This window comes from Taudactylus pleione, unplaced genomic scaffold, assembly GCF_031769625.1.
Source record: "Taudactylus pleione unplaced genomic scaffold, aTauple2 ptg000270l, whole genome shotgun sequence".
Lineage (NCBI taxonomy): Eukaryota > Metazoa > Chordata > Amphibia > Anura > Myobatrachidae > Taudactylus > Taudactylus pleione.
Genome location: NW_028284672.1, coordinates 71,284 through 143,372, shown reverse-complemented (window position 1 = coordinate 143,372; position 72,089 = coordinate 71,284). Strand labels below are relative to the sequence as shown.

General features: G+C 47.0%; 1 protein-coding gene across 1 annotated transcript; it reads left to right on the top strand.

Annotated features, from left to right (window-relative positions):
• Window positions 1-34,401: 34,401 nt before the first annotated feature.
• LOC148513731 (SID1 transmembrane family member 2-like) lies at window positions 34,402-67,171 on the top strand. The gene is made up of 10 exons (XM_088481429.1): window positions 34,402-34,494; window positions 41,208-41,514; window positions 51,321-51,442; window positions 51,652-51,813; window positions 55,101-55,185; window positions 64,033-64,155; window positions 65,751-65,834; window positions 66,733-66,832; window positions 66,924-66,989; window positions 67,077-67,171. The coding sequence occupies exons 2-10, from the start codon at window positions 41,290-41,292 to the stop codon at window positions 67,169-67,171; spliced, it is 1,062 nt and encodes a 353-aa protein (XP_088337555.1). The 5' UTR covers window positions 34,402-34,494; window positions 41,208-41,289.
• The last annotated feature ends 4,918 nt before the right edge of the window (window positions 67,172-72,089 follow it).

Sequence of the window (72,089 nt, the reverse complement as noted above, 5' to 3'; positions counted from 1 at the left end):
TTAATCCTTTTTCAATAAAAACAGTTTGCATTAAAAAAAAAAAAGAGTGTCAAGTATTGCTTTCAGCAACTGCCAGCATATAAATCAGATTCACCAGTATCAGGTAGTCCATACAGCTCTGAGGAAAAGTCTAAGGACTTGAAATGCATTGGCAACATTTGGACTTCCCTGCTTCTTGTGGAAATAAGGAAACAAGACACCGTGGACACCCTGGCAGTTTGCCTGAAGGGAAATGGGAAGGATTCCAGATAACTCTCAAATAAAACTGTATTCTGAGCATCCAGCCAGATGCTAGTCACGGTACAGTTCCAACCTTATACCACATTCTTCATTTATATCTTTTACACTATTGCTGTTTTAATTTCCATCTTCTTTGAGTGCTGACTGCTGTTTTTGGGAGATTGGATATTACATAATCGGTACATTGAAGATAGATCCTCACTGATCACGTACAGAATTGTCTTGGAATTGTTTGATACAATAGATGATCGACTGCAACATTGAGAGAGCTTTTTTATTGTGCATAGACTTTTTCCCAGTAGTGCTTATAGGGGTCAATTCAATTAGCCGCGAAGGGTGTGAGTTGCTGTTGCAACAGGGTTAAAACGCAGGCAATGGAGTGGCACCTCATACCCTTCACGGCCCGCTCTGATCCCGAATTCACTGAATTTTGCACGTACCGCAAATCCAGGCTCCTGTAAAGTGCGGCCATTGCCGCGATGACTTGCGCCGGCGAGATCGAGGTTAATAAGATCGACCCCAAAGTGTGTAACATATTTACTTATGATCACATAATCCCTCACTGCCTTGACAGTTGGTTTTTAATCCAGATTGCGTGGTGTAGATAGTTGTTACAATAAACATTTTTATGACAAGTCTTTGTAATGTCAAATGAAAAGAGGGTTACAGGGGACAACTGCGTAAAAAGGGCTGCAGAAATGGAGGATGCCAAGGGGGGATCACCAACCCCCAAAAGCACTACCAATCAAAAGCAAGAAGGCAAACACCAACTTCTGCGCCCTCCAAACCACACCAAGGGAATGGGAAATGTCAATGCAATAATACTGCTACCAAGGTCGAAGTCCTCAATAAGGAATGTTCAACCAAATGGGTGATATTCCAATTCTTCTGGTATATATTCTTGTCGATTTGTAAAAGAAAGAAGACAAGAAAAAACAAAAATAGTATAGTAGGTCGTAACAAGGTCCTTATAGTGTTACAATGGGGCGTGACTTTCTCCCCCTAAATCCAAGGATGTGAATTGATCGTACCATACTCACGTAAAGGTGTAACAGTTTCCTCCTATAAAGGTATCTTTAACTAGGGAGTCTTGTCACCAGTGTACAATTGTCCAATAAACATGCTCACCATCGTGGAACAAGGGGTATAATGTAGAAAGATGGGCGTACCCCAAATTCGTATGTACATAAAGGTATCTTTCTGATGTAGAAGTCTTATTCCTTTATATTGCCCAATACTTCTTCCTCGTGTCCCAAGTGGGCCGGGGGGAGGTAATATAAAGTGAAATGAAGACTTATCGAGACAAGAATGGTCCAACAATTTTATTAATCACTCAAATACTAAACAAGAAATAACCGGGTGAGCAATGAACAAGGAGCATATGTAAACAAAAACAATCACCTGAAGTGGACCATAGGTCCGGACTAGTCCACCGCAGGTTACTGTATTCCAAGTCCAAAAGTAACCCTGTGCCCTTCCACCACCGGCGCCTTTCGGCGCTCAGTCTTTATCTTTAACATTTGACAAGAATATATACAAAAAGAATTGGAATATCACCCATTAGGATGAACATTCCTTATTGAGGACTTCGACCTTGTTAGCAGTATTATTGCATTGACATTTCCCATTCCCTTGGTGTGGTTTGGAGGGCGCAGAAGTTGGTGTTTGCCTTCTTGCTTTTGATTGGTAGTGCTTTTGAGGGTTGGTGGAAGCTTCCTTTGATAAAGCCCCGGCGAAACACGTGTCAGACAGCCTGCTGGTGGGCTCCACAGTGCGCACTCTGGACCCCTGCACCACGGACGATCATACAGAAGGGAGACAATATTGGCAGGTACTTTCTTCCTTCTACTTTTTCCTGCTCTCTCATTATAGCCAGCTGCCTGGATTCCCTGCGCTGCTGTACGGCAACAGGGATACTGGTGAGACTGGGCTGTAACAGCAGAAGCAGCTTTCTAATTTCTGGTGCCAGTTCCTGGGACTCTCATTCCCTGTCCTCTAATATCTAAGACAGGCTACAGCAGATCCTGGGCATATAAGCACACCACTCTATACCTGTATCTATATCAGGAAAATATTTAGTACCATATGTACTCTCCCAGATCGGAATAGAGGGACGCCTCTAATAACCTCTATATTATATATATAGGTGGTATCCGTGGTGTTCAGCATTTTAATATTGTGGTATCATTATACCTTTTGCATGTTGTATGTATTTGTTTATTATTTCGCCTTTAGTTTTGTATTTGTATGTCAATTGTGATACATGTTTTTTATATTTATATGTTATTTGTATATCTAAATATACAGGTGGATCCACTCAACCTTAGAATATCCTACCCTAGATAACAGTACATTACACCTTTATTAACTAATATCACATTAGAAGGCTGTGGTGGGCTCATCCTATGTATTATTTTTTCACTGGTTCCGGTGGATTACTGAGGGACTACTTTCACTAGACATACCATATGTATGTTTCCTGTGATCATTGAAATATTGCATCTTAATATGTGTACTAGGTAGGGTGGTACTTTGATGAATTATCTATTCCAATTGTGCATATATTTATAACTATACCCCCAGCACCATATGCATGGTTTCTGTGATTAGTGAAGTATCGCATGTGTACTATTTAGGGTGGCATTTCGATGAATTGTCGATTTCAATTGTGTATATAATTAGCAAATATTTCTAACTATACTTCCAGTACTGTCAAATAGACCTGGATATAGTGGATCACTGTTAATAGATATAGTGTATCATACACTAACAATGTTCTTATTTGTCTATGCTGTCTTTGTATAATAAGTTGATTTCGAGTGTCTATGTTTCATTTTAAGAATTTAATAAACTTTAGTTTTAATATCAACATCAATACATCTATTTCAGATGTATTAAATGGGTAAATATATGGTGGTCTGTCTGCTTAATGAGACATTAATGTAAATTTCTCATATGATCATGATCTCACTTAGATGTAATCAGTTTGTCCTATTCCTCCAATACTAATTTTGTAGCCATCAATACAGTACAGGAGTGTGCCCTGATAGGAGTCTTTTCTTTTTTTTCTCTCCTCTTCTAAACCTAGATTTTTTAAAGTGTAATGAACAATTTTTTTGAACTACAAACAATTTTTTCATATTCCCTTAATGAAAATTGTTCAGTTGGTCTGTCTGACTGAAATACAAACTACAAACGTGAATGCGCAAGAACAATAATCGTTCATCATTTTAACTCAGAAAGGGAACGATTTTTTCAACGATTGAATGATAGACGATATCGTTATCGATAATCGTTCAAAACAAAAATCGTTGTGTGTGTATGCACCTTTACTGTGATTTGGTCTTGTGCCTGATTCTGCTATTCTGAGTTCCTGATATCTTGAGTTACTGAAATCCCAAGTAACTGGTATTCTGATCCTGAACCTCAGTTCCTGGAATCCTGTTTCCAGTGTGAAATTCTGTGTTCATTGCATCCTGTTACCAGTTTGCAGCCCTGAGTTCCTGAAACTCTGTTGAGGGTTTATGATGTTCTGCTACCCTAGTGCAGTTCAGATTCCCTGGCACTCTGCAACCTGTGTGCTACCCTGAAATCTTGGCACTCTGTTATACCTTTGTTCAATACTGACATTCTGCTATTTTATACTCCTGATACTCTAATATCAGTATATAATCCCAAATTACTGACACTATGCTATCTATGTGCAAGTCCTTGTATTACTTGTGTGCAGTCCTGAATTACTGACACTAGATACATGAGCTTCTAAACTGTAATCCAGAGTTCTGACACTCTGCTACCTGTGTACAAGCCTGAGGGGGCGATTCAGACCCGTTTGCTAAGATGCGATCGCACGCTATGGGCGATAATCACCCGTCTGCACATGCATATGCGTTGCAGTGCACGAGCCAGTCACTGCAATCGGCAAATGTGTGCTCATAGTACACAGACTGAGCGCTACTTTGAGTGACAGTGCCATTTGTAGGTGGTAACAGGGGAAGGTCCTGGAAAATGGGGGAGTGGATGTGCGAATGCAGGCGTCTCTGAGTGTCAAAACAGCATTCTTTGGGCGTGCATAATTAGCATGGGAGCGTCACTGTACACGTCACCTGGTTGTATTTCAGCCTGCAGTGATCGCAGTGCTTGCGGCGGGGTAGGGTCTACCTCAAGGGCTGCGAGCAGCTCCGATGGCTCTCAATGTTACTGATTAATTATACATTTCCTGGAGATGACATGTGCTAAGAAAGAAAAGTGGGCGTCATTACACCGACGTGCGATCACTCTGCCGTCGCTCTCTAAACGGAGGAGATTTTTTTCTATAGATGTCATCAATCATCTGTGTATAAGAAGTTCCTATTGGACCTATTGTGTATTTCCCCATTATCAAGTGGACTAATTTATGGTGATTATTTTTAATATATCTACCACATTGATTGATGTGAATTTGGGTTCAGAGGAGCGCTAGAGGTGGATTCACATACTATTGTCAATTTGTCGCTCTCTAAGACATAGAGGGTGTCCTTTAGCATGGCCATGCGATCGCGGCATTTGCATATTCGCCCCCTGACGGCTGCGAGAGAGTGCAGCCTAGCAAATGGGTCTGAATCGGGCCCTAAGTTCCTTACACTATGCTCCCCATGTGTAATCCTGATATACCTCTCTGGGCCAAGGACTCCCAAACAATAACTCTTTTATAAAAAGAATAGCAAGTGGGGATTCAAAGACAATATACCTCAATCATAGCTAAGAACAGACAACATGGATATAAACAACGAAAAATCCCAGAAAATAAAGATTGGAACGTAGGAAATTTCTTCTGATTTAAATTCCAGACCCCAATTCTGTTTTAGAATTTCCACTCCGTTTTTTTCACACTGGAATTCCAGTTCTAGTCTCTTCATTAAATCAAAGTGATCTTATTCCGTTACCAAATTTAAAGATATCACATGGTGCCCTGAACTCGAAATCATATCTTCAGAAACTTTAAAAGTGTCATCAAGCCCTTCTCGCTGAGATCAAATCCCTAGAAATATCACACAAAGCCTCTTTGTCTCCTCATTACTATTCTAATTTGGAGGAAGCTAGAGTTGCCCTCCATAGACTTTCCATGGATAAAATGAAGTTGTCATACCGAAAATGTCGCAATCGCTTCTATCAATGGGGAAATAGTGCAGTCACATTCTTACAAGCCATAAAAGACGAAAATGGTCAGACCCACAATGAGACTAAAAAAATTGCTGAGTCCTTTCGCTCCTACTATACTAAACTTTACAATTTAAAAATGCAGGCCATATCTCTGATACTTTCGATCATCAAGAAGCAATAGCATCGTACCTCCATTCACTTAATTATCCCACGCTATCTCTAGAAGAGGTTGATACACTTGATTCACCTTTTCTTGTTGAGGAAGTTGACCAGGCGATTTCCTCTTCCCCAGCTGGTAAAAGCCCCGGTCCAGATGGATTCTCTTCAGCCTACTATAAGGCTTTTAAGGATAGACTGACTCCCATCCTAACTCATGCTTTTAACTCAATTTCAGATAGGACCCGTTTCTCTAAACAATCGCTTGAGGCACATATCACTGTCCTGCCTAAAGAAGGTAAGGACCCCACCTTTGCCCTAGTTACAGGCCTATCTCACTCCTCAACATCGACTTGAAGATTTTTGCTAAACTCTTAGCCAACTGGTTGAAACTCCTTCTGTCCAAATTGATTCATGATGACCATGTGGGTTTGTCCTATGCCGCGAGGCTAGAGATAATACCACTAAAGTTATTAATTTAATACACCATGCCTCTCTTTCCTCCTCACAGTCTATTATATTATCGACTGATGCAGAGAGGGCTTTTGACAGGGTTGACTGGAAGTTTATGTCTGGCCTTCTGTGTCACTTGGACTTGGGGTCGGCCTGTTTGCATAGAATTTTGGCTCTATATGATGCTCCATCGACGAGAATAAGAGTAAACAGGTCCCTCTCTGACTCGTTCAACATATCAAATGGCACGAGGCAGCGGTGTCCACTCTCCCCTCTTTTATTTGTCCTCTGTATGGAGGCTCTGGTGAGGGCCAATCGGCTTAATGAGAACATCTCTGGCATACACATAGGCGGACAGGAACATAAACTAGCCCTCTTCGCAGACAACCTTCTAGCATTGATTACTAATCCAATTACTTCTCTCCCGAACCTTCTACTAGAATTCCAGAAGTTGGGTATGCTTTCAAATTTTAAAATTAATCAATCTAAATCTGTGGCTATGAACCTGACTGCACCTCCATCCTTGGTAAACTGTTTGAAACAGTCCTTCTCCTTTGTCTGGCACCATACTAGACTTAAATATTTGGGAGTCTATCTGACCAAAGATCTTCCCCAATTGTTCTCAAATAATTTTACGCCATTATTACAAGTTATTTGTAATGATAATACTAGATGGCGCACCACACGTCTATCCTGGATAGGTAGAACCAATGTGGTGAAAATGAACTCCTTACCCAAAATTCTATATCTTATGCAAACCCTTCCAATTCATATCCCCCCATCTTGGCTTGTGGAAGTGGAGCGTCTCATCCATAGGTTTGTTTGGAACAGTTCACACCACGCTTTAAGCATGCTATACTATACCGCCGCAAACGTGAAGGTGGTTCGCAGCTTCCTCACATTACTAGTTATTATCATGCTATCATGCTTAACCTTGTGCTGGAGTGGTCTAAAGCAAAAGATTCCAAGCAGTGGATTATGATGGAGGAGAGCAGTTTGGGTCAGGGTACAGAAATTGTCCCTTGGCTCCCCAGACTCCCAACCATTATACACCCTACCATTACATCCACTTTGCGTTGTTGGAAAAAACTTTGTCATCTCCCCCATATTTTGTCCATTAAATTCCCCTCTCACATCCTTTCTAGGCAACCATGACTTTTCCCCAGGACTCCACATACTTTCCTTTAAAAACTGGTTGACTAAAGGGCTCTTTCGAATGGGTCAGATGGTTTGTTCATCTGGGGTGCATCCTTTCACAGAACTCCAAGAGTCTTGTGACTTTCACCAGTCCAAATTTTGGAAATATCTTCAAGTAAGATACTTTATTTCTTCCTCATGCAAACTTTCTGATCTCAATAGGTCCCCCACTTTATTTGAATCTTTATGTTTATCCTCTCAAACTCTGTCTCATACTATATCTACATTATATTCAGTAATTATTGGAAATTTGTTTAAACTGCCCCCATTATTCACAAAAGCATGGGAAAAATATCTTCAAGATACAGTTCAGGATATCGACTGGGGGGTAGTTTTTAATAATACATTTGCTAGTTCATCCTGTGTAGTTGCTTTTGAAACGCTTTACAAAGTTCTATCACGCTGGTATAGATACCCTGTCCTTCTAAATAAAATGTTCCCGCAGGTTACTAAGAATTGCTGGAGATGTAATTCGGCTCCAGGTAGCCTTCTACATATATGGTGGAATTGTCCTTCCCTAGTCCCATTTTGGAGGAATGTGTTTGAATGTTCTAAATCAATTCTTGGAGGGGAGGTCCCCAGAGACCCTGGGTTTTGGCTTTTGAACATAACCTCCTCTTCCACGGCCTCATATAAGAATTCCCTATTACAGCATCTAAATAACGCGACTAAAGCCGTCATCCCTGTTTTATAGATTATTATATGGATATGGAGAACATTGTATCTTTCTCTAAAGGTAGACCTACCGACTTTACTGCCATTTGGCTACCTTGGTTGATGTTTAAAGACTCCAATTATACAATAATTTCTATGGTGTACTTACCACATCCATTTCTGCCATGTCCTAAATTCTATTGGTTTAAGTCTGGGAACACTCTCAAGTATATATATTAATTCTAGACTGGACAACGTTAAATTGTCCCCTCTTATATCCCCCTGTTTGTCTCCCGCTCAATCCCTTCTTCCCTTCTGACTATCCTCCCCTTATCTCCCCTCCCTTCTTCTTGTTTATTTTTTTTCTTTTATTTCTATATATATTTTTTTTATTTTTGGGGTTATTGAATGATATATTCTGTATTTTTGGAGTTACTTTCTATATTGATAATTTTATGTATTACTCAAAATGGAATAAGCAATTGTTTATATGTGTATACACTTTATCTATCTGTATTTCATTTGGAATTGCTTAATCCTTTTTCAATAAAAACAGTTTGCATTAAAAAAAAAAGAGTGTCAAGTATTGCTTTCAGCAACTGCCAGCATATAAATCAGATTCACCAGTATCAGGTAGTCCATACAGCTCTGAGGAAAAGTCTAAGGACTTGAAATGCATTGGCAACATTTGGACTTCCCTGCTTCTTGTGGAAATAAGGAAACAAGACACCGTGGACACCCTGGCAGTTTGCCTGAAGGGAAATGGGAAGGATTCCAGATAACTCTCAAATAAAACTGTATTCTGAGCACCCAGCCAGGTGGTAGTCACGGTACAGTTCCAACCTTATACCACATTCTTCATTTATATCTTTTACACTATTGCTGTTTTAATTTCCATCTTCTTTGAGTGCTGACTGCTGTTTTTGGGAGATTGGATATTACATAATCGGTACATTGAAGATAAGATCCTCACTGATCACGTACAGAATTGTCTTGGAATTGTTTGATACAATAGATGATCGACTGCAACATTGAGAGAGCTTTTTTATTGTGCATAGACTTTTTCCCAGTAGTGCTTATAGGGGTCAATTCAATTAGCCGCGAAGGGTGTGAGTTGCTGTTGCAACAGGGTTAAAACGCAGGCAATGGAGTGGCACCTCATACCCTTCACGGCCCGCTCTGATCCCGAATTCACTGAATTTTGCTCGTACCGCAAATCCAGGCTCCTGTAAAGTGCGGCCATTGCCGCGATGACTTGCGCCGGCGAGATCGAGGTTAATAAGATCGACCCCAAAGTGTGTAACATATTTACTTATGATCACATAATCCCTCACTGCCTTGACAGTTGGTTTTTAATCCAGATTGCGTGGTGTAGATAGTTGTTACAATAAACATTTTTATGACAAGTCTTTGTAATGTCAAAGGAAAAGAGGGTTACAGGGGACAACTGCGTAAAAAGGGCTGCAGAAATGGAGGATGCCAAGGGGGGATCACCAACCCCCAAAAGCACTACCAATCAAAAGCAAGAAGGCAAACACCAACTTCTGCGCCCTCCAAACCACACCAAGGGAATGGGAAATGTCAATGCAATAATACTGCTACCAAGGTCGAAGTCCTCAATAAGGAATGTTCAACCAAATGGGTGATATTCCAATTCTTCTGGTATATATTCTTGTCGATTTGTAAAAGAAAGAAGACAAGAAAAAACAAAAATAGTATAGTAGGTCGTAACAAGGTCCTTATAGTGTTACAATGGGGCGTGACTTTCTCCCCCTAAATCCAAGGATGTGAATTGATCGTACCATACTCACATAAAGGTGTAACAGTTTCCTCCTATAAAGGTATCTTTAACTAGGGAGTCTTGTCACCAGTGTACAATTGTCCAATAAACATGCTCACCATCGTGGAACAAGGGGTATAATGTAGAAAGATGGGCGTACCCCAAATTCGTATGTACATAAAGGTATCTTTCTGATGTAGAAGTCTTATTCCTTTATATTGCCCAATACTTCTTCCTCGTGTCCCAAGTGGGCTGGGGGGAGGTAATATAAAGTGAAATGAAGACTTATCGAGACAAGAATGGTCCAACAATTTTATTAATCACTCAAATACTAAACAAGAAATAACCGGGTGAGCAATGAACAAGGAGCATATGTAAACAAAAACAATCACCTGAAGTGGACCATAGGTCCGGACTAGTCCACCGCAGGTTACTGTATTCCAAGTCCAAAAGTAACCCTGTGCCCTTCCACCACCGGCGCCTTTCGGCGCTCAGTCTTTATCTTTAACATTTGACAAGAATATATACAAAAAGAATTGGAATATCACCCATTAGGATGAACATTCCTTATTGAGGACTTAGACCTTGGTAGCAGTATTATTGAATTGACATTTCCCATTCCCTTGGTGTGGTTTGGAGGGTGCAGAAGTTGGTGTTTGCGTTCTTGTTTTTGAAAAGGTCTCTGTAATGATTGGGTCTCAAACAGCACAGAGATTCATATATGCAATAATAAGTGAGAATCCCCAAATATATATACAGTCTTTAACATATAAGAACTAACGTGGTAGAGAACCCAGAGTCCAGTATGAGGCTAACACCTCAGGATGGCATTGAGGACCTTGGCCAGGGTAGAACCCTGTAGTAATGGAAATCCGGAGCAAATCGAGCCCTGCAGAATAAAATAGTTCCAGGACAGGGCCAAGACCTGCGGTGCAGTGAGAGATGAAGCAAACTTGAGCCTTGTGGTATAATGAAGACGGAGCAGGGTTAAACCCTGTAAGGCGATGAAATTCCAGAACAGGGTTGAGCCCTGCAATGTGGTTAGAGTACGGAGCGGGGTTGAGCCCCATAATGCAGAGAAGACTATGGCAGGGTTGAGCCCTGTGGTGCGGCTAGGATTCGGAGCAGGGTTGAGCCCCGTGATGCGGAGAAGATTGTAGCAGGGTTGAGCCCCGTGGTGAAGCTAGGGTTCGGAGCGGGGTTGAGCCCCGTTATGCAGAGAAGATTATAGCAGGGTTGAGCCCCGTGATGCGGAGAAGATTGTAGCAGGGTTGGACCCTGTAGTATGGCTAGGGTTCGGAGCGGGGTTGAGCCCCGTGATGCAGAGATGACACTGTAACGGTGCAGTTGACAACTGTAACAAGGATGAGTTCAATAGCCACAGGAACGGAAAAGCAACAGGCAAAGTAAATAGTGCAACAAAATGGTGAAACTGCAGTGATGGAGCAATAAACAATACTTAGGCAATAGGAATGCTGGGCCCTGTAGTGCAGCGGGTGACTGACATCAGAAGTTCATCTGGAATACAACAAAGTCCACAGCAATCCACAGGCACAGAGGGGATCTGGCCCGAGTCCAAGAAAAGACCTGAAAGCAACATTGCACAGACACTGAGACATAGTTAGTAACAGGCTTTATACTAGAGGTCTGTGATCCATAGGAAGTTTCAGAACATGTGACCCAAATGGAATCAGGTTTGAAATAATGAGCAATCTAGGAATCCCTCAACCTGACGACACCTGGGAAACAGATGATCACTTTAACACTCTATCCCCTGAATGAGAAGCATGCCAGCAAGCAGGATTGCTCCTCCAACGACCACAATGGAACCTTGGCAAAAGTAGTCTCTATGTATTGAAATAGTTGCAGTCCTGACACTAACATTATTAGTAAAAATGCTAAACATCTATGACCAAACGTTAATACAGATACCAACTTAAAAGCATTATTTGATTTGCGTGTGCCCTGCACATACGAGGAGTGATTGAAAAGTTCATGGCCTAAGGTACAATGAAATGTGCTAAACAGTTATCATTTTCACATAAAAGTTAACTTCTTTTAGGATTACATAACAAGTTTCATGTTAATAACTGTTGTTGTTTTTCTTTTACGGACTTTCAAAATGGACGTAATTCCTCATCACGTCATCATCCACTAAAGCATTTAACGCCCACAAAGATCCATGAGGACATGGTTATGACACTAGGGGAAACTTCTCCTTCTTACAGCGTGGGTAAGAAATGGTCAGCAGAATTCAAATGAGGAGGGGGGATCCTTGATGACCCCACCTGAGAGGCCCATCACTGTCACCACACATTAAACTATTGACAAAATCCATGACATGATTTTGGGAGATTGAAGAATAACATAGAGTTGCATTGCCAGACATCTGTGTATCTCCCAGGAACGTGTTCATGCTGCGACTCACAATGAACTCTGAATGTCAAAGGTCTCAGCTCAGTGTATACTAAAAATTTTAACTGGGAACGTCTCATTATGGCAAAGACCAATTGGGCTCTGTTTGATGCAGATCCTGAGAGGTTTCTTTAGAAATTTGTAACCATGGATGAGACTTGGGTGCATCACTTCCAACCTGAGACTAAAGAAAAATCAAAATAGTGGAAGCATCAGGGATATCCTGGTCCAAAAAAGGTGAAGTCGGTGCTGTCTGCTAGAAAGGTGATGGCCTCCATCTTTTGGGACTACCTTGAAAAGGGTAAAATTGTCACCGGGATATAGTACACTGATCCTTTAAAACCGCTACAACAAAAAAATCAAAAAGAATCGACGTGGGAAGTTGACAAGAGTGGTGCTCTTCCACCAAGACAATGCTCCAGCTCACAAGTCACTAATGGCCATGACTGCCATCCAGAATACCTGCCTTATTCACCTGATTTGGCACCCTGACTACTACCACTTCCCCAAACTGAAGAAAGAGCTCGGTACCCATTTTGCCATGGACGATGACATATTTGAAGCCATTGATCACGTATTGAGGGTACAAGATGCTGACTTGTACATGACAAACATATGTATGCTCCACGACTGCTGATCTTAAGCTGCGTACACACAAAGTGATTTTAATGCAATATCGTTCATATCGTTATTATTCAAATCATGCATTTTTTGCTCCCTACTGATAGATTGTAATCAATCTTCTGTAATTAATCACCAGCCCAAGCTCATTATTGTATGTCAGACCCTTGCAATACTGAAATCTCAGGAGCCCGAATCACCACAAACATCAGTCTTGGTTTCAAGATTCCCTCTGGCTATATTTGCGTGTCGTACAATAATATAAAGCACAGTGTTCTTACTTTTGCAACATATGAAAATATTCACATTACATTGTTATCTGTACACGTGGGAGTGCTAGGGGGTAAGGATACACAGTACACTATCTGGTATGAAACCATCTGCATGTTTAGACATTTCAAGGTTTTACAACTCAAAGCTCAGCAGAAAATCAGTCTATGTAATATTATATACAATATTATATACATTAAAAGTAGGAATGAGTGGGTTCGGATTTCTGAAATCCGAACTCCCCCCCGAGCCCCCCTGATCCGAGTCGTATCCGAGTCAGGCTCAACTTTTCCCGCCTGACATGGATCTGAAATCGAGGCAAAACGTCATCATCCCGCCTTCCGGATCTCGCGGGTTTTGGATTCTATAAAAGGTCCCCACGTCAGCGCCATTTCTCACTCCGGCTGTGGACAGTGACGAGGGAAGGTGGGAACTAGGGCTGGCTGGTCTGTGTTGTGCTGCTGTTGTCCATAGGGGCTGTGACCACTCAGTCCATAGGGGCTGACTGGCTATTTTGTGCTGCTGTTGTCCATAGGGGCTGGCTGGTCTGTGTTGTGCTGCTGTCATAGGGGCTGGCTGGGCTGTGTTGTGCAGTCAGTTGTCCATAGAGGCTGTGTCCACTCCAAAGTCTATAGTGGCTGGCTGGACTGTGTTTGCGCAGTGTCCCATAAAGGCTGTAGTCCTAGAGGGGTGCTGTAGTGTTGCCCAGGGGGTGATCTGTGCATCAGAGGTGTTTGTGAATTGTGTGCGCAGTAGCCGCACGTGCATCACAAGGTAACGCCAAGTGTGCGCCTGTGTCATAAGTAAAGGGCCAGCTGGCTTGTCTGTTAAAGGGTGATGTAACCCCCAAAGTGCACTCCAAACAAAATAAAAAATTATTTTCTGTGTTTGTGAATTGTGTGCACTATGGCTGCACGTGCATCAACAAAGGAGCAGCGCCAAGCGTGCACCTGTGTCCCATAAGTAAAGGGCCGGCTGGCTTGTCCATTAAAGGGTGCTGTAACCCCCAAAGTGCACTCCAACAGCAATAAAAATATATTTTTTTGTGTTTGTGAATTGTGTGCACTGTGGCTGCACGTGCATCAACAAAGTAGCGCCAAGCGTGTGCCTGTGTCATAAGTAAAGGGCCGGCTGGCTTGTCTGTTAAAGGGTGGTGTAACCACCAAAGTGCACTCCAAACTAAATAAAACATTTTTTCTTGGTTTGTGAATTGTGTGCACTGTGGCCGCACGTGCATCAACAAAGTAGCGCCAAGCATGCGCCTGTGTCATAAGTAAAGGGCGGCTGGCTTGTCTGTTAAAGGGTGGTGTAAGCCCCCAAAGTGCATGCCAACAAAAATAAAAAATTATTTTCTGTGTTTGTGAATTGTGTGTGCTGTAGCCACACGTCCATCAACTAAGGAGGAGCGCCAAGTGTGCGCCTGTGTCCCATAAGTAAAGGGACAGCTGGCTTGTCCGTTAAAGGGTGCTGTAACCCCCAAAGTGCACTCCAAAAAAAAAAAATAATACATTTTTTGTTTGTGAATTGTGTGCACAGTAGCCGCATGTGCATCAACAAAGTAGCGTCAAGCGTACGCCTGTGTCATAAGTAAAGAGCCGGCTGGCTTGACCGTTAAAGGGTGCTGTAATCCCCAAAGTGCACTCCAAAGAAAATGACAAATTATTTTCTGTGTTTGTGAATTGTGTGCACTGTGGGTGCACGTGCATCAACAAAGGAGCAGCGCCAAGCGTGCGCCTGTGTCCCATAAGTAAAGGGCCGGCTGGCTCATCTCTTAAAGAGTGGTGTAAGCCCCCAAAGTGCACTCCAACAAAAATAAAAAATTATTTTCTGTGTTTGTGAATTGTGTGCGCTGTAGCCGCACGTCCATCAACAAAGGAGTAGCGCCAAGCGTGCGCCTGTGTCCCATAAGTAAAGGGCCAGCTGGCTTGTCCGTTAAAGGGTGCTGTAACCCCCAAAGTGCACTCCAAAAACAATAAAAAAATATTTTTTTTGTGTTTGTGAACTGTATTCACAGTAGCCACACATGCATCAACAAAGTAGCGTCAAGCGTGCGCTTGTGTCATAAGTAAAGGTCCGGCTGGCTTGACCGTTAAAGGGTGCTGTAACCCCCAATGTGCACTTCAAAAAATATATATATTTTTTCTGTGTTTGTGAATTGTCTGCACTGTACGGGCATCCTCAAAGCAGCAGCGCCAAGCATGTGTCTGTCTGTTAAAGGGTGGTGTAACCCTCAAAGTGCGCTCCACAAAAAATAAAAAACTCTTCTTTTTTTTCTGTCTTTGTGAATTGTGTGCACTGTAGCTGCACATGCATCAACAAAGGAGCAGCGCCAAGCGTGCGCCTGTGTCCCATAAGTAAAGAGCTGGCTGGCTCATTTCTTAAAGGATGGTGTAACCCACAAAGTACACTCCAACGAAAAAAAAATTTCTTCTGTGTTTGTGAATTGTCTGCATTGTACGTGCAACCTCAAAGCAGCAGCGCCAAGCGTGCGTCTGTCTGTTAAAGGGTGGTGTAACCCCCAAAGTGCACTCCAACAAAAAAAAAATTCTTCTGTGTTTGTGATTTGTCTGCACTGTATGTGCATCCTCAAAGCAGCAGTGCCAAGCATGCGTCTGTCTGTTAAAGGGTGGTGTAACCCCCAAAGTGCACTCCAACAAAAAAAAACTTTTTTACTGTGTTTGTGAATTGTCTGCACTGTATGTGCATCCTCAAAGCAGCAGTGCCAAGTGTGCGTCTGTCTGTTAAAGGGTGGTGTAACCCTCAAAGTGCGCTCCACAAAAAATAAAAAACTCTTCTTTTTTTTCTGTCTTTGTGAATTGTGTGCACTGTACCTACACATGCATCAACAAAGGAGCAGCGCCAAGCATGCGCCTGTGTCCCATAAGTAAAGAGCCAGCTAGCTCATTTCTTAAAGGATGGTGTAACCCACAAAGTGCACTAGTCTCCAACAAAAATAAAAAATTATTTTCTGTGTTTGTAAGCGCCTTAGCCTCACATATATATCAATATAACATAAATGGAGGACCAAACTTTCTCCGATAAAAATAAAATACGGAAAGATCAAGAACCACTTCCTCCTAGTGCTGAAGCTGCTGTCACTAGACATGCCATCAATGTCGTCTGCCAAGGCCGATGCCCAATGTCATAGTAGAGCGCATATACAATCCCAAATGACAAAGTTCAGGAAAATGACCTTAAAAAAACATTTAAATCATCTGAGGAGAAACGTAAACTTGCCAATATGCCATTTACGACACAGAGTGGCAAGGAACGGCTAAGGTCTTTCCCTATGTTCATGACTAGTGGTTCAGCTTTACATGACGATGGAAGCCCTCATCCCGCTAAAAAAAATCAAATGAGTTAAGCTGGCAAAAGCACAGTGAAGAACTGTGCGTTCAACTTCTAAGAAGATATCACAAATCCCCAAGAAGAGTCCAAGTGTGGTGGCGGTTGCGATGCCTGAGTTTCCCAGCACTGGACGGGAAGAGGTGGCTCTTTCCACCATTTGCACACCCTCTGCAAGTGCTGAAAGGAGCACCCACAGTCCACTTGCTGATATGCAAATTGAAGATGTCACTGTTGAAGTACAACAGGATGAGGATAATGGTGTAGCTGGCGCTGAGGAGGAAGTTGGCGAGGAGGATTCTGATGGTGATGTGGTTTGTTTAAATCAGGCTCCAGGGGAGACAGTTGTTGTCCGTGGGATGAAAAAGCCTATCACGGTCATGCCTGGGCAGAAGACCAAACATTCCACCTCTTTGGTCTGGCAATATTTCTATCCAAATCCGGACAACAACTGTCTTGCCATATGTACCATATGTAAAGGTGAAATAAGTAGGGGTAGGGACATTAACCACATAGGAACATCCTCCCTTATACGTCACCTGCAGCGCGTTCATAAAAAGTTACTGTCAAGTTCAGAAACTTTGGCTAAAACCTTAGCCGTCCAGGGACACCTAAATCCCTTTGTCCTGTTGTATCCAAGTGCCTGCAAACCACACCGTCAAGTCCCTCCTTGTCAATTTCCTCCTTAGTATGGATCGGAAGTAGTCCTGCAGGCCATGTCACTGGCATGACTGACTCTCCTATCCGCGATTCCTCCGGAGGATCCTGCATTGCTATGCCTACTGCTGCCACTGCTGCTGTTGCTGCTGGGAGTCATTCATCATCCCAGAGAGGAAGTAGGAACACCACTACTTTTACTAAACAACAATTGACCCTCCAACAATCCTTAGCGAGGAGGATGAAGTACGACAGCAGTCATCCTGAAGCAAAACGTATAACTGAGGCCTTGACTGCTATGTTGGTGTTAGACGTGCGTCCGGTATCCGCTATTAGTGCAGTGGGATTTAGACAATTGATGGAGGTAGTGTGTCCCCGGTTCCAAATCCCATCTAGATTCCACTTCACTAGGCAGGCGATACCGACACTGTACAGAAACGTCAGAAAAAGTGTCTTCAGTGTCCTGAAAAATGTGGTTGTACCCAATGTCGACTTAACCACGGACATGTGGACAAGTGGAACAGGGCAGACTAAGGACTATATGACTGTGACAGCCCACTGAGTAGATGTATCACCTTATGCAGCAACAGCAGTGTCACCAGTAGCAGCATCTCAGAAACGCCAACTTGTTCCAAGATAGGCTACGCTGTGTATCACCGGTTTCAGTAAGAGGCACACCGCCGACAACCTCTTAGAGAAACTGAGGGAAATCATCGCCCAGTGGCTTACCCCACTTAGACTCTCCTAGGGATTTGTGATATCTGACAATGCCACCAATATTGTGCAGGCATTACATCTGGGCAAATTCCAGCACGTCCATGTTTTGCTCACACAATAAATTTGGTGGTGCAGAATTTTCTGAAAAGTGACAGGGCCGTGCAGGAGACACTTTGGGTGGCCCAAAAAATTTCTGGCCACTTTCGCCATTCAGCGACTGCGTGCCGAAGACTGTAGCACCAGCAAACACTCTTGAACTTGCCCTGCCATCACCTGAAGCAAGAGGTTGTGACATGGTGGTACTCAACCCTCTATATGCTTCAGAGGATGGAGGAGCAGCAAAAGGCCATTCAAACCTATACATTCACCTATGACATAGGCAAAGGAGGGGGTATGCACCTGACTCAAGCACAGTGGAGAATGATTTCCGTGTTGTGCAAGGTTCTCCAGCCCTTCGAACTTGCCACACGTGAAGTCAGTTCAGACACTGCCAGCTTGAGTCAGGTCATTCCCCTCATCAGGCTTTGCAGAAGCAGCTGGAGAAAGTGAAGGAGGAGCTAAGACGGAGCGATTCCACTCGGCATGTGGAATTTGTGGATGAAGCTCTTCATTCGCTTTGCCAGGATTCCAGGATGGTCAATCTGTTGAAATCAGACCACTACATTTTGGCCACCATGCTCGATCCTAGGTATAAAACCTATGTGGTGTCTCTCTTTCCGGCAGACACAAGCCTGCAGAGGTGCAAAGACCTGCTGGTGAAAACACTGTCAGCTGAAGTGGAACATGACACTTCAACAGCTCCTTCTTTATTCTCTCCCACAACTGGGGCTACCAGGAAAAAACTTCGGTATCCTAAGCAACCCGCTGGCAATGATGCAGGGCAGGCAGGACCAAGTTTGGACATCTGGTCTGGACTGAAGGACCTGGCAACAATTTCTGACATGTCTACTGTCACTGCATATGATACTGTCACCATTGACAGAATGGTGGAGGATTACATCGGTGACAGCATCTAAGTGGGCATGTCAGACAGTCCATACCTGTACTGGCAGGAAAAAGAGGCAATTTGGAGGCCCCTGTACACACTGGCTCTATTTTACCTGAGTTGCCCCCCCTCCAGTGTGTACTCCGAAAGAGTGGTTAGTGCAGCCGGGAACCTTGTCAGCGAAAGGCGTAGGAGGTTGCTTCCACAAAATGTGGAGAAGATGATGTTCATAAAAATTAATTATCAACTCTTCCAGGGAGACCAGCCTCCAGAACGTACAAAGGGACCTGTGGTGGTGGATTCCAGCGGGGATGAATTAATACTCTGTGAGGATGAGGATGTACACAACACTGAAGAGGGTGAGGAATCGGTGGATGAGGAGGATGAGAACAGCATCTTGCCTCCGTAGAGCCAGTTTGTGCAGGGACAGATTCATTGCCAGCTTGTTTTGTGGGGGCCCAAACGAACCAATCATTTCAGCCGCAGTCGTGTGGCAGACCCTGGTGCTGAAATGATTGGTTTGTTAAAGGGTGCATGTCCTGTTTATACAACATAAGGGTGGGTGGGAGGGCCCAAGGACAATTCCATCTTGCACCTCTTTTTTTTCTTTGCATTATGTACTGTTTGGGGCCTAGTTTTTCAAACTGCCATCTGTCTGCCACTGCAGTGTCAGTCCTAGATGGGCCACGTGTTTGTGCCGCCCACTCGTGTCGCTTAGCATAGTCATCCAGCTACCTCGGTGCAACCTTTTGGACATAAAAACACTATTGTGAGGTGTGAGGTGTTCAAAATAGACTGGAAATGAGTGGAAATTAAGGTTATTGAGGTTAATAATAGCATAGGAGCAGAAAAACCCACAAATTCTGTGATTTTAGCTGTTTTTATGCTTTTTTTTTTTTTTTTTTAAAATACAGATCCAAAACACAAAACCCAGAACCTAAAACACGGAAGGGTGGTTTTGGCAAACCAATCCAGATCCAAAACACGAAGAAAGATCCAGATCCATAACCAAAACACGAAAAGTGGCCAGTGCACACCCCTAATTTAAAGCTATGAATACTTAAAGGCACACACCATCTTGTGACAAGATGGAGACTTATGTGGATAGCTTAATACCAGATTTATCACTACCAACTTACCTTCTACCATCGATGCCAGTGGCAAACGCAGGATTTTGAAAGGGGGGTTTCCAAATAAATGGTTACAGAACCGATGACAAAAAAGTCTAACAAGAATAAGCCTGCAACATTCACTTTATTGTGTACTTCAAGTGTTCTAATAAAAATAACAATAAATAATATAAATAACAAGGCGTAAAATGTGCTTATGCACAATGTGTAATAGTATGTATGTACAAAATTTAAACTACCAGTGCAATTTCAACATTTGAACTAAACGTAACTGACAGACACACAGACACTGACAGACACACACACACACTGACAGACACACACACTGACAGACACACTCACACACTGACAGACACACATACACACACCGCAGCGTTCACCTAAAAAACACGAACGCAGAGCCAAAAGCAGTCCTCTGGCATCATTAAATATTATCCTCCCCCCAAATACAGCAGTCCTCTGGCATCATTACATATTATCCCCCCCCTAATACAGCAGTCCTCTGGCATCATTAAATATTATCCCCCCCCCAATACAGCAGTCCTCTGGCATCATAAAATGTTATCCCCTCCCCCCAAATACAGCAGTCCTCTGGCATCATTAAATATTATCCCCCCCCCCCAAATACAGCATTCCTCTGGCATCATTAAATATTATCCCCCCCCAAATACAGCAGTCCTCTGGCATCATTTATTAAATATTATCCCCCCCCCCCACACTTACAGCAGTCCTCCATCATCCTCCCTCCCTGCAAATACGTACAGCAGTGATCTGCCTACATTTATTAAACATTATCCTCCCCCACCCCCACCCCCCCCGCACTCCCACCCATGTTTCATTATCCTCCCTCCCCCCCACAAATACAGTAGTCCTCTGTCTGGCATCCTCCCCCACCGCCCGCCGCCCTTCCCTAGCCCGCTAATACATACAGTAGAGATCTGCCTATCCTACCCCATCCGGCAACCCCACCAACATCATGCGGATCCAGGACTCGGCAGCGCTAGACATGGTGTCCCAGCGGCAAGTGCTCTCATACACTCACATTGCCGGTCACGGTGCTGCTATGGGAACTGACTGGGAGGGTCTTGCGCGCTGCAGCTCCTCCTACAGCCAGCCCAGGCAGTGTCGTCTTTTCTTTACAAAAAAAAGTTATTCTGTTTAGCTGCTACCCGGGCCGGCGGTGATGGAGCAATGGGCAGGGGGGGTTTCTAGGTACTCGGAAACCCCCCCTGCGTGCGCGGGTGGATGCGCAGGCACGTATTGACAATAGCGATATCGTCCATCGCCCATGCATGCTGGCCAACCTGCTCGTTGATCGCGGGTCGCTGGTAAGTTGGTGGTGTACTGGATGATCGATATCGATCATCCAGCACAATAGGGAGGGCACAGGATGATCAGACAGTGATATTGTATCGCTGGCTGATTCACAGCATAAGTGTTTACATCTACAAGGGGATTTTGATGAAAAAATAACGCAGTTAAATTGCCCACAAATAAATCCTTGTACCTTAGGCCAGAGGTTCCCAAACTCCATTGCCATTATAGACCAAGTGTCAGGGATATCCATGCTTGAGCCCAGATGGTTAAATAAAATTAACTGAGGTACTAATTAAGTCACTTGTGTTTAAGCATGGATATCCTTAAAACCTGGACTGTAATGGCGGAGTTTGGGAACCTCTGCCTCAGGCCATGACCTTTTCAATAACATCTCGTATGCCGTGAAGGCTATGGCAGGGCTTTATTGCGCATGCACTGAACCTCCAAATGCCCAGAGGAGGTCTGCACTCTGCTCTTTTGAGAGTGAAACAGGGCAAAGACTGGGCCCTTACACAAAGGATGCCTTGGGACCTTGCGATCCATGATCCTTTCCAACCCTGATGCCACAGATTTTTAATTCAAGCAGAGGGAACCAACAATTTCTGCAGGGCAGTCAGTCCAAGTTCCTTCTTTGCTCGGCCAGTCCAGTATACACTAATGTGCGGCATTAATGGAGTCATGGAATGGAAACGTTACATTATTAGTCAATATTTACTACACATGAGACAAACAAATAATCCTCCTTGCTTTTCCAAACACTCCCGAGTCCTGACCCTTATGTCTCGGGGGCTGATCATGTGACTAGTCCCCGGGCTGCTGCTGTACAAATGGAGGGGTGACGTCACTGCACGGCCTGATCATGTGACCTGTCCCCGGAATACTGCTGTATGATGGGGGTGACGTCACTGTACACGACCTTTCTTTTTTAAGTGGGGACAACTTATGTGGCCCATACACGGTGCAATTTGAAAATGTACGACACCTCGGTACGTTTTCAAATACAGTCCGATGCGTCGCATGCTGCTGTGAATGGTAACGATGCATCTTACAAGATGCTTCATTTACCTATTTAACAGCATGACGGATCGCAGATCTTATGGTTTTTCTATAAGATCTACGATGCCGATGTACGACGACAGGGACGCGCATTGCCATCGTACTGCATGCCAAAACATACACGATATGCACGATTGATCATTGCAAATGATGGAAATCATGCATATCGTGTGTAAAATCGCCCCGTGTATAGGCCACTTTACTTGTTTAGCTGGCCGTCATGGGCATGAACTGTACTTCCGCCCTCACTTATGTCACTTTCAGGCAGGGGCTGGCTGGCAACTTTTAGCCTGGGGGGAAATGCATGCAGGTGGCCCTGGCAGAAGAGTAGCGTGTAGCCAGGGTGCTCGGAGCACGTATGTGCTACGGCGCCCCCCCCCTCAAGTGTTCCAGGGAGGAGGCAGATCAATATGGGATTAATGTAAAGTAAAAATAAAGATTAGGGGCAGCCCCCTGTAGTGGTGCCCATATGCAGTGCCCCACTGTGCCCCAGGAGAGGACCCTCTTATGCAGGCCTCCAGTAGTGCCCCCAGTAGTGGTCCCTCCTGAGCAGTGCCCCTTGTGCCCCCAGTAGTAAGCCCCTTATATAGTGCCCCCAGTAGTGGTCCCCCCTGTGCAGTGCCCCATGTGCCCCCAGTAGTAAGCCCCTTATATAGTGCCCCCAGTAGTGGTACCCCCTATGCAGTGCCCCTTATATAGTGTCCCCAGTAGTATTCCACCCCCCATGCAGTGCCCCCAATAGTGGTAACCCTTATGCAGTGCCCCTTAAATAGTGGCCCCAGTTGTAGTCTCCCCCTATGCAGTACCCTCAGTATTGCCCTTTATATAGAGCCCCCATCAGTGGTCCCCTGATGTAGTGCCCCCAGTGGTAGTCCCCTCCCCCCTATGCAGTGCCCCTAGTAGTAGTCCCCCCCTCCCCTATGCAGTGCCCTTAGTAGTAGTCCCCTCCCCTTGTAGTGCCCGTAGTAGTAGTCTCCCCTTGTAGTGCCCCCAGTAGTAGTAGTCCCCCCATTGTAGTGCCCTCAGTAGTAGTAGTCCCCCCCTTGAAGTGCCCCCAGTAGTAGTCCCCAGTAGTGGTCTCCTCCTTGCAGTGCTGCCAGTAGTGGTCCCCCCCTTGTAGAGCCCCCAGTAGTAGTCCCCCACCCTTGTAGTGCCTCCAGTAGTGATCTCCCCCTTGTAGTGTCCCCAGTAGTGGTCTCCCCTTGTAGTGCCCCCAGTAGTGGTCTCCCCCTTGTAGTGCCCCCAGTAGTGGTCTCCCCCTTGTAGTGCCCCCAGTAGTGATCTCCCCCTTGTAGCACCCCCAGTAGTAGTCCCCCACCTTGTTTAGCCCACAATAGTGGTTACCCCTCTTGTAGGGCCCCCAGTAGTAGTCTCTCCCCTTGCAGTGCCCCCCCAGTAGACACACGTAATAAAAAAACCCACTTACCTGAATCCCCGCTCTTGCCGACGCCATCCGCTCCTCCGTCTGTCCTCCCAAGCCGGCCCGCTCTGCATTATGGGAGAGGCGCCATGACGTCTCTCCCATTACCCACTACAGGAGCTGGAAGATGGTGCAGCCCTGGCAGTGGGCGCAGCAGCAGTCAGTGAGAGTCTGACAGACTCTCATTGGCTGCTACTTAAAACAAACACACAGCTGCCTGCATCGGCGGCTGTGTGTTTGTCAGTCACTGTGTAGCACTGACTGAACTCCGTCCGGTCCGTGCTACACGCGCGCTGCAGGCAGCTGTGTAACAGAGACACAGACTGCCCGCGGCCCGCATGGCGCTGTGGCCCGGGGGGCACATGGCACCCTGCCCCCCGGCCCAGCCCGCCACTGCTTCCAGGTCCCTAGCAAGAAGGGAAAATAAGCATAGTTGCCAAGTCTGCTTATAACAAGCGGAATTGGGCTTGTTGGTTTTGCAAGTTGCTTCTTTTTTTTGCAAGTTGCTTGTTGTTTGTTTTTTTAAGGTTGCTTGTTTTTTGGGCTTGTTTTTTTGTGTGCATTGCAGAGGCACCCCTAGAAGTAAGTGTGTGTGTGTGTTTTTTTTTGCACTGGTAGTGACTGAGGGAGCTGGAAGGTTGTGTCTGGGGGTTAGAGGGCAGTGGACAGGGTGAAGTTGGGGGGGCAGGCAAGAAGGAGAGGTAAACTAGATGATAGAAATGAGGCGGGTACATGGGGAGTTAAAATTACTGAAGCTGTTAAAAAGAGGGGATAATGGAAATCAGACAGGTCACAGAGAGAAATGCGGAGAAAAAGAGTCAGGTAAAGGAAAGGTGGGTACACACTAGAAGATATGTCGCCTGATCCTGTTGATTGGGCTGACATAGCGCTCACATCGGCCAGTGTGTTCCCACTATGCGTGACTCTGTGCACTCCTGCGGGTCATCCATTGGGGTCGTTCTATCGGCCTGCATGTAGGGCCGATGGAACGATCCAGATGCCAACACTGGCATAGTGGATGGAGTCAGTGCCAGGGGCGGAACTAGTGGCGGTGCAGCCGGTGCCTTGCACCGGGGCCCGCTATGGTGCAGGGGCCCATGGCCGTCTGCATCTGCCAGCGCCGCTGCCCGCCGACCTGGTCCCCATTAAGTAAATAGTTGGAGCCAGAGCGGGCCCGCTTCGGCCGCTCCGGCTCCACTATCACAGACACCCGCCGTGGCCCGGCCCCTTGTTATGACACGTCACGCGTGATGTCATGACGTAACGCGCGCCATGTCATAACAAGGGGCCGTGCTGCTGGAGTAAGAGAACCGGATGGAGAGGAGCCGCGGATCGAGAGGAGCAGAAGAGGAAGAAGGAAATAAGTGGCGGTGGTATGGGGGGGGGAAGGGAAGAGGATGACACACACGCTGGGGGGGGGAGAGGATGACACACACGCTGGGGGGGAAGGGAAGAGGTTGACACACACGCTGGGGGGGGGGAGAGGATGACACACACGCTGGGGGGGAAGGGAAGAGGTTGACACACACGCTGGGGGGGGGAGAGGATGACACACACGCTGGGGGGGAAGGGAAGAGGATGACACACACGCTGGGGGGGGAAGGGAAGAGGATGACACACATGCTGGGGGGGGAAGGGAAGAGGTTGAAACACACGCTGGGGGGGGAGAGGATGACACACACGCTGGGGGGGAAGGGAAGAGGATGACACACACGCTGGGGGGGGAAGGGAAGAGGATGACACACATGCTGCACACCTCCTAATAGTGAGCGATGCAGAATTTGGGCAAAGTTAGCCCCACCACCGATCCACTCGGCCCTTGCCTCCAAATTCACCCAGATCCTAGATAGAATGTCTGTCTGCTCTCAAGCTTCACTACTTTCTAGGTCCATGATTCAGGACTTTTGGGCATGTGAGGAGTGGTGAGTGGTATGTTGGGGGCACGTGAGTAAGTCTGAAACTGGTGAAGCTTGACAACATTTTGTGGCAAACAGGGATCCGAGGGCTTGTGTGTCCTTTTTCTTTTCTTCATTTATTTTTTTAACAAGTGGAAGGTCCGAGTGGTTGTTTTTAGGTAGTTTTTTGCTTTGCACTCTTAATTAATGTGCTGCCCTTTCAATGGTGGCAGGGCCACACGTGTGTCCCTTGAAGTTTACCAGGTTACCCATCACTGGCTAAGCATATGCTAATTCTCTGACACACAGGCTGGGGGGGGGGGGAAGAGGCTGACACACATGCTGGGGGGGAGAGAGGCTGACACACACGCTGGGGGGGGAAAGAGGCTGACACACACGCTGGGGGGAGAGAGGCTGACACACACGCTGGGGGGGAGGAAAGAGGCTGACACACACGCTGGGGGGGGAGAGAGGCTGACACACACGCTGGGGGGGAGGAAAGAGGCTGACACACACGCCGGGGGGGAGAGAGGCTGACACATATGATGGGGGGGAAAGAGGCTGACACACACGCTGGGGGGGAGGAAAGAGGCTGATACACATGCTGGGGGGAGAGAGGCTGACACATATGCTGGGGGGGAAGAGGCTGACACACACGCTGGGGGGGGAGGAAAGAGGCTGATACACACGCTGGGGGGGGAGAGAGGCTGACACACACACTGGGGGGGAGAGAGGCTGACACACACGCTGGGGGGGAGAGAGGCTGACACACATGCTGGGGGGAGGATAGAGGCTGACACACACGCTGGGGGGGAGAGAGGCTGACACACATGCTGGGCGGGAGAAAGGCTGACACACACGCTGGGGGGAGGAAAGAGGCTGACACACACTGGGGGGGAGAGAGGCTGACACACGCTGGGGGGGAGAGAGGCTGACACACATGCTGGGGGGGGAAAGAGGCTGACACACACGCTGGGGGGGAGGAAAAAGGCTGACACACACGCTGGGGGGAGAGAGGCTGACACACACGCTGGGGGGGAGGAAAAAGGCTGACACACACGCTGGGGGGGAGAGAGGCTGACACATATGCTGGGGGGGGAAGAGGCTGACACACACTCTGGGGGGGGAAGAGGCTGACACACGCTGGGGGGGAGAGAGGCTGACACACACGCTGGGGGGGGAAAGAGGCTGACACACACGCTGGGGGGGAGAGAGGCTGACACACACGCTGGGGGGGAAAGAGGCTGACACACACGCTGGGAGGGAGAGAGGCTGGCATACACGCTGGGGGGGGGAAAGAGGCTGACACATGTGCTGGAGGGGGAGAGGATGACACACACGCTGGGGGGAGAGGCTGACACACACGCTGGGGGGGCAAAGAGGCTGACACACACTCTGGGGGGGAAAGAAGCTGACACACACGCTGGGGGGGAGGGAAGAGCCTTACACATGCTGTGGGGGGAAGAGGCTTACATACGCTGGGGGGGAGAGGCTGACACACACGCTGGGGGGAGAAGAGGCTGACACACACGCTGGGGGAGAAGAGGCTGACACACATGCTGGGGGGGAGAGAAGAGGCTGACACACACGCTGGGGGGGAGAAGAGGCTGACACACACGCTGGGGGAGAAGAGGCTGACACACATGCTGGGGGGGAGAGAAGAGGCTGACACACACGCTGGGGGGGAAGAGGCTAACACACATGCTGGGGGGGAAGAGGCTGACACACATGCTGGGGGGGAAGAGTCTGACACATACTGGGGGGAAGAGGCTGACACACGCTGGGGGGGGAAGAGGCTGACACACACTGGGGGTGGGGGAGAGAAGAGGCTGACACACGCTGGAGGGGGAAGAGAAGAGGCTGACACACACGGGGGGGAGAGAAGAGGCTGACACACGCTGGGGGGAAGAGGCTGACACACGCTGGGGGAGGGGGAAGAGAAGAGGCTGACACACATGCTGGGGGGGGAAGAGGCTGACCCACGCTGGGGGGGAAGAGGCTGACACACACGCTGGGGGGGAAGAGGCTGACACACGCTGTGGGGGGAAGAGAAGAGGCTGACACATGCTGGGGGGAAGAGGCTGACACATGCTAGGGGAGGGGGAAGGGAAGAGGCTGACACACACTGGGGGGGAAGAGAAGAGGCTGGCACACGCTGGGGGTGAGAGAAGAGGCTGACACATGCTGGGGGGGAAGAGAAGAGAAGAGGCTTACACACACTGGGGGGGAAGACAAGAGGCTGACACACACGCTGGGAGGGAGAGAGGCTGGCATACACGCTGGGGGGGGGAAAGAGGCTGACACACATGTGCTGGAGGGGGAGAGGATGACACACACGCTGGGGGGGAGAGGCTGACACACACGCTGGGGGGGCAAAGAGGCTGACACACACTCTGGGGGGGAAAGAAGCTGACACACACGCTGGGGGGGAGGGAAGAGCCTTACACATGCTGTGGGGGGAAGAGGCTTACATACGCTGGGGGGGAGAGGCTGACACACACGCTGGGGGGAGAAGAGGCTGACACACACGCTGGGGGAGAAGAGGCTGACACACATGCTGGGGGGGAGAGAAGAGGCTGACACACACGCTGGGGGGGAGAAGAGGCTGACACACACGCTGGGGGAGAAGAGGCTGACACACATGCTGGGGGGGAGAGAAGAGGCTGACACACACGCTGGGGGGGAAGAGGCTAACACACATGCTGGGGGGGGAAGAGGCTGACACACATGCTGGGGGGGAAGAGTCTGACACATACTGGGGGGAAGAGGCTGACACACGCTGGGGGGGGAAGAGGCTGACACACACTGGGGGTGGGGGAGAGAAGAGGCTGACACACGCTGGAGGGGGAAGAGAAGAGGCTGACACACACGGGGGGGAGAGAAGAGGCTGACACACGCTGGGGGGAAGAGGCTGACACACGCTGGGGGAGGGGGAAGAGAAGAGGCTGACACACATGCTGGGGGGGAAGAGGCTGACCCACGCTGGGGGGGAAGAGGCTGACACACACGCTGGGGGGGAAGAGGCTGACACACACGCTGGGGGGGGGAGAGAAGAGGCTGACACATCCTGGGGGGGAAGAGAAGAGGCTGACACACGCTGGGGGGAAGAGGCTGACACATGGTAGGGGAGGGGGAAGGGAAGAGGCTGACACACACTGGGGGGGAAGAGAAGAGGCTGGCACACGCTGGGGGTGAGAGAAGAGGCTGACACATGCTGGGGGGGAAGAGAAGAGAAGAGGCTGACACACACTGGGGGGGAAGAGAAGAGGCTGACACACACGCTGGGGGGGGAAGAGGCTGACACACACGCTGGGGGAAGAGGCTGACACACGCTGGGGGGGAGAGAAGAGGCTGACACACGCTGGGGGGGAAGAGAAGAGGCTGACACATGCTGGGGGGGAAGAGAAGAGGCTGACACACGCTGGGGGGGAAGAGGCTGACACACGCTGGGGGGGAGAGAGGCTGACACACACGCTGGGGGGGAAAGAGGCTGACACACACACTGGGGGGGAGAGAGGCTGACACACATGCTGGGGGGTAAAGAGGCTGACACACACGCTGGGAGGGAGAGAGGCTGGCACACACGCTGGGGGGGGAAAGAGGCTGACACACATGTGCTGGAGGGGGAGAGGATGACACACACGCTGGGGGGGCAAAGAGGCTGACACACACTCTGGGGGGGAAAGAAGCTGACACACACGCTGGGGGGGAGGGAAGAGGCTTACATACGCTGTGGGGGGGAAGAGGCTTACATACGCTGGGGGGAAAAGAGGCTGACACACACGCTGGGGGGGAAAGAGGCTGACGCACACGCTGGGGGGAGAAGAGGCTGACACACACGCTGGGGGGGAGGAGAGGCTGACACACACGCTGGGGGAGAAGAGGCTGACACACATGCTGGGGGGAGAGAAGAGGCTGACACACACGCTGGGGGGGGAAGAGGCTAACACACATGCTGGGGGGGGAAGAGGCTGACACACATGCTGGGGGGGAAGAGTCTGACACACACGCTGGGGGGAAGAGGCTGACACACGCTGGGGGGGAAGAGGCTGACACACACACTGGGGGTGGGGGAGAGAAGAGGCTGACACACGCTGGAGGGGGAAGAGAAGAGGCTGACACACACTGGGGGGGGGAGAGAAGAGGCTGACACACGCTGGGGGGAAGAGGCTGATGCACGCTGGGGGAGGGGGAAGAGAAGAGGCTGACACACATGCTGGGGGGGAAGAGGCTGACACATGCTGGGGGGGAAGAGGCTGACACACATGCTGGGGGGGAATAGACTGACACACGCTGTGGGGGGGAGAGAAGAGGCTGACACACGCTGGGGGGAAGAGAAGAGGCTGACACACGCTGGGGGGAAGAGGCTGACACACGCTAGGGGAGGGGGAAGGGAAGAGGCTGACACACACTTGGGGGGGAAGAGAAGAGGCTGGCACACGCTGGGGGGGAGAGACGAGGCTGACACATGCTTGGGGGGAAGAGAAGAGAAGAGGCTGACACACGCTGGGGGGGAAGAGAAGAGGCTGACACACACGCTGGGGGGGGAGAGGCTGACACACACGCTGGGGGGAAGAGGCTGACACACGCTGGGGGGGGAGAGAAGAGGCTGACACATGCTGGGGGGGAAGAGAAGATGCTGACACATGCTGGGGGGAAGAGGCTGACACACGCTGGGGGAAATAGAAGAGGCTGACACACATGCTGGGGGGGAAGAGGCTGACACACAAGCTGGGGGGAAGAGGCTGACACACGCTAGGGGGGAAGAGAAGAGGCTGACACACGCTGGGGGGGGAAGAGGCTGACACACGCTGGGGGGGAAGAGGCTGACACACATGCTGGGGCTGGGACACACTCTGGGGCTGGGGTAGAAAATGAGGCTGACACACTGGGGCTGGACAGATTTACTGACTTGGGGGCAGTGAGGGGTGGTGAAAAAATGTTGACATGCAGGGTGCCAGGAATGGGCGGGGGGGGGCCCAAAGCATAGCCTTGCACCTGGGCCCACCACTCTCTAGTTCCGCCACTAGTCAGTGCCCGACATATCGGATATTTGGTTACCACATCGTGTATTGATCGTCCAATATATACTGCATGGTCGGGTGTCGCATCGCTGTGTACCCAGCTGAAGACTGGCAAGGGAATGAGGTATGAAAAGAGGGGGAAGGTAAAAATATGGAGGCTGATGTAGAAGGAGAAAAGCAATATAGGCAGATAAGGCTGTGCATACACTAAAATATTTAGGTTATAGAAGAGGAGGAATAAAGGAATTTAGGCAGCTAGAGAGTGAGGACAAAGAGACACCCCCATAAACTGGGCTATTTTATTGGGCTTTTTAGTAGGGATGGGAATCATTTGATGCAATGGCGTAACTACTGCCCCCGCAGCCCCCGCGGTGGCTTGGAGGCGCTGGGTAGCTTGGGGGCGACGGGGGCAGTAGTAGTAACTACGGATGGTGCAGGGGGTGCGATCGCACCCCCTGCACCCTCCATCTGCCGGGCACCCGCTGAGTGTGTTACCAACGGGCGCCCGGCTCCTACTCAAACCCCCGGCGGCAGCCGGAGGACGGAGCTCCCTCCGTCTTCCGGGTCCCGCAGGGCACTATGGGAGTGACGTAATGATGTCACTCCCATAGTGCCGAGGAGCGGACGCCGGGGACAGAGCTCAGGAGTGAGCTCCGTCTTCCGGGTCCCGCAGAGCACTATGGGAGTGACGTAATGATGTCACTCCCATAGTGCCGAGGAGCGGACGCCGGGAGATGGACGGCAGCAGCACTGGAGCGGGAATAAAGGTAAGTGTTTGTGTTTTTTTCTTTTGTGTGTTTGTTTGTGTTCGCGCGGAGGGGGGGAGCAACTACAGGGGGCTAACTGCAGGCGGCTAACTACAGGGGGCTAACTGCAGGGGGCTAACTGCAGGCGGCTAACTACAGGGGGCTAACTACAGGGGGCTAACTACAGGGGGCTAACTACAGGCGGCTAACTACAGGGGGGCTAACTACAGGCGGCTAACTACAGGGGGCTAACTACTAGAAGTGGCACTACAGGGGGCTAACTACTAGAAGGGGCACTGCATAATGGGCACTACTACAGGGGCCACTATTTTAATGGGCACTACTACAGGGGGCCCTGCATAATGGGCACTACTACAGAGGGCATTGCATAAGGGGCACTACTGCGGGGGGCTCTGCATAATGGGCACTACTACAGGGGGCCCTGCATAATGGGCACTACTACAGGGGGCATTGCATAAGTGGCACTACTACAGGGGGCATTGCATAAGGGGCACTACTACAGGGGGCCCTGCATAATGGGCACTACTACAGGGGGCATTGCATAAGGGGCACTACTATAGGGGGCATTGCATAAGGGGCACTAGTATAGGGGGCATTGCATTTTGGGGCACAACTACAGGGGGCACTGTATAAGGGGCACTAATTTGATGCACAGTTTACAGGTTATAAACTATGGGCCTGATTCAGACCCACTCGCGAGTGGCTGTCCGCTCGCAAGTGGGTCGATGTTATGCACTGAGCATGCGCACGACGGAGGGAGCTCCGTCGTGCGCATGCGCCAGACGCGACGAGCGAAGGAAAGTCCTTCGCTCGTTGTGTCCGATCAAAGGGGGCGTACTGTCAATGTTGATTGACAGCACGCCCCCTTTGGTGGGCGTGCCAGGGGCGTGCCTCCCTGACGGGGGCGTTCCCACGGGAACGCCTCCCGTCAGAAGCCGGCCCACTGACATCACTAGTGATGTCAGTGGGAGTGATTTTGGCTCTGATAGAGCCAAAATCACTCCGGAGCTTGCGGTTGAAAACCTCAACCGCAGGCTTCGGCTCGCAATTTCGATGGTCGCGATGGTCTCGACCATCGCGGCCATCACAAAGCACGCTCGTATAGCCTGTGGGTGGTGACCCACAGCTATACGAGCGTCCAGGAGGACGCTCCATGAAAATGGAGCCCGGCCCTCATTCAGAGCGTGCGCTCTGCTCAGAGCGTACGGCTCTGAATGAGGGCCTATGTTCCCAGTAATCTGGTTCTACACGGACATAAAAACTGTGCAACCTGTCTTGAGCTGAGGTGACGGACTGGCAGGAGCAGATAGGAGGGTTGGTAAAGTAGATCTGTCAGGGTGGGATGTAATGGGCATTACTGTTTGGCATAATGTGTATTTGGCATTACTGTGTGCACAATGTGCTATTAGGGCCATTACTGTTTGGCATAATGTGTAAGGGGCATTACTGTGTGGCATAATGTGTTGTATGTGGCATAATCTGTTGTATGTGGCATTACAGTGTGACATAATGTGAAATAGGGGCATTACAGCATGGCATAAATTTGTTATAAGCACTTTACTGTATGTCATTATGTGTTATATGTGGCATTATTGTGTGGGATGTGTTAGGGGCATTGCTGTGTGGCATAATGTGTTGTAAGGGGCACTCCGGTGTGACATAATGTGTAGTAAGGGGCATTCCGGTGTGGCACACTGTGTTATAAGTGGCATTACTTAGTATGTCATAATGTGAAAGGCACGTTGCTGTATCATGTAACCACACACCTTAAACGTCGTCTTTGGGTGTTTTTGATCTTTGGGCGGGTGGGGGAGGGGGCGCCTGAATCTTTTTTGGCACGGGGGAGCAAAATTTATAGTTACGCCACTGATTTGATGTTTCATCGGAAACATTGGTCAGATAGGTTCGATGTTTAACCCTGCAATGTTTAGCATCCAATGTTTCATTACCATCGCTAGATTTCTCCCCCGATGTTTTTCCCTACTTTTCCAATGTTTTTTTTTTTTATTTGTGACAATGTGTGGTGCAGGAATGCTTTGGGCTGCCAACTGACTCTCTCGTGTTTTTTAGTCAATCGCAAAGTAAGATAATGGTGGGTACACACTGGGCGATATTACTGAGCGACTGCACGATTACGACATTGTAATCGTGCAGTCGCTCAGTAATCGTGCACAAATCGTGCACCCTTATGTCGGAAACGACCAGCGATGCGCACTCCCGCTGGTCGTTTCCGACATTGTCCATCGCCTGAACATGCAGCACAATCTGACGACCTCGTCAGGTTGCTGCATGTCAGGGAATGGGGGAGAGAGCCCGGCGCTGAACGATATCGTTAATGATATCGTTCAGCGGCTGTGCTCAATGTCATGATCGACATTGAGCACAGCCTGCCGGGGACACACTACACGATATCGCTCAGGGAGCATATCGTGTAGTGTGTACGCACCATAAGAGTGTTCAAAACACACTGACTGGGCTACTACTGGCGGGGGTGGTGGCTGACAGAGTGAAAGACACTCTGATTAGCCACTTAGCAGCAGCACATAGGACAGTCCCACCCGTGGCTCACTGTCACTGGTGCTGCTCTCAGTGAATACTGATTATGTGTTGGGGTGTCTGGCTACTGCAGCTATTGGCAATATGGTAAGCAGCAGTGAGATGATTAAAGTTTCATTAGTTAATGCATCACATTTTATTTCTTTAAAAATATTGATTCACCTCAAAACATGTTTTACTTCTACAAATTCATATATCCTTCTACTTTTTGCACCATTTATGTTCTCTGTTTGCCTCCATGAAGATAGACATAGTAAATCAATTACTTTAAATGTTTATTAGCCTATTTTATGTTTAAGTACAGATTTTGCATAAAAAAACAGAAACATCGGTAAACATCGGTTCTAGAGAACCAATGTTTATATCTAAATAATGTTTTGGATTCAATGTAAAAAACATCAGTACTTCCAAAGTTTTGTTTCCATGTCCCATCCCTACTTTTTAGGATTGGTTTGGGCTTGTTTTGGGCTTGTTTTTTACTTATAGGATGCTTGTTTTCCATTTCAGGCTACACGGAGAGTCGGAGACTGCCAGTCAGTGCTGTCTGTCTTACTCGGAGGCACTGGGAGGGGGGAGAGAGGAGAATAGGGGCGCGGTGGAGGCAGAGGCAGAGACGCGTGAACCCAGAGAGGGACGTATGGGAGCTGGACGGGCAGGATGATGATGGTCGTGGGGTTTATTCCCAGGGAAGGGAAACGTAAGTGTCCACACAACCACGACGCTGAAGTTAGCTTCTTATTCGAGCTCCAGCTTCTGGTTAATTTTAAAACATTTATATATTAAAACATTGTTATCAAATAGAATCAATAAGCTTACATTGAATAAACAAAATATAGTATCTATTACATAAACTACAATTGTATTTTGCTTGGCCCACACAGGTATTGGGCATGAAATAGGGTGGTAAAGTGGGCACAGGGACCAGATTTTCTATATTTAAATAAGTAGCTGTAGTTGTGCAAGGGTTAATTAGCCTTGGGCAACAGATTTGACACTTGGAATCTACAGAGGGGCGTCACTTACATATGAACCACTTGCAATTGGCCTTGCCCAACAAGCTTTTGGTCATGAAACTGGGCATTAAAGTGGGCACAGGCACCAATTAATACATTTGCATAAGTAGCTGTAGTTGTGCAAGGGTTAATTAGCCTTGGGCAACAAATTTGATACTTGGAATCCACAGAGGGGGTCACTTACATATGACCCACTTGCAATTGGCCTTGCCCAACAAGCTTTTTTTGCATGAAACTGGGCATTAAAGTGGGCACAGGCACCAATTAATACATTTGCATAAGTAGCTGTAGTTGTGCAAGGGTTAATTAGCCTTGGGCAACAAATTTGATACTTGGAATCCACAGAGGGGGTCACTTACATATGACCCACTTGCAATTGGCCTTGCCCAACAAGCTTTTTTTGCATGAAATAGGGCATGCCCAAAACCTTGTTGGGCAAGCACATCTGCAAATGAGTCATATGTAAGTGACCCCCCTGTGTGGATTCCAAGTGCCAAATTTGTTGCCTAAGGCTAGTTAACCCTTGCACAACTACAGCTACTTATTCAAATGTATTAATTGGTGCCTGTGCCCACTTTAATGCCCTATTTCATGCCCAAAACCTTGTTGGCAAGGCCAGTTGCAAGTGGGTCATATGTAAGTGACCCACCTCTGTAGATTCCAAGTGTCATATTTGTTGCCCAAGGCTAGTTAACCATTACACAACTACAGCTACTTATTCAAATACAGAAAATCTGATCTCTGTGCCCACTTTACCACCCTATTTCATGCCCAAAACAAGAGATGTGCGCCGACCCACGTGTTTTGGATCTGGATCTCCCCTGGTTTTGGATCTGGATTGGTTTTGCCAAAACTCCACCTCCGTGTTTTGTTTTCGTGTTTTGGTTTTGGATATGGATTTTTTTCTTAATAAATAAAAATAAACAGCTAAAATCACATAAAATGGGCCTTTTTTGTTCCTACAGTATTAATAACCTCAATAACATTTATTTCCACTCGTTTCCAGTCAATTTTGACCACCTCACAACTCACAATATTGATTTGTTCATCTTGTTTAGGCCCAAAATATGCACCAAGATAGCTGGCTGACTAAGCTAAGCTGTAGCAGTGGGCGGCACAAACACATGGCAGTTCAACTTCAAACATGGCACATCAGGAAACACTTTTATTATTCAAGAGAGACCTGAGTGAGTTGGACTATGTATGTAGTTGAAGGTAGGGCAGGGACAGGAAGGGTTGATTGGTAGTAAATTTTATTTTGTTTTTTTGATTCAAAAGAAAATTTATGAAGAAGGGGAGAGGAGGAATTTACAAAAATATGTGATACAGTACATTTACATCAGTCCTTGCCACAGAAGAATCCTTGAGCATGGCTGCTGCTGGGAGTTGATTTTCTCATCCCAGAATAAACAATTGACTTAAATAATGTTTTGCAAATCTTCTATAAAGGCATTTCCCAACCTGTACAGGGACATAAAAAAAATATAGTTAGTTAGTGTCCTCAAAGTGCCACTTAACCAGCACAGATATGTGGACAAGTGTAAGATATATTATTTAAGGGCTACCCTGGAGTCAGGTAAGTAAAAAACTTTTTTGACAATTTTTTTTCTTTTCTTTTTACAGTAATGAGCTTGCGGTCTGTTTAGACCACGCAGCTGATTACTGGGACCGACTCCCGGCTCTGCTCTGCCCGTTAGAGCACAGTAGGAGGCCGGTAACCGGGGGAGACCCTGGATAACGCCACCTCCTGGTCCTAGCCAACCCTGGTTCTCGAGAGCTACCAATAGTGCATGTTTTTCAGATCTCCTCAAAGAATCAAAACTATAATAATTAACTCCACCTGTGGATCTTTCTAAGGGCTCTATTTATTAACATTATTATTACTAAAATAAAGTGAAAAAGGGTGTTTTCACACCCTTTTCACATTATTTTAGTATCACCTATAGTTATTACAGGGCAATTGGAGTAGAATTTGTAAAATTCTACTCCAACCCCTAAGTATCACTTATTTTTAATAAGCAGATCGCATTTCCCATAATTGTAATGGGAAATGTGATCCGACCAAAGTTACTAAAAGTAAATTGTAAAAAAATATCGGGGAAAGCCCTGTGATAATAACGCCACCTGGAGGTGGCGTTATCCAGGGTCTCCCCCGGTTACCGGCCTCCTACTGTGCTCTAACTGGCAGAGCAGAGCCGGGAGTCGGTCCCAGTAATCAGCTGTGTGGTCTAAGCAGATCGCAAGCTGATTACTGTAAAAAAAAATTGACAAAACATTTTTTTACTTACCTGACTCCAAGGACTAGTGATCGGGCCTCCGGTGATGTCTCCCCTCCGGTCAGCTGGTCTCCCACAGTGCACTGCGGCCCGGTCATCAGGTGATCGGGTCCCAGTGCTGTATGGGATGTCACCTGACCGGAGGCATGGAGGACATCACCGGAGGCCCGGATCATGCAGGTAAGTGTAATTAAGGGAGAAGTGGGGTTGCGGGGGGTCCGCGATCGTGAGGCTTAGCGCCAGGGGGCAGAGCTGTGAGCCAGGGGGTAACAGCGGCAGCCGGTCGGCGCATGCGCGGGCACTTTGTCACTGTATTTTTTGCGAAAATACCGTGACTAGTGTGCGGAGGGGATTCGCAGGGACAGAGCTTTATCGCAAGCCCTGTCCCTGCAAGGGATTTATAGTAAATCCCTGTGATATTGCCTGAATTCGCAATGCGAATTCAGTCAATAATATCACACTACAATCTGCATTCAATATGCGGATTGTAGTAAATAGAGCCCTAAATGTTTTGGTGAGTAATGAATACACCTGTGCAGCAGCTAGGTCAACTGGAAAACGTGAGCTCTCGAGGACCAAGGTTGGCTACCCCTGATTTAAGGCCTTACGTTGTGTCTTACTTGAGAATCCTGTGCCTACTTCTGCAGGTAGGACTGGATTTTCATCCCAGAAGGGGACCATGAAGAGTGCTTCCAAAAAACAATTGACTTAAATAATCCTTTGCAAACCTTCTGATCTGTAACGGAATTTCCCAACCTGTACAGGGACATTGAAAAAAAAACCAGTTAGTTAGTGGCATTCAAATTGCCATTGTTCCCACTGTCCCCTTCTTAGATATGTGAATAATGAATATGTTAGACTGTAGAAGGCCAAAAATTGGGTGGACCACACATGGCTGATTGATCAACCATGGGGACTGGATTAGTGTCATAAGGAAGTGGAGGCTGCAAACTGGGTGTCATGTTATGAGTTGGCCATATGGGGTATGTTGCTGTTAAGGGATCAGGCTGGTTATCAGTGGACACATTATTATAGTTGTTGTTATTTTGGGTTGCCATCTCCTGAAGGGTGTTTACCAACAGACAGAGACTACCTACCTATCAGCTCAGGCATAGACACTTCCTGGGGAACAGAGCTCTTCCCCAGGGAAGCCAAATAGGTGGGAGCCCCTGTTCCAACATCTGAAGCTCTTATCTCTCCACATCATCTATTATAGAAGAAGAAAAATGTAATTGGGGACATCTAGCACCTCTTTCTGTACCCTGCTCACCCTTTTTGGACAGGAAGTCCAGGATGGATGGTTTGGAAGAAGAAGGCCTAGCAACAAATGGGGATGGTCATTATCAAGACCTGGTCCCCCCAGTTGGGTGTAGTCTGGGAGGTATTGGTTGGCATGCAGGCAGTGGAATAACAAAGGCCTCCATGTTGTCTGTGCTTACTATTCCGTATTTCAGTTTGCGATTCAGGTAGGAATAAAGTCGGCTACAGAACACAGTGACAAAATCACTGGATGTCTTAGTGCACTCAGGCCAAATACAATCCATGAATTCCCAGACAGATTCTGGACAGATGAATCCTTTGCTTGTAATAATCTTTGATAATTCCTGGCAAAGGTGGGTATTATAGCCAGACACTTTGAAGGCTGTAACTTTGAACTGCTTTATAGAAAACATGTGAATGAAACCTTTCCACACTGCAGAACATGATGGAGAAATCCCTTGAAGTTCAGCACCTAGAGCATCTTTATTCATGTTCTCTGGGGCCTCTCCTGATTTTTGTTTACATTATTGAATAGAACAGTTTTAGAATTTAGGATGTGTACTCTATATAGATTTGTAAATAAATATAGGCTTTAGTTTTTTAGAGCATATAACTTTATAAGCTGTTGGGATAACATTTCTGCTATGTTTAAGATGAAAAAAAAAAACTTTTTGTAACCCAATAACTTAAAAAAAAAAGTTTTCATTGCAATATTCATGCAGCCCCTTGACAGACAGCAGCACAGCACCCCTGCGCACCTACGCCGATGACAATGACAGCCAGGTGTGGCTGACACGCACACAATAAAAAATTGAATTTATTATTTTGGGCAGCAGCCCCTCGACAGACAGGAGCACAGCATCCCTGCGCACCTATGCCGATGATAGTGACAGCCAGGTGTGACTGACATGCACACAAAAAAAATTGACAAAAAAAGACAATATATTTTTATGTTTTTTTCAGCTCCAGAACTTGGGCCCAGAGCACTGATTAATCACGACTGGAGTCGGGCAGCACTAGGTTGCAACTTGCATTGCTGGCTGGATCTTGTGCAGTACTGCGGTTAAGCCTAACACGCACGCGCACACACACACACACACACACACACACAGAAAAATATAAAAGACACTTTGGTTTTTTTTTTTTTTTTAGCACGACTGGAGTGGGGCAGCACTAGGTTGCAACTTGCGTTGCTGGCTGGATCTTGTGCGGTACTGCGGTTAAGCCTAACACGCACGCACACACACACACAGAAAATTATAAAAGACACTTTGATTTTTTTTTTTTACTATATATTTTATTTTTTTTGAGTCCAGAACTTGGGCCCAGATGGACACAGCAGACAGCAAAGCACCAGCCCAGAATGGATCAGCAGCATCAGCCCAGGACACAGCAGACAGCACAGACAGCCCAGATGGATCAGCAACAGCCCATACGAACACAGCAGACAGCACCAGCGCAGAATGGATCAGCACTAGCCCAGGACACAGCAGACAGCACCAGCACCTCTCCCAGCCCTACACTACCCACCCTCCCTGTTCAGTCTCCACAGCCGGAGTGAAATGGCGTCCGTCGCATGGTCCCTTATATACTACATTGATCATAGAGACGAAAGCTCACAAACCGCGAGATTTCAGACTATAGTTTTGCCTCGGTTCGAGATCTGAGTCAGGCGGGAAAAATCGAGCCTGCTTGGTTCCAACTCGGATCTGCTAAATTCGGGTGGATTCGGATCTCTGAAATCTGAACCAGCTCATCTCTACCCAAAACCTGTGTGGGCCAAGCAAAATACATTTAAATTTGTGTAATCGATACCATATTTTGTATATTCAATGTAAGCTTATTGATTCTATTTGATAAAAATGTTTTAATATAACATGTTCTGAATAAGAAGCTGGAAAATGAATAAGAAGCTGGAGCTCGAATAAGAAGATAACTTCAGCCTCGTCACACAACCGTCCTTATATCCCAGGGTAACAGCTAGATCCCTTTCCGCATATCCCAGAGTCTGTGTGTCATCCCCCAGTGCTGGGTCATGTTCCTCTGGGCACATCACTGTGTGATGCCCTGATGTGTGCTGAAACAGGTTGGCTCTGCCCCTCATCGTTAACCCTGGCACCTGATGCCCATCACTATAATCTATAGATGGGGTCTGTAGTTGTCTGTTTGGGGACTCTGAGCTTTTTTCCTCCCTTAGAGGTGACAATGAGATATGTGGTTTATTAATGGGCAAAGTTATAGCAAGTGCCAGAATGTACTATATTAGATATACAAATATCCCTATTATTCTTACTCATTTATTAGTATTATCTACCTTTTCAAATAGTACTTAAAGTTAGTTCATTTGTGTGTTATTGTTATTCTTATAGTATACGCGATGTGAGTCTGAAGCCCTTTCAGCTGCCGCCTCTTATACCTCTTTCACACTGAAAATTTAAATCCTGGGTAATTCACTTTTACCCAGTAATTTGCTAAACAACCCGGATTTTTTCCCTGTGTGAAAGGGTCAACCTGGGACTAAATTCCCGGGTCTCCGACCTAGGTTTTTTGCAGGGTCGTAGACCCGGGAATTAAGTCCCAGGTTGACCCTTTCACACAGGGAAAAAACCTGGGTTGTTTAGCAAATTACCGGGTAAAAGTGAATTACCCGGGATTTTAATTTTTCCTGTGTGAAAGGGGTATCAGACAGAAAATGGCAAAAAACCTGGCATGCAAAATGCCGGGTAAAAGCTGTTTTTTTTGCCATTTTCTGTCTGAAAGTGGTATAGTGTATGTATGCAATGTATTGTAGGATTTGTTTTTTATCTTGCATTGTGCCATAAGTGTCTAATGGATGGATCCCCTCTATCTGTATTGTGCAGGTGCTAATCCGTCTGCTGGTGACTCAGACATGCAGTACTCTGATGCATAAGGTGTGGTGTGAAGTCCTGCTGATGTTGGAAGATGCTCCGGACTGCAGGAACTCTGCGCTCCTCCACAGTAAGCCACAGGAAAATGTCCCCCCTCTGCCTCTTACTGTTGCCGCTGTGTCCTGTGGAAGGAGTCAATGACGTTTCCAGCAAAACTATCCAGCAGTGGAATGCCGAATTCAACCGAGAATATGTTGACTCTGTAAACAACGAATTGCAAACCATTTACGCCTTCAATTACACCATGCTGAGGAACAAGGTAAGACGGACTCTGGGAGGATCTTTTATGGTGCCGATCAACTTCTTGGCTCTTGGAACTGTGGGGCAGATGTAGTAAGCTCTGGAAAGTGATAAATTGGAGAGTGATAAACTACCAACCAATCAGCTCCTAACTGTCATTTTCCAAACACAGCCTGTAACATGACAGTTAGGAGTTGAGTGGCTTGTAGTTTATCACTTTCCAGAGTTTAGACCATCTTCCCCTGTGTACATAAAAGGGGCTGAATCTATTTTTGCAGGTTTCCCGGAATATGGGTGTGGTTACATTATAGTACTATTTACTACACTGGAATTACACCCTATATTAATATTATGGGTATAAAAAATATGTTATGTGCCTGCCAATAAATAGCTAATGTTTTCTACATGATTTCCACACCCCCCTCCACACTCATTGAATCTCATTTAAATAACCTCATGCAGCAAAACCAAATCTAATGTAGGTGCAGAGCATTACTGCACTCATGTGTCCAGCCTGGCACGTCCCACACTGTCCTAATCCAGCTAATCATAAAATGCAGAACTTTACAGCCTTGCAGGCTCCTTTTATCACTTGGAAGATGTATGTTCATTACTTAATATTGCACAAACTGGCATTTGCCCCGCAGAAAATAAAGAAAACAGGTTTTAGGGCTGTCGCCAGTCATTTCACATAGAAGACCTAGCACACACAGTATGTAATAAAAGCATTGTCATAATGACCAAATTCCCAATGCATTATTGCATCTTGCACAGAGGGCCTGATTCAGACCCGGTCGCAAGCGCTGAGCGCTTGCAACCGGGTCGATGGTGGCCCACAGCGCATGCGCACGACGGAGCCGGCTCCGTCGTGTGCATGCGCGAGACCCGGCTAGTGACGGGCACTCCGTCGCTCCGGGTCTCGCACCAAAGGGGGCGAGCTGTCGATGTTGAGTGACAGCTCGCTCCGTTTGGTGGGTGGACCGTGGAGGTGGGTGCCCAAACGGAGGCGTTCCCATGAGAACGCCTGCCATTTGGGGGCGGCCCCACTGACATCACAAGTGATGTCAGTGGAGAGCTTCTGGCTCTATTAGAGCCAAAATCTCTCTGGGGCTTGCGATGGGTGAGACCCTACCACAAGGGTCTCGTCGCTAGCCCGATAGTCGCGATGGTCTTGACCATCGCGACCATCATCCTGGCCGCTCGCAATAGCTGTGGGTGGTCACCCACAGCTATACAAGCAGCCAGGAGGACGTTCTAAAAAAAAAAAGACCGACCCTGATTCAGAGCGAGCCCAGAGTTCCCATGCTCTATATAAGCCCATGGATTGTGTTACATGTATATGAGGGAGGGTTTTATACATACAAGGAAGATAGTCAGTCGTATACTGTTCATTCATGCACCCTGCGCCTGTCACAACCCGTGCGGGGCCACTTTCCTAAAGAGTAAATGGGATGTCAGCTGCGCAAATTTAACACCACTGTCAGTTCTACGGAGTTCAATAATAAATACATTTATTACCATAAAACATATTGTGTAAATATATATGCAATACAATTGAGAACAAACAACAAACAGTATAGAGAATTGTAATAAAAATAAAAATAAATATAAAAATAAAAGGCCTAGAACAAAAGGTTGTATTTCAATATGGATCAATATTTATGGTATTCCTGCATAGTCCATGTGGATGGTATGATAAAGATGAAAAAATATGAAAAAATTATATATATTTATAGTAAAATAAATATATATATATCAGCTGATAAAATTGTGTATTAGGCCGGCAAAGAAATAAAAATTAGTAAAAATAGACTCACCCACTTGATAGTATTGGATGGGATGAAGGCTCCTAAGCGGGCTCTGCAGACTGCAATGTCCGGTTGATTTTGTGCACTGCAGAGGGTATGGTGCACTCGGGCATCAGCGCTTTCGGAAGGTGAAATACCTGGTGAGTTCGCACTTGTGGTAGCTTGTTCTCTTAGGAGTGTACCAGACAGTGGCGTATCTATAATGGGTGCAGTGTGTGCAGGGCAAACGGGCCCCGGGTCCACACCGCACACCCTGCACCCATATTATTTTAAACTTACCTGTCCGTGGTCCCGCGGCGGGTCTCAGCGTTGCTTAGAACACCGGAAAATGGCCGCCGCGGCCATTTTTCGGTGTTCTGCGCATGCGCAGTAGACTCCGGGCACACTATAGTGCCCGGAGTCTACTAATGCTCCAGTGGCCGGCCACCACGGAGAGGGGAGGGGGCCCCGTTCAGGGAGTGCACACGGACCCCCTCCTCTGTTAAGACGCCCCTGGTACCAGAGTAATAAATCTATCAGCTAGCTGAGTCTGCATAGGAGCCTTCATTCCATCCAATAGGCTTTCACCTTTACGCAGACGGGCAACTAGGACGAGCAGCGCCTGGAGCAGACACACGGTGCACAGTGTGGGAGCTCCGTTGCACAGCGCTAGAAGGAACAGCAGGTTCCAGTCCCCTTCTCACGGGCAGACACAATAGCAGATCTCCGGACATGAGAACACTCACCTGGCAATTCAACAAGGGGTTCTCCTTCCACAAATGTCCTAATATCGATCTGCACGCAGACCTTCATACATATCAACTTAACAAGGGGATATTTTACAGATAACGTTCTGCTACTATCAAGTGGGTGAGCCTATTTTTATTAATTTTTATTTCTTTGCCGGCCTAATACACAATTTTATCAGCTGATGTATATATTTATTTTACTATAAATATATATAATTTTTTCATATTTTTTCATTGTTATCATACCATCCACCTGGACTATGTAGGAATACCATAAATATTGATCCATATTGAAATACAACCTTTTGGACATATTCTAGACCTTTATAAATCGTTCAACTGACAAGTCTGACTGAACTACAAACTACGAACGTGAACGTGCTTTAACGATAATCGTTCGTTTGACTCAGAAAGTGAACGATTTTTTCAAATGATTATCGTTAAACGATATCATTTAACGATAATCGTTCAAAAAATCGTTGTGTGTGTATGCAGCTTTAGAGTTAAGTGTAGTTAGAGGGTTAGCATAGTACAATGGAACTATAAAATATTATCATGTTGGAATCTACATTTACTTTGAAAGGTGGCAATGTAGCAGTAAAGTAGTAATCTTATCCCAGAGTAAAGAACTCTTTTAAAATAATCTAAATTATGATTAAGGTGTATTATTTATTTAATAAACTTTTTTTTTTTTAATTGCCATCAATAGTCTGCTTTTTACCCTTGGGATGTTTAGCAATACATTTAGGCATTGCACACACCGAAACTCCGTTCTCTGCAGACGTGAATGTATTAACAAGAAGCTTTAGCTGAGATCTAAACTCTTTAATATTTTTAAAGGTGCCTATCCACTAGACGATTAAAATGAGCGATTGAGCGATAACTATATCGATATCGTTCGATCATTCGATAATCGTTTGAACATCATTTGAAAAAAATTTTTTTTAAGAAATCCATCATCGTGCAAGCATGCTGGTCAACCTGACTATATCGTCAGGTTCAGCATGTTTGCAATTGATTGGTTGTCCCTGCACTGAACAACATATAGTTCAGTGTGGGCACCCTGCAGTGTAGTGAACGACTGAACGATAACGATATCGTTATCGTTCAGTCTTTTGACTGGCGGTAGTGGATATGTGGCACCCCAGTATTTAAATAGGGAGAAAGAGCCATTCCTTCCACCTAACTAGTTATGTAACTTCATATATGTATATATTAAATGGTGAAAATAAGTACTGTTGTGAATATATAAAGATATGTATGTATTATAGTACAGTGATGGTGCTTTACTGCTGTGCGTTTATGCCAATTAACTACCCCTCTAGCAAGGACATAATGACACTTTCCATTGAACTTAGTGTAATAATCTTGAAGGAGAGGTCATGTGATCAGGATTCTTCCAACTGAGTTTTAGGGGGAACTCCCTCCTGTTGGAGTTAATGAGAGCCCTGTGCTAGGGTTGAGCGGGAAGGAGCCTGCGCACGCCGGGGCTGGACCGAGGTTTTAAAAGAGCCCTGACATGAGACTGTGGGCCATATTCAATTAGAGGTGAAAAGAACTTTTCGCCTGCTTTTTGGAGAATATTTCGCCTAAAAAAATTTCGCCAAATTCAATTCCAGGACAATTTCGCCTAAGCGGAAACTTGATGCACTGAATTCTCCAAAAAAGATTCTCCATTCAATAGCAGGTGAAAAGAAGTGCAAAATCTTTATTTTGGGGTGAAAACGTGGGGAAACGATTCAGAACCCTTGGGACAGTCCCCCAAAAGACAAATCTGCAAAAAAAACAAATACACCACAAAAAAGTCATGTAATTTTTGGGGTAAACATGCAAAAAGTGGGGGGACAAGCATAAAAACTAGCGAAATAGGCTTCTTGGGGAGGTGCAAGGATGGGTCAGGTGTTTTTGGGGGGATTGCAGGTGCCTGCAGCAGGTGGATTTTTCACATTTTTTAAAAGTTTACTTTAGAGATCTAAAAATATACTAGCAACCATTTTCAAGTACCCCAAATTTGACTGGACTACTTATTTTCACCAAAAAATACTGCTTAATGCGATTCTTCACCATTTTTACAAAGACGCTAATAGCAAGCAATTTATACAACTTAAGTACCCAAAATAGTTTTATTAGGGCTAATAGTACACATCTATAATGATTTCCTCTGTTAGTGTATCTTTTTCTGGGGTACAGACTGATTTCCCCAATTCTTTCAGTACTTTTCACCTGTTCCGCAGTCGCCTAATACCGTTTTCGCCTGTTTTGCAATTGAACTAGGCGAAAAGCGGGGATGCGCATGGAATGATTTTGCCTCTGAAACAGGCGAATGAGGTGAAAAGTTGGACAGGCAAAGATGTTCCGACTTTTCGTATCTAATTGAATACCTCTCTGCGAGCGAAGTCCTGAGGTAGTGGTCTGAGGGAGCAGACCTGCGCAGTGAAGCTGTACCTGAGGGAGCTGGGGAGCCAGCCTGTGAGGAGAAGTCTGGCAGCGCTGAGTCAGGCTGAGGCACAGTGATGACCAGTTTGCCAGAGGAAGGCTGACAGGCTCAGCGTCAGAGCGGGCGGGAGAAGCATCTACAGGAGGCTGTGCAGCCATCTGAGGGACGGACCTTCCCAGTGACAGGCAGGCTCTCCAAGGGCTCTATTTATTAACATTATTTTTACTAAAATAAAGTGAAAAGGGGTGTTTTCACACCCTTTTCACATTATTTTAGTTTCACCTGTAGTTATTACAGGGCAATTGGAGTAGAATTAGTAAAATTCTACTCCAACCCCCAGTATCACTTATTTTTAGTAAAGCAGATCGCATTTCCCATAATTGTAATTGGAAATGTGATCCGACCACAGTTACTAAAAATAAATTGTAAAAAAATACCGGGGGAAGCCCTGTGATAATAACGCCACCTGGAGGTGGCGTTATCCAGGGTCTCCCCTGGTTACCGGGCTCCCACTCTAACGGGGAGAGCAGAGCCGGGAGCCGGTACCAGTAATCAGCTATGTGGTCTAAGCAAACCGCAAGCTGATTACTGTAAAAAAAAGAAAAAAAAAATTAAACATTTTTTTTTAACTTACCTGAATCCAAGGACCGGTGATCGGGGCTCCGGTGATGGCTGCTCTCCAGTCAGCTGGTCTCCCATAGTACACTGGGCCCCAGTGCAGTATGGGAGATCACCTGATCGGGAAGCCCAGAGAAGATCACCGGAGGCCAGGAGGATGCAGGTAAGTGTAATGAAGGGGGGGAGGGGGGGTCGCGGGGGTCCGCAATCGCGGGGGATGGGGCTTAGCGCCGGGGGGGCGGGGCTTAGCATCGGTGGGGGGGTAGCAGAATGGTGGGTCGGCGCATGCGCGGGCTCCTAGTCGCGGTATTTTTTCCGAAAATACCGCGACTAGAGTGCGGATGGGATCCACAGGGACAGAGCTTTATCGCAAGCTCTGTCCCTGCAAGGGATTTATAGTAAATCCCTGTGATATTGCCTGAATTCGCAATGCGAATTCACTCGGTAATATCACACTGCAATCCGCATTCAATATGCGGATTGTAGTAAATAGAGCCCCAAGTGAGAAGAGATAAAACAGAGATTACTTTACTGACAGGCTCCTGCTTCTGAACACCCGGAGCAAGCGTCTGAAAGAGGTCTGTAATAAATCATCTTTCACAACTCCCACACCTCAGACCTACATTGCAGCTGACAGACCTGATTTAGCTACTAGTACCCAGCTGTATACCATACTTACCTACCTTTATAAATCTCTTCCCGGGAGAAGCCCGGGTAAGAGAAGCAGCAGGGGGGCGTTGGGGGCGGGGCCTAACGATTCGCGTCATTAAGCCCCGCACCCTCGCAGCAAAACTGCAGCGATTGGGTCAAATTTACATAGGAGGCGGGGCCAAATGCTGTGATTCATGCCGAATCACATCTTAAGCCCCGCCCCCTTCACGGAGACCCGCGATCGCCGCGGGTATTCTCCTCATTCTGCCCACTTCACTAGGAAGTGGGCAGAATGCGGGAGAAATGCCTAACCTTCCGGGGGTGCGGGGGGTTACCCGAAAAATCGTGAGCCTCCCGCGAAACAGTAATATAGCGTCACTACAAAGAGACTCTTAGCCTTCCCTAGGAATCTACATAGAATCTGTATTATCTGCACTGCTCCATAGTGTAGCTATAGGGAGAGAAAGCCGTAAAACCTGGCTAGCTAAGGACTGAAGGGTTAGGAGGAGTGTTTGCAATAACATTGCGTTCCACTGGTCCTAGTACTCCAGCCCAGGGATTATTGCAGAAGGACTTCTATGGACAGGCATCATAAAACTTTGCAGTAGTCTCAGGAAAGTTAAAGTAAATAAAATTACCACCTAAGTGCATCCGAGCCGCCATCATTATAGTGAGGAAAAGTTCAGTCAGCCTGTGGAAACTACTGTAAAATCCTTAAAATTAGCCAGGACACACAGAAAGGGAGTCAGGCATAAACTCAGCAGCCATTTCTTCAAATATCTACAACTGTGTTTATTAAGGACAGATAGCAAGAATAAGGAGACATTAACTTTCTCACTTGGTAAATTCAGATTGCAGTACTGCTAGGAGAATTTATATCTGTAACCACAGTAATTACCTCGGGCAACGTTTGCAAACTTGTTCAGACAATCCCTTGCATGCAAAGGTCCAAGTGTCATTTGCTTGTTCAAAGTGTATGTTTGCAATTGTACTGTATCCTTAATTGCCAAATTGCAGTAATTGTTACGAACACGTGATACATTTATTGTTGTTAACAATAAATCTTGCATTGTGTGTACATTTCTTTGGTAAAACACTTTTGTTGCCTATAAAATACCCAACTCCTGACAAGAACCAAGGGATAAATCAGACCGGTAAGGAACCCATTGCATCACACCACACTTGGGTTAGTTAGTAACAAGTGGGTATTACAACTACCAGCCTTAAGAATGCAAAAAGATACAGGCATTTTCTTAAAACCTCCACTCCTGTACTTCACTGTTCTAATTTGGAATATTATTGATGGTGATTCACTTACATGCCATGCCACATTCCAGAATGGTACGTTTTCACCCAAAGAGGTCACCGATTTTTGCCTCCCAACCAGGGAGGTGCGCATTGAAATAGACAATGTGGCTAATGTTTAGGGCCAGTGTCGGACTGGGGCTTGAAGGGCCCACCGTGGTAATGCAGTGATAGAGGCCCATACTTAGAGGAGTGGGCCAGTCCAACCCTGTATAGGGCGGATATGTTAACAGTCAAAAATCGCTTGAAATGGCATGGTCCCGATTGTCTACATCTACTCTTTTATTAAACAGGCATAGTGATAGATCGGAGGCATAACCTACCTGTCTGTCTGGTCTGAGATAGATCGGAGGCGTAACTTACCTACCTGTCTGTCTGCTCTGGATAAGTCCTAGGGCAGCCTGTGAGATATTTTGCAGACTACTCACAGTTACTGATGCCTGCACCAACTGTGAGTTTGGAATACATTGGTTGCTTTAGACCAGGGGTCTTCAAACTTGGCCCTCCAGCTGCTGTGGAACTACACATCCCAGCATGCACTGCCATAGTTTTAGCATGCTGTTATATAAAAAAGGTGGCAGTGCCTGCTGGGATGTGTAGTTCCACAGCAGCTGGAGGGCCAAGTTTGAAGACCCCTGCTTTAGACAAACCAAAGTGTTTTTTTTATGGCACTAGTTTGTTAAAACAGAAAATGCAATTCAATATGCCCATAAATCAATTTTTTTAATTGTTATTGATTACAAAGAAAAAAAAATCATTTTTTTTCTTTTAACTTATTTTCTCAACTTTTTTTTTTTGTCTCAGCTGTTGGCTTGATCTAACCCCATGCCAAAGCTGTAGAGACACAGGACCTCACTCAGAGTCGGTCGTAGCGGCCGCACGGTCGTAACGGAAAAGGGGCCGGATATGCAAATGATGCACTCGCAAGTTGCGTCCTTAAGATCGGATCGTTAGCTGGCCGACCAAGGGGAGGATGCGGCCTTAAGACAAAAAAAACGCCCCCTTCTCGTACGCATTACACGTCATCTCCAGGCATATAAGGATTAATCGAGACCATCGTGAACCGTCGGAACTGGTCGTAGAGCTTAAGGTTGACCATACCCTCTCTTAAGCTCTACGATCAAGTCAGTGTAAAAACCTCCCATGTCACGTGTGCCATGACACTACTTTGTTAATTATGCACTCTCATTAAACGCCGTTCGCATAATTAGGCACGCCTGCGTTCGGATCTCCACTCCCCCATTTTCAAGCACCTTCCCCTGTTACCACCCACAAACGGTTCATTGTGTCACTCAAACTAACGACCTGGCTGTGTTCAAGGAGAGATAAATTTCTGATCGTAACAGCTAGTTTGCGCACACGTATTTTGAACTTTACGCATGTGCAGTTTAGCGTACGACCGTGCGGCCGCTACAACCGACTCTGAATGAGGTCCACATTCTTTGGATTTAAAGCGAAAGGTGTGTTGAAGTCACTAATGTTTCAAAATAATCTATATAAAAAAATTAATAAATTCAGCAAGAACAGAAAAATAATCAGAAGGGAAGAAAGACTCCATTGGGGATGATCTAGAGCAGTGGTTCTTAACCTTGTTGGAGGTACCGAACCCTTCATAGTTGGAAAAATAAACTGTGTTGTTTTTTTTTTCGAATTCAAAACATAGAGATATATATTTTATTAGTGCACAAAATGAACCATGCATCAGTTGCACATAAAATCACTGTGTTTAAAGAACAAAACAAAAATGCCATAAAAGTATTGTGTGAATGCCAAAAGTATATTAATGCACCTGGCAACCCTTGCGAACGGAATGGACACACACTTCCGCTGAACCCCTGAGACTGACTCACCGAACCCATAGGGGTTTGATCGAACCCAGGTTAAGAACCACTGATCTAGAGTTTCACTACAAATGATGGAAATATAAACACTTTTTGTGCATGCCTAGCGCATCCTGCATACTCTTACATACAGCATACACATTACGGCAAGCTCTATTTTTACTCTTCATTTTAGAGTTGGACTAGCCTGCACCCTCCTCACCCCTGTAAATCAGGCTGTGCATTTTACAGTCCGCACCCCCTTGTAGTGTTTTTCCAGGAGCATCTTTTACACCCAGTAGCATTTGCTCCTAACTGTAAATCAGAGTGTTTGTATTTGTGTTTGAATAACCTGAATGTGCCAATGTTGGCTGTTAGCTTGCAGAGTTGTACAGTTATTTTAAATCTCTCTAAATTTACCAATTGCTATAACAGTGTCCTAACTGTTTTGTATTTAGACGGAGGGGGTGAGAGTGTCTGTTAAAGTATTATCTGAACAGAAAGGAACGCATTTGCTCTTTGTTGTTCGGCAGAAGGAGGCTGTGGTGTCCTTCCAAGTACCACTTATCCTAAGGGGGTTGTAAGTACTGTAGCTACAATTCTTCCTTTTATTTTACCCTGGTACATCTTCCACTTGCCAGGCTGTCCTGGCACTGTATGATCACACTGCAATGATCATTTGTATTTGCTTTCCCTGTAAACTACTCTACAATGCTCTGCTTCACATTATTTCTCCATACACACCCAAAGAGACCTAATTATATTTACAAACATTCCTGTCTTCCTTAGGTACCAGCATAATTACCAATACCAGGATGTTGGGCGCACCCTGTGCCAAGAACCACCAACTAGGGCAGAGACTGAGTTCTTCTATGTGGATGTATCCACCCTGTCAGAAAAGAACACCACCTATGGTTTGCGTGTCACACATGTGGAGAGTTTTGTCCTGCGGTGAGAAGCCATGTCTTGGTATGATGCTTAGTATGTAGATACATGTGTTTGTATCAGAGTGAATCTCATGAGTTTTTTTTTTTATCATTGTAGGACAACAGAACCGTTCAGTTTTAATTAGGGATGTGCGCCGGACCATTTTTGCCGGATTTGGATTTGGATTTGGTTCTAATTCGTCGTCCGGCTTTGGATTTGGATTTGGATTTGCCAAACTGCGGTGACTGGCTTTGGATTTGGATTTGGATTTTTTTACAAAAATTGACAAAAAAAGCTAAAATCACATAAATTGGTCTTTTTTTTCTTCCTAGAGTATTATTAACCTCAATAACATTAATTTCCAGTCAATTTAGACCATATCACAGCTTATAATATTGTTTTCAACATTATTGGCCAAAGGTTGCAGTGAGCTGACTGGTTACTAAGCGACAAAGCAGCGGCACAACGACACAGACACCACAGTATAAAGCACATCTATGACACATTGCCACACAGCAGTGGCAGAAATGAAAAGTAGTGCACCCACCCAGTGGGGTACGGCCAGCAGAGTCACAGTACTTGTTTACAAAGTGGGCTACGGCCCTAGGAGTCACAGTGCACAATCTTATTAGCATTACACCGCACATAGGGCCTGATTCACATTACACCATAAAGTAGTGTCTCTTATTTATGTTACGACACACAGTAGTGCCCCTTTTACACAATGCCCACAGTAGTGACCCTTTTACACAATGCCCACAGTAGCGGTGTCCCTTACACAATGTCCCCCAGCAGTGGTGCCCCCTATGCAGTCCCCTTAGTAGTACGGTCCACTATGCAGTGCCCCCAGTTGAATGCTCCCCAGTAGTATGCCCCCCATTAGCAGGCCCCCCCAGTAGTATGTCCCCCATTAGCAGGCCCCCCCAGTAGTATGACCCCCATTAGCATGCCACCCAGTAGTATGCCCCCCCAGTAGTATGGCCCCCCCAGTAGTATGGCTCCCCCAGTAGTATGGCTCCCCCAGTAGCAGGCCCCCCCAGTAGTAGGCTGCTCCAGTAGTAGCCCCCCCTGTAGTATGGGCCCCCCCTGTAGTATGGCCCCCCCTGTAGTAGGCCCCCCCAGTAGTATGGCCCCCCCCAGTAGCAGGCCCCTCAGTAGTATGGCCCCCCCAGTAGCAGACCCCCCCCAGTAGTATAGCCCCCCCCAGTAGCAGGCCCCTCTGTAGTATGGCCCCCCAGTAGTATAGCCCTGCCCAGTAGCAGACCCCCCCCAGTAGTGCAGACCCCCCCAGTAGTATAGCCCCCCCCCAGTAGCAGGCCCCTCTGTAGTATGGCCCCCCAATAGTGCAGATCCCCCCAGTAGTATGGCCCCCCCAGTAGCAGACCCCCCCCCAGTAGTATAGCCCCCCCCAGTAGCAGGCCCCTCTGTAGTATGGCCCCCCCAGTAGTATTGCCTCCCCCAGTAGCAGACCCCCCCCAGTAGTGCAGACCCCCCCCCAGTAGTATAGCCCCCCCAGTAGCAGGCCCCTCTGTAGTATGGCCCCCCCAGTAGTATAGCCCCCCCCAGTAGCAGACCCCCCCAGTAGTGCAGACCCCCCCCCCCCCCAGTAGCGCCCCCGGACCTTTGACAAGTAAAAAAATAAAAAAAATAAAACTTACCTGTATCCCCGCTCCCGCGCCGTCCGCTCTGTCACACGCTGAGGAGGGAGCCGGAAGACGGAGCTCATGTGTGAGCTCCAGCCGGCTCCCTCCGTGCAGCAGCCAATGAGAGTCTGTGTGACTCTCATTGGCTGCTGTAACAAACACACAGCTGCCGCTGGCGGCTGTGTGTCTGTGTCTGTGTAGGGCAGAGCGCTATCACTGCGCTCTGCCCTACACGCGAGGAGACCTGATGTCGGATTCTCTAGTGAGAATCCGACATCAGGCGGCCGCCGTTCGGCCCCGAACGGGGATCCGAGTCAGGCGGTGAACACCCGAACAGGGTTCGGGTGGACTCGGATCCCCAATGTTCGGAGCGGTTCGGATTCCACAGAATCCGAACCGCTCATCTCTAGTTTTAATGCAACTCCCGCTCAGCCTCAGGTATAATGTTTAAGAGGTGGCAAGTGCATGTTGTTCTAGTAGGTGAAGATGAGGTTTATGTCTGTGTTTGATGTTGTTGTCTATTTTCTGATGTATTGTGTTTGTGCATCTGGAAGTTAATGACTAGATGACTGTTAAAGACAAGAGGCACGCTCTGGATACAACCAGATGAGTGCCCACGGGTAATTAATACCTTATTATAGATGTCACTGTAGCTATTCTCTGTTAAACAGTTGACGTGTGATTTTACCTTCTTTGTAAAATAGAGTATGTTTGTCAATGAACCTTTCAGGAGATTACTTACTTTTGTCAACATGGTTTGATCCCCATAGTTCATTTTACTCATGCAGTTATTGATGCAAAGTTTAAACTTAAATGTCCCCCATCTGATATAACAGGAGGTAAATGAAATTCTGGCTGTCTGGATACTGGGCTCAGAATGCCAGCGCCAAAATCCAGACACCAATCAGAATCCCGGTGCCGACATCCCGAAGGTAAGTAGTGGGGCAAGGGGGAGGGTTAGGTACTAGGGGGGATGTTAGGTTTAGGGTGCAGGGAGGGTTAGGTGTAAGGATTGGGTTAGGGTACTTACCAGTCGTTGTCGGTATTTTAAGCCTGTCGGGATGCCGGCATCTGGATTCTGCCCACCGGGATCAGGTACCCAACCAAATATAACAGGTGGAGTATGGGAGATTGGCAGTCGGGATGCCGGCTGTCAACAGACAGACAGCAGCATCCCAATGCTCGGAATCCTGTCAGGAGAAAGGTGAGTATTCTAACCCTCCCTTCCTGCAACCTAACCCACCTGGTTAGTGCCTAAACTAAACCCTCCCCCCTTGGTTGTGTCTAATCCCAATCCCCACCCTTGCAGCCTAACCCCCACGTGATACCTACACCCCCCCCCCCCCCCCCATGGCTAACAGCTGACCCGGGCTGATACAATTACGACCAGGATGCTGGCTGTCAGGATTCCGGTTTCGGCATCTCACCTGACGTCGGGATTCCGGCGGCTTTTTTTTTGGACGCAGGTTAGGATTCCGGCACTGGGACTTCGCCCGCCTCCATCCCGATCATAGGTAAACTGACTACATCCCTGATATAACATATAAGGACTTTTGCATGTGAAAGTTATATGGTACTTGATAAAAATATGTATATCTTTCACTTTCACTAGCCTTGATATTCTCACCATGCATTGAGGCAGGGTGAGAACTCTGTCTCAAACTGCAGCATTCTATGGGCGGCAGAGAACCTCGCCTTACCTCGTTACCGGTTCATCTACAGCAATTCCGTTTTATCTCTTGCAATCTCTGCAGTAAGGTGGCTGACTGCTTTGGAGAAGCCGGGACATGACAGAGGAAATCTTTTACAATACTGAGAAGCATGGGGGAGGTAGGCAGGGTTTGAAGTCCAATCAAGAAGTTGTTTTTGTTTTTTATAAATTCGGAATTTTTTATTTATTTATGTTTCTACTTCAGGGTCCATAGGGGGTCCACAGGGTTGACCTTGGGGGTATAGGTTGGGAACCAAATCCGGGCACCACGCAGTTAAAGCTTTTAGCTCCCAGGACGCACTTGGGTCCACTCTCCCTATAACCCCGCCCCCCAGCCAGAGGCACCTCAGTTTAAGTTGGTGCCCCGCCGGAGTCGGGTCACCGTTAGTGCAGTGGGGAGCTGATTAGCAGCCCCTAAGCTTAAAATTTATTTTAAAAAAGAGTTTTATTATTTTTTACTACTCTTCAGAGCGGCAGCGTCAGACTGTCCAATGGACGTCTAAGCTGCCGCTCCTACACCCCGCCGGCACTGCGACGCCAGTACAGATCTGGGGATCACAGTGGGACCCCAGAGTCTGTACTAGCCGGACTCTGGGGGAATCCCTAGGCTGCTGCCGGATCGACGGGGACAGGTAAGTCACGTGTGTATGCAGCCTTATGCCTCCGGTCTCTGGGGACAGACCGGAGGCGCTAGCGGTGGCGGCGGGCTCCCCCTCCATGGAGGCATACCCCGCGTGTCCACTAGACCACCAGGGATTATAGCGGCAGCGGGAGCCGGCATCCCGGGGGGTTAATTGCTAGCCAGGGGAGGAAGCCTTCCCTGTCTAGCGGCTCCTCCCCTCAGCTCAGCGCGCCTTTCAACACGCAGTCTGGCGTCGCTGAGCTGCTTCCTCCGCGGGCCACGCTTCTTCTGAGGTCTCCAGCTGCCATTATCTCTCGGTGGTGCTGCAGAACTCCTAGGATGACAGTGAGCCCAGTCCCCCTGCGTACCTGGCCATTTTGGGTGAGTGTACATAGCGCTATAGCCTTCCCAGACACTGAATCTGGGCAGTTGAATGTAACGGCATTGTGCAGTATATTATATGTCATGCAAATGTATGTATATATGTTTTTCTGCATTGTATGTGACTTATGCTAGTGCTGACCGTCTGCTTTTCTCACCTGTCAGTGTATATCTATCCCTTTTCTTTATCTGCCCTAATACAGGTGTACCTAGGGTGGTTCTGAGACCTCACATATATATACTTGTTAATATTTGTGAGGTTTGTCACATACTGTTGCGTGCTGCACGTTGCCATATTTTAGATGGAACTGTGTGTTGCATACTCTGATAATGGGTCCCTGCAGCTAATCTTAGCGTCAGTCAGGACCGGTATGGCGCTGCTTAATATTTCCGTCAAGATAGTCAAATATATCTGACCAGGAGATTGCGCACGATACTGCACCCATTATTGCTATCCTGCAAGCTATGTGCTGCAGGTATTAGTGCGGAGGACTTGACTCAGAAAGGTTTTGTATGCGGCGCCATCTGGTGCCGGGCCCCTTGCACGACCCCTTTGGGCGGTTTATTTCTCAGGATCCTCTCCTTTGAGGATCGCCGGGCGGGCCCCATTGTCGTAACTCGCTTGTGGTTATTTCACCATACTGCCCTTTTCAACTCAGGGTATCTCGCAATTTTTTGCACTTTACCCCTGTGTCACAGACTATCGCTCCCTGCCGGGTTTTTTCACAGTACATGAATTACCTCCGGTACCGCATCGGTCTGTCATTCCCCTTGCAGGGATTACCACAACGGCCACCCTGGTGGATGTCGTTTTCTACGAAATACTAAATGGCGTGATATACGCCCTGTGGTTACTTCCCAGTGGCTCTGCCGTGAACTGGAGGGTGTATTCGGCTCTTTCCCCCCTCACATGGGGGGAGCCGATTTCAAGTATTATTATTCCTGCTTTGGGGCTGGTAGCCAGGTTCATTCTGGATATAGAGAATGTTGATCCTGCACCTGTATCATACATTCCTCGTTTCTGCCCAGCGGGTGGATCTCATGGCGGGAGTCTGGCTGTCGCCAGATACGAGGGGTCACAAAGGCCTCCTGTTTCCCATTCCCTGAGGGTCCTCACAAGTAATAGAAATCTCCTTCTGGGGTGGATTTGTATGTTAATCGTCGGGTTACAGGCATTAATATGCCTCCCATCCCGGCCTGGACGGATTTTACGGATCCGTAGGTGGTAACTTTACCTGAAATCAATGTACTCGTTTTTAGGGCCTGTTGCCCGTCCTACCATGGCCATTGCATGGTTGGTTAATACTGTTGCATACTGGGCTGATGCATTTGTAACGTTTTTCCCCTTCAACTCGTCTGGGATTCAAATGTCTTTTGCCGCTCACATAAAATATGCAGTTGTCATATGTGGGATTACCTACATTGGATGCCGGTCTTCTAACTTTCAGGGTTTCGGCTGCGTCTGTATCCGCCGCAATACCCTATGGCTACGTTATGGGAAAGCAGAGGTGCAGTCTCCTACCATGGGGGAGATCTTGTTTGGTCCGGCCTTGACAAGATTGTTGCATCATTCGCAGTATCACTAATGGAGAGATGCTGTCTTTAGCTACTCCCACTACATTCGGACTAACTCTGTTAAGTCTTTTTGTCCTCAGGGTCAGCCTAAAGGCCTGTTTTTTCCTAGGCTGTTGGCCTCCACGGGGGCCACCATATCTAGTACCGAGCTGTCCTGGACTTCTGGACGGCCCTGCTTCTACGCCGGAGGATAAACCTTCAGCCTGACGGGGCAGGTCTACATCTGGGGGATTCCAGAGTGAGATACTGATTCTCAACGGCCTCTCATTGCTCAGGCGGCCTCCTCACAGGCGTTGTTACACGAGCCCTTCTTCCGATCAGTGCCTTACAAACCCAGAAAGCTATACAGCCTTTGCGGTAAGAAGAGCTATTTCGGCCAGCCTCACTATCTCAGCGAGGGACTGGTTGTTCTTTTTTCTTTCTGGGGCAGTGACTGACTGGTCCTTCATTTGCCTATACTCTGTCTCAAATCCCTGAATCAGATTCCAAGGGTGCCTGGACTCAGGTGGAATCCTCCTTGCTCCATCATCCGACGTTTGGAGCCTGGGGACTTTATGGTATATCTGAGTATTCAGGATACGTACCTATGGGTACATACAGAGCCCTCTCATCAGCAGGGGTTCAGGTTTGCTGTGCCACAGCAAAACTTGCAAGTTTCGGGCTCTGCCTTTTGGGACTGTCCTTAACTCCACCGGGGTTTACCAGCTTTACGGATTTTCTGATGGTTCACCTGTTCAGTGTATCCGAATGCTCCTTTCTCTGGACATCCTCCTGCTTTTAGCAGGATCACCGAGGTACTTTACCGCCGGGTCAGGATAACCATGGCTTTTTCTCGGCACAGATAATTAGTCACCAGAGAAAAAGTCCTCCCTGCATTCCTCACAGAGTATTCTTCATCTGGGAGCACTGCTGGATTCTCAGGAATCTGAGAATTTTTCTGGCGTAAGACAAGCTCTCCGCTCTTCAACTTGGAGTGTGCGGATGTCTACGCGGTCGACATATGTCATTACTCTTGGTGATGCGCGGTCTCCCAGAGTGTCTGCCTTTTGGGAGGGGGGAATGTGATCAGTTCCATTCCAGGCCTTGCCATAATTGACTCTTCTCCAGATGGATCGAGTTTTTTCCATCGGATCGCTGTTCGGACGATGATGCTCTCTCCGGAGGCGAGTCGGTCTCTGTCCGGGTGGCTATGGCCATCTCGTCCAGGGTATTCTTTGCTGCAGACAGTGTCTGGTCCGCATTCATTTCGGGGTAGCTGGACGTCTGTCGCTTCCGCCCTGCCACTTGTTGGAACTTTCGGCTGTCTTGGGCCTTCACTCTGGCCTAACCCTTATGTCACGGTAAACCTGCATAGGTTCAGTCCAACAGTGTCACAACAGTGGATTCCATCTAGGCAACACTGGTAGTTCAGTGGCAATGTCATACATTCTGACATAGTCCAAGGGTCATCTCCTGGCCAACTCTGAAGTGTTTATTCCGGGAGCTCTCCATTGGGAAGCGGGCTTCCTCAGCCGTCACGACGTGCATCCCGGGGACTAGTCTCTTCTCCAAGAGAGGTTTCAACTCCTGGTGAGCAGTGGGGGCCTCCCTGAGGTGATTGGTCCTCATGGCCTTCTGACTCTATCACGCACTACCGGTGTTACAGTCCAGCTCTAGGAGTACTGAAGCTACCTTCAGTGACTCTGTCAGTGAAGTGGTCCTTCCACTTTGTGTACCTGTGTCCTCCGGTCTCCCTTCTTCCTCGAGGTCTTCGGAAGTTTAATTCGAGACTGAGGGGCTTTCCTTCTGGAGGCTCCAGTTCATCCCAGACGTCACTGGTACTAGGATTTTCGGAGTCTCCTCATCGATGCTCCGTTCCTACTGCTTCACTATCTGGACCTGTTGTCTCAGGGTCCTTGTTTTTCCCTGGACCTGGATCATTTGTCTATGACTGCGCCCCTGCTGTGGTCCTAGGGCTTCCCTGGCTCTGTCTTCATTGAGATGTTTAGAGCAGACAGGCCAAACTTTGCTGGGATCTGCCACAGACTGTGGCATACGTAATTCTTACGGTATCGTACCTGTCGATATGTTCCTCCGGTGTCCAGGATTTCCAGATATTCTGGCATTCCTGCCGGCTGGCTTGGGTTTCACCCTCGGCCTGGCCTTCCTGACAGTGCGGATCTCTACACTGTCGGTATGGTTAAGATATGAAATTGATCCACTCTGGTATCCAGTTCATCCTTTGGTTTGTTTTCTGGCTTATGCCTCCATTTGTCCTCCCTAGGGACTCCTTGGGAGTTAGTAGTGGTTCTTCGTTCCCTTCGGGGACTGTCGATGGAACCGCTGGTTGTGATAGCCATTACATGGTCTATTGCTTAGGCTCTCTCTCTTTCTCTCAGGGTGTTTATATTAACCAGGAGAGTGTCTGACTTGGGAGCGTTCTCATGTGGCTCCCTCTTCTGGAGGGCATCATGTCAGGGTGTGAGTTGCTCTCGCCCTGTGTTTCTTCTTAATGTGGTTTTTAGGTTCCATATTATTCTGGAACTTATGGTACAGCCATTCAGCCCCCAGTCCTCTTGGCTGGTGTGGCCTCGTTGAGTGTGGTCCGGCCTCTTTGGATTTATGTGATCCGTTCAAGCTCCTTACTGAATTCGGACTCCTTATTGGTGGTCTGAGATCTCTAGTTTTCACAGGAAAGGATTGCCAGCCTATAACTAAATGTTGGCTGGATGGCCTCGTATGTCTTCCTCAGGGGCTTACCCAGGGGTAGGCCTTTCTGTTGTTGATGCTTGTTTTTTTCTCGGGCCATGTAACCCTTGTGGGCGGCACACTGTGGTGCCTCGGCTGTTTTGCCTTACTAGGTGGCCACGTGGTCTTCTGTCCACACCTTTTTAAGGTTCTAGGCATTGGTTTCCTTTGCCTCTCAGGATGCTTCCTTTTTGGCGACGGATTCTCCTCTCAGCACAGGAGCGTCCCCACCCTTGGTTGAACTGCTTTGGGACATCTCCAAGGTCAACCCTGTGGACCCCCTATGGACCCTGAAGTAGAAAACAAGAGATATGGTAAGAACTTACCTTTGTTATCTCTGTTTCTACAAAGTCCATAGGGTCCACAGGGTGCCCGCCCTGACGCACCTGGCTTCATATGGGCTGTGTTACTGGTCACCGGTTTCCCGTCTCCTTTTCTGTGAGTATGGTTCTAGAGTGTTCCAGTTTTCTCTCTCTTTTTCTCTCCTCCTCCGGCCTTTGGCTACTTACAAACTGAGGTGCCTCTGGCTGGGGGGCGGGGTTATAGGGAGAGTGGACCCAAGTGCATCCTGGGAGCTAAAAGCTTTAACTGCGTGGTGCCCGGATTTGGTTCCCAACCTATACCCCCAAGGTCAACCCTGTGGACCCTATGGACTTCGTAGAAACAGAGATAACAAGGGTAAGTTCTTACCATATCTCTTGTTTTTTCAATAAACATATACAATAGCAGAACAGAGAAAAAGAAATACTGAACAGCAATCAAGAAGTTTAAATAGAGTGATTGAATGCCCAGAGCAGTACCCTGGTCTTTCTCTTATTCAGAAATTCTCTGATGTCACAGAATTAAGTTTTATTAATGCAGCAGCTTTGGCTATGGACAGCACTTGGGTGGCCAGGAATCATGAGTAACAGATCCTGGGCACATCACTTGAACTTTGGGCAGTCCGTGATCACCACAGCTTGAAGTTTGCAGAGATCAGAGACCTTGGCTTCTGTGGTATTTTTATTTTTTTTCATGAAGGAAGGGGAAAATATCATGGGGCAAGTGGGTACATACACACACACACACAGCTAAATACAAAATAGCAGCAAAGTCGAGTGAGTATCACAGTCCACCAAAGGCTATTAAAATATCTGTTACAAAATCTAAACAGCTCGTAGTCAAGTTTGACTTGGAAGAAGAAAGACTAGCGCCATGATCTGCACCTGAAGGTGAAGAACATCTCCCTCCTATAGCATACTCATGCCACGGAAATCAGTTAACAATAGGAAAGACCACACAACAAACCAATTATCCTGGCACTTATCAAGAGACCATTTATATTCTATAGATACAGAGATATTACTAATGAATTTTATAACTTTGTAGCAGCAGGTCTGGGATTTGTGAATACCCATATAACACATAAAATTCTAAATAACTTCAGACCGCGCTAATATAGCTCTTATTGGTGTAGATGTATGAAAGCGGCACGTTAAGTTTACCGAGGCGAAGTAGGAAGCACTACCGATGAGATGTATAAACATCTCATCGGCCGGAGAGGGGGAGCGTTAACTCCCCCCTCCGGTGCTACCCGTTAGAGACCACAGCGCATCAGCCTAGTGCTGATGCGCTGTGTCTCTGTCCCGGCAGACTCCACTGAGCATGCGCGGGATCTCGCAAGTATCGTGAGATCCCTGCGTGCAGCCTGGAGCTGGCAGCATCCCCAGCAGGGACCGCGCTGTCCCTGCTGTGGGGATAGGCTAGCGCCAGGCTGTAGCTGTCGATAACGACAGCTACAGCCGGCCGAACGGTCATGCGGTATGAACATTCGTACATGGCCCTGCCGCTCAGCGCTGCTATCTTGTAGATAGCAGCGCCAATAATGACAGGGGTGCATAGCGCCCCTGTCATTTACCGCCCAGACCCCCGATCACACATTGGGGAGAAGCGGTATCAGCGCACCTAACGTGCGCTGATACCGTTTCTGGGCTTCATACATCTCCCCCATTGTGAGAAGGCAGAATCCACATACATGTTAAAAACAGTCATGGCTCCGTTAACTAAAAATATATATAGAAATTTTTATCAAAATAGTTATAAATCAAATTAATAAAGACAAATGTCTAACATATTACAATAAAATGCTATTTGCATTAACTAAACAGTGTAACACTATTGTATGCTAAAACCACTGCTAAAGAGATCTGTGTATTTACACGTCGCGAATTATGGACAGTTAGATCAGGCAAGTCATTAACACCAGATACTGAATAAGCGGTCAGTTAGAGTTCCAAATTAGTATCTAAAAGGTGTCAATTGGAAATAATCTGGCCAGATGAGTGTGATACTGTGGATACAATGTACCTGTCAGTAGCTGCTTGTAGCTGTACTGAGTACAGTGGTGAGGTGTTTAATAAGATATACGGCTTCCTATGTTATGCAGGCGGCCACCGAGGCTGAGCTGACGTTGCATCAGCAAACACTTTGAGGGGTATTCAATATGAAACGTTAACTTCACTGTCGAAGTTAACGTTTCATATCGGAGTTTTTTCCTGCGTTAAAGTCTGGTGCGCGCTCCCGCTTATCCCCGTATTCAATATAAAATTAACGAAAACGGGAAACTCCGAAGTTGGATTGCGTAAAGTTACGAAGTTTTCCTCAAAATAATTGTAAGACCCCCCTAAAGTTGTAAAAACATATGTGATCACTATGGGTACCCCCGTTTTACCCTTTAATTGAAAGTCGGGGATTTAAATAGCCGCAGCAGGTGCTTTTTTCCCGACATTGAAGAAGTGATGCAGAAGAGCACTTAGGTTATTTTTTTTGTTTTTTGAAGTGGTCCCATCAAATTTGGGGTACATGAAAATGGGTACTAGCATATTTTGATGTCCCTAAAGTCAGTTTTTAAAAATTCTGCATTTGTGCACCTGCCGCTATAATTCTATTCTTCAAAACACCTGCCGCATACATGCAGAATAGCCCTGAACCTATTTCCCTATTGTTTAACCAATTGTTCCCATTTTTATTTTTGCACCCCAATTTTTTAATTAATTTTTTGGGGTGTCCCTATTTTTTTTTTTTACTTTTTTTGACACAGTTCTTTTTTAAATGTCATTCTCAGGTGTGCAGGCTATTTTTTTTAAGCCTGCACCCCTAAACCCCAATTCTTCACTTTTTTTCGACACCTATTCAATGGTGAAAAGTTATCCCCGTTTTTTATCAAAGACTTTTCAAAACTGCGATAAGTCTTTGAAATTGAATAGGGTGTAAAAGTAAAACCTGCGATAATGACGTCATACCTCCGATATTAACGCAAAAACGATGTTATCACTCCCATATTGAATACCCCTGTTTGTCTCCCTTGATCGTCTGCTGGGCACGCTGAGAACGCTGGGCTGGAGCCTGTGTAGAATCACCTCCGTTTAATGCTGCTATGCAGGACAGTATCAGTTTGATCTTGTAACGATAGTGCATCCAAAATGAACTGGTCACAAACAATAGGTGCTTGCAAATTGGGGGGATCTTCTGACCCGTTTTGCCCCTTTAAATGGGGGCTTTTTCAAAGAATATATTAATGTCTGACCTCTGTTTCATTTTTCCAGTTCCTTATTGTCCATTTGCAGTATTTTAAATATATTTTCCCATCGGATGTGGATTCCGTGATTGTAAAAGTCTCTTCTCCGTCCGCATTCCCCTGCTCTGTCATCTCTGTACAGGATATTCAGGTGTGTATAAAATGGATTTTGTTTTTTGCCTTATAGCTACTGGTTTCAAATTACATGCGTTTTTACTGGTGGTTTTAAAGCTTGTGCAAAACATGTAATTGGGTTACATTGAAATCCAGTGTATCCAATGTCACTATTCCCACTCATGTTTTTACTTCAATTTAGGAGCCTTGCCGCGTAGCTTTTCAGACGTAATCTGCTCCGTGTTTTGCACTCGACAGAAGTTGAATTTTTATTATTTTTTGATGCACATGTTTGAATAAATATCTTCAAATGTACTGTATGGGGCATATTCAATTGGTGGCAAGATTTTTGCTGCAAAATATAATGTGGCTATCTCGCTCAATGTCTGATTACCGCTGCTATGCATTCTCCAGATTCTCGAACTACCAAGTGAAAAAAAGAATTGGGTGTGATAATTTATTTGCCAAAAACCCACGTGAAAATTAGACAAGTATGGGTGGAATAGCCTGTACCCTAAAAAAAAATAACCAATCAAATATTGGATAACATTGTAGATGTTTATTATTTGTCGCCAATAAAAATATATAGGGGGAAAAAATGCCCAATAACACGCCCGTTATCGCCGCCAGGGCGTTAACGCGGGTGGGAAAACTGTAATCATTTAAATAGGGCGTTAAATAAAAAAAAAATATCTGGTCTAATTGAATTCTCCACTTAGTGCTTTTAAATTGGTTCATATGGCATATACAGTATGTGCATTTTTTAATAGCGGTGAAAAAATTATATAAAGCATTTTTATTTTTTTTTAAATAAATGCTGTAGTTAAATTTGGGGTGCATAAAAATGAGATAAGTGATTCAGTTTTAACTCTGTTCTTTTTGTCAAATTAGTGCAAGTTCGGATTTATTTTATTGGCTATCCAACACACCCGAGAGCCGACTAGCCAATAAGATGCCGTTTTTGAGATCCGAACATAGAGTAAAACCGAACCGCTCATCTCTAGTAAAAATGGCAACAAGTTGATTATTGAGTCATTTGAAGCCACTTTAAATTTAAAATAAAAAAACACTTGTATCTCCCACCTGCAGTGTATAGAACACCTGTCCCATCCATACAACACCCCTATATACTTGTCCCACATCTTTTAACCTATTATTCAGCAGTTTGCAGAATTTCACCCCAATAATGACATGTAATTATTGGCCTAAAGAGCTCGTTGAAAACTTCCAATTTCCTAAATAATTATTAGCGAGGTGTCCCAGGGGCTTGGAACCAAGTGCCACCATTTTTTCCCACTTTGCAACTGCTCCGAAGCTGCTAAAAAAAGCAGCGGTAATGTCTATAGGAAAATTCTTGTGCCTTGCTGAAATTCTTGCGGAAAACTGAATAGGAAAAACCTTGTGTCTGGCAGATATTACTCACGTGCAAAAAAGATGCGTCCAATAGAATATCCCCGTGTGTGATCTATGCAGGTGGAAGTACTGATGATGTCAAATTACAATGTTGTCCGTACTGAGTATTTGATAAGCTATGTTAAATGTTTTTGAGAAGCTATTGCCACGAAAGTGACCTTTCTGATTTCACAGTTAAGAGACCATTATTTAGTTACCATATGTTTTTTTCCTTTGCAGTGCCCAGTGTATGATCTTGATAACAACGTGGTTTTTACGGGCATGTATCAAACAATCACTAAGAAAGCGGCTATCACAGTGCAGGTGATTTATACCTTTTGCATTACATTACTGTTGTTAACTTTATCAAGGCTCTTTTTCTCGCTCTCTTTCACCTCTCGCACTCGTTTGCCTTGCGTTCTCGTTCTTTCTTAAATATATGGGTGTAGAATAACTAGTTGACACCAGAATGTTGACAGGTTTTATATGTCTATGCATGCAACTACAAGTATCAGCATGGTAGCATCTTATTATATTTAAAATTAGGAAGTGCATTCTGGTGTCAACCTGTTAAATGTCAACATTCTTAAATATCTTAACCATATCGAACTAAATGTATGTCGACATATTTTTTTAGTGTTCATTCTAGCACCCTGTACGTGTCACACCCCGTGCAGTTCCTCTTTCCTGCCTGGGGTGTTGCTCTCTGCTCTGGTGCTTCTAGCACACTCTGCTGAGGCAACAGACTGCTGAGATACAGAGCAGTGTGTGCTAGAAGCACCAGAGCAGAACGCGACACACCAGGCAGGAAAGAGGAACTGCACGGGTTGTGACAGGTGCAGGGTGCTAGAATGAACACTATTGGTTGTCAACTTAACGTCCAAGTCAGCAGTCTGAAATGTCGACTGCCTGACCAGATACCTGTTATATATAATTGTTTTGTATATCGGAGCCATGAGCCTAGGAGCATACTGATATTACCTAGCAGCTGGGACAGTTCCTATGAATCTGAATGCATATATATGACTGACTAGTTCCTAAGCTCTGCACACAGACATAGTTATTGTGTTTTCTGTTTTTTTTTTTTTTTCTCGATTTTGTTTTTATTTATGAATTGGGCCCCAATCATATATTATAAAAATAAAATGTACCTTGTTTCTCTCATATTACCATGCCAATTAATGATTTCATAATTAATGTACTTTTTAATACTGTCTTCCAGAGAAAGGATTTTTCAGAAGGTGGTTTCTACGTTGTGGTTGTTGTGAAGACTGAGGATGAAGCCTGTGGTGGGGGGCTGCCTTCTTATCCAATAAATCCAGGTGATACTTTCACATCTTGCCCCAATCATTAGCTGTCTGCCCCTGTCTACATGCTGCTTTTCCCTCTAATGCTTATGGCTGTGCCTTTTAGATACTCCTGCTGAGCATGGGAGTCGTCAGAAGACCCTGGAAGTCTTGGTCAGCCCAGCAATTAGCCGTATGTGCACAAATTAGGGGATCATTTATTAGGTTTCTCTTTTTTTTTTTTTTACTTTGCTCATGTCTTCTGTGTTTTGTTTCTCAGGTACTACGTATGTTGAAGGGATTCTGTTCTGTACAGGGTTCTTCCTGTCTTTCTACCTGTTTGCATTAATATATTGCTGGAAGAAATGGAGGTAAGAGCTGACACAATCTGTTATATGTTACATGTGACTACTAAAATAAGGGAAACCTGTAAAGAGGGATACAAGCTAACCATTATACACAAGTGTGGTTAGCATTTAGCGTCTCATCACATTTTGGGGTCACCACAATTAACAGCGAGCAACTGCGTCCATATGTCACCTTTATGGAAGCCCCAAAATTGTAAATATTTTTGCACTGCTCCATGGGGTGATTTCATGTGTAAATGGGGGCAGAATGGCTTGATTTGTTGTGCTGTTGCTGGGGTTTCCATACCAATGCATCTGTACATCACGGGCATCGCCTGCAATTAAAGTGAACACTTAGGGGTCTATTTGTGTAGTTTAGTGTAAATTAAACTACACTTGTAACTATATATCACATCAGTTTGCGATATATAGCTTTGATAAGTAGCAATTCATGTATACTTACCTTTCCGGCTATGTGATCCGGTATCCAGGGCTCTGGCGGTCCTGTCTTCAGCTGTCTTCAGCTGTGGTCCTCTCTGGAGTAGCATATGTACAGCAGAGTTTATCGCTTGGGCAAGAGTCAGTTAATCTCAATGTCCTGTAGGAGTCTTGCGCAATGTGGCTCCAGGATATTAGAGGTGTGATATTACCTGTAAGCATGCACAGTAGCATATCACTTCAGACACCTACAGGACATTGAGCATATTTGAATCTCCTCCTTAGTGAGCGATATGGAGGCTGCTTGGCACCTTGTAGTGGCCCAACATTCTATTGGGTTGATCAAACAATAAAAAGGTTGGACTGGTGGAGAAGTTGTCCAAACAACCAATCAGCTTCTACCTATCATTTTATAGAATGTACTTGATAAATGCTATCTCAATGCTGGTTGGTTGCTATAGACTGGGTAGGTCTATTACAGTCTGGAAAGCCATGGGACTGCTTTCTGCTGAACACTGACTGTGGATTTTCATAACAGAGACTGAGAAAGAGTGGAACACATCACCCGAAACATAACAGCCCAGACGATGCAATTCCTACAGGCAAAAAGTCCATTTTGTACCTTTTTAACCGCTGCAGTTCGTGGGAGTTTAAATACACAAGACACAGGAAACACACAGCAACTTTAGTTCTGAAAACTAACTTCAATAAAGACTTTTTGTGACATTTTCCACCATAGGCATTCTGCTATGGACGTGGTGGTGTATGCATTGATCAGTTACTGGTATAGAGATTTACACTTCCTCAAATACATCTAATGAACACACCCTGAAATATCAAAGACATTTCCGGTATGGATCATATGTGGACTCCTCTTCTTCTCAAGTAGTGTAAACGATTTGTCTACAAATTAAGTCTATTGTGGCACTTTGTGATTTTCGCAATGTTGTCCTAAAGTCTGATCTATTTGTGCCTATGAAGGATTCATTCCTACAGTAGCTGCCATTTAAGGTATTTCTGGTAACAATCACATCTGCCCATTCAGTGGTAGGATTAAATGTCCTATTGTGTAAATAACATCTAGTCTGTCAAGGTGGTTTTAGCACCTAATCCTACTTTCCTACCTAAGGTATATTCCACTTTTCTATCAATGGCAGTATCCTAGGTGCTTAGGGTTGAGGCCTGATTATTTCTACAAAGCAGAAAGGGGTGGTCATCACTTCACACCTTTCTCAGGCATTGTCTTCTGAATGTGGCCTCTGTTGATACTTAGTTTGTAGGTAACGTCCTTCAAACTGTTATTCAATAAGAAATTACATTTTGCACTCTCAATTTTGAATAGGATTGAAAAACAATTTGATATTTTTTCTTTTCTTATGTATTTTTTGTTTACGTTCCAATAATTTAGGGTCGTCATAGAGCGAAAAGGAAATTAGAGCATTTTCTACTTCAGGGTCCATAGGGTATCCACAGGATACCTTGGGGTATAGGTGTGACGTCAGTCGCAGGGCACCAAAGAGTTAAGCTTTCAGCCTCCCAGGATGCACTAGGTCCCCCTCCTATACCCCGCCCCGGGCCAAGGCACCTCAGTTTAGTTTGGTGCCCGGCCAGAGTCGGGTGCACCTGTTGGAGTGGGGGCTAGAAGAGCCCCTGAAGCTTATTCTTCATGCAGCTGTGGCTGCACATCTGGATGAACAGCATGGACAGTCAGTCCTGACGTCCATGCTGTCTTCCCTACATCCCGCCGGTACCAGAACGCCGGTACTGATCCGGGGATGCTGGTGGGCGTCTGGGGTCACAGCTAGCGGTGACCCCAGATGCTCCGGACCATGGCCGGATTCAAGGGGGACAGAGGTAAGCAGCGGGGTCCCGCGGTGGGTCCCCGCTGATCACATGGTCCTAAGTCCCCAGGCAGGGGGCTCCCTGGGGACTGGCTGCAGCGTGGAGCCAGGCGACCAACCTGCGCTTCCACTACCCCCTGGGACAGCGGACCGCAGCAGAGCGGTAGCGCTGCGGCGTCCCAGGGGTTAAATGCATGCCAGGGGAGCGCGCCTTCCCTGTCTCACAGCCGGCGCCTCCCCCGCTGCACACAGCCCTCTCTGCATGCTGCCGACTGGTCCTGTGGCAGCGCTCCTCCCCCAGGCCAGCCTCCTCTCTGCTCCTCGGCGGCCATCTTCTCCAGAACGCATGGTGAACGCTGCTGGAAGCGCTGGACGGAAGCATCGTGGTCTGGGTCCCCCCGCATACCTCTCCTCCGCTGTGGTCAGGTCTGTGTATGCAGCGCTGTGTCCTACCAGGCCCTGTGTCTGCGTAGTTGAGTGATCAGCGCTGTTAGTGCAGGAATTGTTATTTCTCTGCATTGTATGTGACTGTGCTAGCGCTGCTGCCTGTAACTTTTCTTCTCTAAACTGTCAGCTTTATTACTGTCCCTGTTCTTCTGCTAAAGCCCTTGCGGTGCGGTGCTGCAGGGTGGTCTCTCGCCTATTTAATACTTAATTGGTGAGAGAGGTCACATACGTGGTGCCATCATGTCTGAAAGTGATTTTCCCCTCCGGCTACAGTGTACCACGTGCAAAGTACCGTTAGCGGAGGGGGAGGGTAGCGCGGAGGGCCTTTGCCGGCAGTGTTTGTCCATGGCGCGGCCTATTACGGTTACAGCACCGGTACAGGAGCCGCCCTGGGCTTGTTTCGCTCAGGCGTTAACAGCTTTAGTGGGCCAGTTAGCTCCGCAGCCCGCGTTTACTCCGATGGGTTTGTCCCAGCAGTCTGTGGTGTCGTCACCCATGCAGGGGTTCCCACGACAATTGGTGGTACCCCACAGTCTCCCTATTTCCCCGCTCCCGGGTTCTCAGGAGCCAGCGTGGGTTAACTCCCTGACGAGTTCTGTACAGCACTTGTCGGATGTGTTGCAAGGGGAGTCTGTGATGCGGCCTCATAAAAGGCCGGTGGCGTCTCTGTCCGCTCCTTATGAGGATGACGAAGGGACGTCTGATGATGGGGAGATTCTTGATCCTTACGATCAGGAACCTCTCCATACTAAGGACGCTGATGCTAAGTCCAAAGTATATATTCCTGGACTTATTCGGGCGGTCCGCACAGCCTTGGTGATTGAGGACGAAGTTCCCCCAGCGGCTAAATCTAAGTATGCCTTTTTCAAAGATGTGAAGGGCGATGCCACAGTCTTTCCTCTTTCGGGTCAGTTGGTGGACCATTTAGAGGAGGCGTGGAAACAACCTGGCAAAAGATACCAGCCGCAGAGACGCCTGGCGGTGGCTTATCCGTTCGCGGATAATTATTTTGCTAAGTGGGAATCCCCTCCACAGGTGGATTCTCACGTGACCCGTCTTGTCCGTAGTGCCACATTGCCGATGCCATCCATGTCCTCCCTTAAGGATGCTACGGACCGCAAGGTAGAAATCTGCCTGAAGTCCGCTTATTCCCTTGCAGGGGGGGCAGCACGGCCGGCTATGGCCATTTGCTGGGTTGCCAGAGCGATGGAGCGCTGGGCGGATTCATTAGAGGCTTCTTTTGAATCCGACTGTCCGGCCGATCAGGCGGAGTTGATTGGCAATCTCCGTGATTCGGCCACCTACATCAACGAGGCGGCTCTAGACATTAGTACTCTGGTGTCTAGAATTTCTTCAGCAGCGGTAGCTGCTCGTCGCACCTTGTGGCTGCGATCCTGGAAGGCGGACGCAGATTCCAAGAAAGGTCTGGAAGCGTTGCCGTTTACCGGAGAAGTTCTCTTCGGTCCGGATCTGGATAAGATTGTGGCCACGCTGGCGGCAGCCAAATCTGCTTGTCTCCCGTCGGCCGCTGCTCCTTCTGGTTCGGGACCATCGTCCTTTCGGTCATCTAGGGCCCAGGGCAGGCCCAAACCACAGTCGTTTCCTCGACAGGCTGGCCCTAAGAAATCGGTCAAGCCCCGGAAGCAGGCATGGAGTACCAGACGTCCGGCCCCCAAGCCAGATGACAAGCCTGCGGCCTGACGGTCCGGGCCTCCCTTTGGGGGATCCCAGGGTGGGAGGCCGCCTGCTACAGTTCGCCCAGTGTTGGTCGACCACTACGACAGACACTTGGGTTCTGGAGGTGGTTTCCCACGGATACGCCCTCTCCTTCCGGCACAGACCCCCGGCTCGCTTCTTCACCACGGGTCTCCCATCAGACCGGAACAAGGCTACGGAGCTGCGGAAGGTATTGCACACTATGCTCCAGGCTGGAGTTATAGTGGCGGTTCCATTCTCCCAGAGGGGCCAGGGTTTCTATTCAAATCTATTTTTGGTACAGAAACCCAATGGGTCATATCGTCCGATTCTCAACCTCAAAGCACTCAACAAGTCTTTGCGGGTCCCGAAGTTTCGGATGGAGACCCTACGGTCCATCATTCTGGCGCTGGAACCTGGGGACTACTTGGTGTCATTGGACATACAGGACGCTTACCTGCATGTCCCTATTCTTTGGCGCCATCAACAGTTCCTCAGGTTTGCAATCCGCAGCGACCACTTCCA

Coding starts and splice junctions, on each gene's coding strand:
- LOC148513731 (XM_088481429.1), top strand. CDS start 41,290: ATGCTCCGGACTGCAGGAACTCTGCGCTCCTCCACAGTAAGCCACAGG. Junction 64,156..65,750: donor TCTCTGTACAGGATATTCAG/GTGTGTATAAAA, acceptor TTTCCTTTGCAG/TGCCCAGTGTATGATCTTGA. Junction 66,990..67,076: donor GGTCAGCCCAGCAATTAGCC/GTATGTGCACAA, acceptor TTTGTTTCTCAG/GTACTACGTATGTTGAAGGG.